Below are 72,089 nucleotides of genomic sequence, written 5' to 3' on the forward strand. Positions count from 1 at the left end.
AATTTTGGCAGGTTCCACAAAATCCAGATCCTACCCAACACAGAGTGATCATAGTTATGTATCATAGCCCATCTAGAAGCAACAAAATTTTTTATTTCTCCCATATTGTAAGGAGAAACTTTAGTTTCCAGGATTGCTAACAAATCCAATATATAGGTAGAAATGATATTCTTCAACTCGAGTTGCTTGGAAAGGCTATTTAAGCCTTTAATATTCCAAGTAGTAATGTTAATCACTGAGAGGCATTTTAGAAATACCTCTCAGATGCCCTAGCCCTTTGAATGTAGCAGAACTTGTTTGGTTGTGTGATAAGGATGAAGAAGTAGGCTGAGACTGCTCTGGCTCTGCATTAGATGATGAACTTGCATTATCAATCAGTGGCATGAATTGGATTGTGGTGGGTATAGCAAATGGAACACATTCCTTCCCAGCCCTCTGAGAACAGCTTCTGGCAATTTGCTTAGTTTGTAACAATGAAATATTCCATGATGGTGGAGAAAACCCATGGTGGTTGAATTTTCTAGTTGGTGATTTCTCCTACAACTGAGAGATGATAGGATCTACATGCATCAGTATTAGATTGTTTCATAGGTGATGATGCTTGAGGAATTTCCTCATTAACAATAGGCATAGATGGAGCTTTCCTATTTGGAACCTTTTCCCATTTAGATGTAGGCCAAATTTTGATATGAAGATACACTATCCTTAACAGTGGGGCAGATGGAAGAGGTATGACCTACTTTTTTGCATGTAGTACAATATTTAGAGACTCCTTGATATTCCACATGAATATGGACAATTTTCCCATCTGTTTTTCTTAAGGGAAAGGATTTGATGAGAGGAGAGTTAAGATCTAACTCAATACATATCCGAGAAAATTTTAATTTCTCTCTACATTCAGTAGTTTGATCAGCATGGAGTGGCCTACCAAGGGCACTAGTAATGTGGCTTAGGCTCTTAGCAGTCCAAAATTGGATTGGAACATTAAAGAGTTTGACCCAAGCATGCACTAAATGACTCTGTTGATTGTCATGTGACAGTTTAGGCTTCCATCTTTGAAACTGGATTAGTTTCCCAGCAAAAAGGTTAGGACCTGGCGCAAGGATATGCTCAACTGGTATATCATTTGTGAATCTGAAGTAGAAAAAACCACTTCCATCTGCATAAACATAGAGCAACCCTTTCTCTTTCCATAGCTTTATTGCAGTTTGGTGAACTATGCTAGAAGGAGGCTTCTTGGTTGAGAAATGCCCTTCTAGCAATCCATTCCAAAAAGAACTCCCTTCCTGCTCAACCTCCTTTGGTGGGATTACTACAATACCATTATCATTCTTTGATGGCTCAAAGAATCCAAGAACCATTTTTTGGGATGATGGAAGTGGAGGGGGGCTGTTGAGCAATCTCATCCCAAGATCTAGTTTTGGTTTGATAAGTGAGAAATAAGTGGTAGTTGCTATAGAGGTGTGCATTGTCCATCGGGTAGGGGAGGTATGCATTGTCCATCCGGTAAGCGAATTACTTATTAATTGCAAAGTATGGGCTGTAGAGAATACCTAGCTAAAAATATAATAAACTAAAAAATATATATATATACAGAATCTTAAGCAATGGTTAAGATCTTGATAAATTAATGGAGAAAATGAGAAGCATTATGTTGATGTGAATATCTAGCTAAAAATAGTACTACTTTCGTTCCATTTTAAATGTCGCCTTCAGGAATTATGACTCACAATAGTTTCACATCATAATTCCTGAAGCCGACATTTAAATGGGATAGAGGGAATAATAAACTTAGAAAGTTATAGCTTGGTGCATGACATATAAAAGATGGAACTAATCTAATCATTAATGTGAATTTAAGTCTAGGGATAGCATTATGTACAAATAAGATTTGTATTAGAGAGAAATCAGAGCCCTATAAACCCATAGCCAAAAAGGAAAATGGAAATTGATATATTCATAATTTCAAGGACATATGCACACATTTATAACCAATATGATCTTCAAAACGATTTCAGAACAGAAAAATAATTGAGTTCTGAAGGGAAAGGAATAATTGGTCTCTCGTCTCTATGAAGAAAAATGAAAAATAATATCTATGCAATCAAGGTTTCAAGCACAATAAGAAATTGGTGGAAACAACTAGCTAAGACATTCTGGTTTTTTCAAGCATATCAAAATTTTCATTTTTATTGTTGATTATCAGAGATAGAAACGATAGAGATGCAATATAGATAGATATAGAATTAATATATGAATTGATGTTGTATTCAATTGATGTTATGATAATGATACAAAGCCAGTATAAATAGGCTAGCATCAAATGGCTAGTAAATCACTATTACAATGGCTATAATATAATATAATTATGGTAGCATATAATATAATCTAATTATGTTAACATCCCCCCTCAAACTCAAGTTGGTAGAGCAGAAATCAACTTGAGTTTGGAGAGAAAAACCTGAAGCGGAAGGTGGTACTGGAGTTGTGAAGATCCGATACTTTATGGTGCTTAGAAGCACATGATAGACCACTTACGGCAAGTGTGGTAGCCTTGAGAAAGCTTTTGAAAGCTAATATTTAAGTGGAATCATAGAGTGGAATTTTCCACTTGAGAGACACACGGATGCATTGATTACCAGGGGCGCTTGGAAGCGTCGATTATCTGGGGTGCTCTGAAGCGTCGATTTACTAGGGGCGCTTATGGAAGCATCGATTACCAGGGGCGCTTGTGGAAGCGTTGATTACCAGGGGCGCTCGGAAGCGTCGATTTACCAAGGGCGCTCAGAAGCGTCGATTACCAGGGGCGCTCGTGGAAACGTCGATTACCAGGGGTGCTCGGAAGGGTCGATTTACCAGGGGCGCTCGAAAGCGTCGATTACCAAGGGCGCACGGATGCGTCGATTACAGAGGGCGCTTGGAAGTGCATCAGAGAGAGCCAAATCAATGCCAATAAATTAGGCGAGCTATACTCCGGAAACTGAAACTGGTCAGAATACACCCCCTTAAGTTCTAAAGGGATATCAGGAGCACTTAGAACTTGAATCTGAAATTGGGCCAAAGCTGAACTAAAACTGGTTAGAATATTGATCTGGGCCAAAACTGAACTAGAACAAGGCCGAATATTGATCTGGGCCGGAGCTGAACTGAATTGGGCCAAAACTTGAACTGAACTGGGTCAAAAAAATTTTTTTGATATGGGCCAAATATTGAACCGGGCCGGATACTGAAAAAAAATGGGTTTGGAACCGTCCAAACAAGTAAACAAATAGCCTGCACTTTCCATAAATCAGCACGCTTTATATCTCTCCCCCAACAAAAAGAATAAACTACCGACAAAAAATCAAAACATTCTACAAACCCAATATAGAGAAATACAGAGAGCACCGCAGGTGAGGACTGAACTGTCTTCAAAAGTCAATGTCGACTTGAGACCGATGTCGACAACGAAGGACGGCGGGCTAGGAGGATGGAGATGGCCGGCAAGACAGATCCGGCCGCGGGACAGATGCGGCTATTAAAGATGGCGAGCTATAATGAGCTCTGCGAAGAGGGAGATGGCTGGGTCCAGTAAGCTTGCGATGGAGAGGACAGCGGAGAGCCAGCGAGAAAGATCTGGCGGTGGCGAGACTGAGTTCGAGGCTGTGATTCTGTTGGACTTGCTCGGCTGTGATGAGCTCTTGCTCGTGCTGGCTGGTTCGGCGAGACAGATGGATTGGTGAGATAGATGGATGGTTAGGCAAGAAGGTTGACAGATGGATGGCTGAGTCCGGCTGTGAGTAAGAAGGCATCGGTTGGTTCGGGATGGTAGCGAATCAGAGACTAAAGAAGTCATGATTTCGGTGAGGCTGTGACAAACGGTGACTTGGACTGAACCGGCGACGAGCGATGGGCTGATTTGGCCTTGATCTGGCGATGTGGACCGGTGAGTCGGAGTCTTAGAGCTTGACCCGGTATGGTGCTATTTCTGATGTTTGGCGACGAGCAGCAGAGAGCTAGAAGGTATGTTTTGATTTTTTGTAGTTCCAGAGAGAGAGAGGGCAAGATCAAAGCGAGAGATGGTGTCTCATATTGGTGGTTTAATTGAGGACCTTGGACCGCCGCATGAGATGAGGCCTATGCCGCCATCTCCGGCGGTGGTTCTGATACCATGTTGAATATGAGAGATAGAACGATAGAGATGCAATATAGATAGATATAGAATTAATATATGAATTGATGTTGTATTCTATATGAATTGATGTTGTATTCAATTGATGTTATAATAATGATACAAAGTCGGTATAAATGGGTTAACATTAAATGGCTCGTAAATCACTATTAAAATGACTATAATATAATATAATTAATCACTATTAAAATAGTTATAATATAATATAATTATGATAGCATATAATATAATCTAATTATGTTAATATTTAGGGATTATTACATATAAATGGGGTTAGGGATCCATATTTACTAAGAGGCTAAGTCAAAGTCCCATAGTTTCTCTAAAATGAGTTTAACCCAAAAGCTGAGGTGGCACATGAAAAAATATTGTTTCGTATTTCTGTTGCCTAAAATACCCTTCTTCCTATTTTATATGTTGCCTAAAATACCCTTTCCTACAATGACCTAATTGCAAGCCCTAATATCATAACCATTCGTTCAGTGCAGCAGCCCCCTCTCTCCACCTCTCTGTAAAATAGCGCCCTAGCCATATGACGACTTTTATGCGACGAAGAAGACGATGAACAACGAGTAGTGATCAGCGAGCAACGACCAGAGGGGAGTGACGAAGGCCAACGACCAGTCACTGTTGTTCAGTTCTACCAGCGAATGAGCAAGGACGAATGTACCTTATTATAATCGCCTATTTCTATGATTTTAATCGTTATGATTTCTATTTCTGTCCAGTGAATTCCCCTCTTCTCTTCACCTACAGTATAGTCGGAGTGATGAATCCTTTAGGACTTCCATGACGAAAGTCAGTTTCCTCAAGAAAATGGGTATAATTGGGCTGGAGCAGTGAATGTCTTGGAGATGGGTTTAGTGTTGCACCGAACAATACGTGCTATTTTCATATATTGCAGTTTCTATGTAGTAGTTGTCATCTGTGGCCTCTCTCTGGTGTAGCTTTGGTTGTGCAATGTGCGAGGCAATTACCCGAAAAGCTTAAGCATGTTGGGTCAACTTGTTTAACAAAGATGATCAGCGCCTGCTCCTTGGGTCTCTGAAATCCAGTTAGCAAAATCTACCTTGCATTTCGTTTTTCTTTATTTGTTTCATATTATTTTTTTATTTGTTCTTTGCCAAATTTGATTAACATGGTATTTTCATTTTGCTTGCAGTTGAATTTCCCTTTTTATTCTTTTATCTGCATATATCATTGATAAAAAAACACTATTTGTTTGCATGAGGAAATAGATAGCATGTTGATGTTGTGACGAAATTGGTTTTCTGATTTAGTGCTTCCCTGCTTGTTTAAATCTATTTATGCTTTAGTTGTTAATTGAGTTCAATATTTATCATCTTACCTTTTCATAGTTACTCATGTATTCAAATGTGTAGGTTATTGTGAATCTCTAATTATACTGTTTTTTTCCCCCCACAATACGAAAAATTTGCGAATCATTCATGAACTAAGAAGCTATAATTTGTGCTTAGCCAAAGCAAAGGTGGTGTGGTTATTCATGGTATAAGGTTGAGGGCCTGAGTTGTTATAAACTGGTGTTTCCATTGGTTGGTTCGGGGTGTGAAATTATAGTGGCAGTTAAGTGTGGAGCGGTGGAGGTATTGAATACTTGAAGACTATATCGATAATGTGTTTAAACAGAATATAAAAGAATTATACTGCATTGTCGTATTGTTGTTTTCTATCAAAGAACTTGAGGCTTAATTATCTGATTTCAAACTTCGGCACATGAACTGTAGTTACCATGCTAATACTACCCTTCTGTGTTCATCAATAAACCTGTTTTTTCAGACATCTAGATTAACGAACCCTCCCTTGACTAGTAACATTCCACTAGTTTGAATTTGACCCATGAATTAGACTGTTCTGTTCACTCATTGTTTTATTTATTTTCTTAAATATGTTATATTCCTGGCGCAACGATATGACTTTTCACTGATCCTTTTTTTTAACCAGAAATTCACTAAAAAATTTGCCAAAAAGACTGAATGATATTGTTTTTAGGAAGTGATGCAAGAAAATACAGGTGCTTGATTGTTTCCATTTTTTTTTTTTTTTTTTTTTCGACTCTGAAATTGAGAGTATATAATTGTTTTTCTAAACTATCAAATCCGGTTTTTTAATTTAAAATCTTTGATTTGAGACAGCATTTGGCAGGACATGATCTGGGCGAGGCTTCAAGCGGTGTAGACCAGATCTAAACAATCCACAGTACACAAGAACGATTAGCTTAGCAGTAAAGTGGAAAATGCAAAAGGTATAAGTTGACTTGCCTTTTGATCCTTGTCTTTACTGGCTTTTAGCATTGCGAATTGGACAATTTTGTTTCATAGCTAGCGTTATGGTTGTCTTTTAACGTTTCTCTTCAGTCATCACCTTGTTGCACTTAGTCTTGCTTTGTGGTTCCTTTCTTCAATAAGTGCTTATTTACAAAAGTAATAGGAGTTAAGGTGGTTAATATCATAAATTTTCACTATGTCCTCAAAATCAGTTGTCAATCTAATACTAGAAAAATTACTAACATCAAATGTTGTTTTTCCACTCGGGAAGCCTCATACTCGCAATAATTGCTGAAGACTTCCCCTTTTAGTAGTATTCCCTCATGGTCTCTTTAACTAACTTCCATTTAATTTGTTTATAATGATCTGCTGTTAAGGTTCACATGTTTATTCTTGTTCCTGACTCACTATTCTAGTCATAAAGAGTTGATGTCACGAGTAATTACTATTAATTAGGCCCAGGGGAGGAGAGACAAGCCTTCCATGTAGTGGTTGGTTAGACACTCAGGTCCTATAATCCATTTTATTTACCGAAAATTATATACAATTCATTATAAATTTCTATGATCAGTATGACACATGGTATAGTTTTTGCTCAAAGAGTTGTTTATTGTTTTGCTTGCTAATGACACTACAGATGAGCTGGTCTTTTGGCATCTTAATATCCCATTTCCTTTATAGTTTTTTTTGGTAGCTAGGTCATTTCTTTAATAGTTTTAAACAGCCAATTGTTCACCATTCTCTTCAATTCAATTTATTAACTTGATTATCAAGATAATGATGAAACCAAGTTTTGGCTTCATTGACAAAATTAACGATGTCCTATTGAAATTAGCTAGGTCATTTCTTTAATAGTTAAACTTTTTTTGTGCTTGATAAATAGAGTGAGCAGAGAACACCTAAGAGGAGTTAGAATCTTTTTGGATGTTGCATTTGACAATGTAGGCATAGTCAAGATGATATTGTGCCCATGTGTTATGTTTTGCAATTGCTTGTGGAAGTGCCATCAAGATGCATTAGATGATATTATTGTTGACGGGTTTCTTAAAATTTACACACATTAGGTGTGTCATGGGGAGAGAATCTTATGGTGTTACTAATCAAACGGTAGAGAATGAGGACATAGACGAACAGGATGGCGTGCATAAGATGTTGCATGACGCATTTGGAGTAAGAAGCCCTGAAGATGATATAGATGATTCGATGCATGAAACTAGAGATAGGCCTAATATTGATGCATGAGATGTTGCATAACGCGTTTAATGTTTCCTTAAATTATATGGTGGGCATGAACTAAAACAATATACTTTTTATGTTTCCTTAAACAAAAATATTTCCTCTATTTCTAATTAATATAGGATTAGTATTAAGCTAATGGCTTAATTATGGTGATTATTTGGATCTATAAAATTATTATAATTACTAAGTTTTACCTGGGATGGGTTTTTGACATAGTAGAGTGAATGAAACAGTTGGGGGGGGGGGGTGAAGAGCATTCTGGGCAGAGTGACCTTTCATTTCCTTGTAACTTGTTATCCTTGTAACTTAAAATGAATTTTCTTGTTCGGACATTAAAACATTTTACTGACTTTAAAACTAAATATCATCACTCACTTGTTATCCTTGTAACTTAAAATGAATTTTCTTGTTCGAACATTAAAACATTTTACTGACTTTAAAAGTACTTTGAATAAGGTTATTTTTAACTCAAAAGTCTTAATTTCATGATCTAGTGAAATTAAAGATTTTGTGTAATTTAAATCCGAAAAATAATATCCTAAATTGAAGACACAATGTCCATGCAAAATCGGTATTACATTCGTGAACACATTTACTTTAAGGATGCAACACTCATTCAACATATCGTATTTAGTTTAGAAATTTTTTGTCGTTTCATATTAGATTTCATATTGTTACATCCTTGATTTAATTGTATAGTAAAGTACACAGAGGCTTTCTTTGCCCTTCACCTAAACTACGCAAGAAAGCCTGTACTAGCGAGGATCCAAATTTGTGTGTTACCTACAAATATAAATATGTGTGTGTGTGTGTGTGTGTGTGTATGTGTGTGTGTGTGTATCAAAATGGACACAAAAAGTGGGACACTTAAACTAAATACAATAAGAGATTGCAAACTTGAAAAATAATAATCTCTCACACACATACACACGAGGCTGGTTTATATTTGAGCCTATTTCATCACTAGCAACATAAAAGGCAATGTAACCTTGTTCTATTTACTTGAATTCTGTCCATATATGTGCTCTATTCTTCCTTTTTGTATCTAATGTGCCTGTGTTGGTAATTTATTTGTAGATGTTCAATACCCGGTGTTCTCCAAATAAATTCAAGGAAACGGTTTGCAATTTAAGTGAAGTCAAAAAGGTGTCGTACAAGAGATTAGGTTTTGGTCCCTTTTAGACATCGAGTGTACCATTTTGAAGCGCAACCTGTGCTTATGGTTGGTAAAACACTTTGATCCTAGAACATCCCATCTTACCCTTGAATCTGGCGCTCAGATCCGTGTTACGCCAAGTGATGTGGGATATAGGACATTTGTAATGTTGAACAGTGTTATTTTTTTGGCATGTATTTTGCAATCTGTTGGTGTTAGCTATTTTTTAAGTTTTAAAGAAAATTAGCTTTGCAACTTTTGATTGTGGATTAGGTTGTATGTTTTCGCAACTATTGTATGGCTTATTATACTGGCATCTACCTTAGATGGAATCAAATGAAGTTGTTCTTTTGGTTTTTCATGAATTAGTATTGTATGGCTTATTATATTAGGGTCTCACTGAATTTTCTTTCACTATTATATTAATGTACTAATTTCAAATTTGATGGAGTTTAAAATTGAAGCAGTTTAATAAATGAAAATTTGGCCTGTTGTTTCCTTGGTTCCATGGTGTCGATAAATGGATAATTTAATCTCAATAGTTGTCAAAGAAATAGCACACTATCTCAATAAACATATATGTGTAATGTGATTAAGTTGCATATTACATCCATAAACAGCTCCATTAGTACCATGATGAACACAAAATATTCTCCAAGCTAGCTAAGTGAGTGTTTAGAAAATGTGGTACCTTGACGCAAAAAAGTGGTACCTTCAGTTCAACCACGTGGTACCTTTGGGAAAAATGTGGTACCCTCGCAAAAGGGACTTATTTTTGCAATTGAAAATGGTATTACAACCCACATCGCTAATTAATTTGCACATTACATCCATAAACACCTCCATTAGCACCATGACTAACACAAAATATTCTTCAAGCTAGCTAAGCGAGTGTTTAGAAAATATAGTACCTTGACGCCAAAAAGTGGTACCTTCAGTTCAAAAACGTGGTACCCTTGGGAAAAAAGTAGTACCCTCGCAAAAGGGACTTATTTTTGCAATTAAAAATGGTATTACACCCCACCGGTAATTAAGTTGCATATTACATCTATAAATAGCTCCATTAGCACCATGAATAAGTGTTTAGAGAAAACGCGGTACCTTAACGCCAAAAAGTGGTACATTCAGTTCAAAAACGTGGTACCCTTGGGAAAAAGTAGTACTCTCGCAAAAGGGACTTATTTTTGTAATTAAAAATGGTATTACACCCCACACCGGTAATTAAGTTGCACATTACATCCATAAACAGCTCCATTAGCGCCATGAGTAAGTGTTTAGAGAAAACGTGGTACCTTGACGCCAAAAAGTGGTACATTCAGTTCAAAAACATGGTACGTTTGAGAAAAAAGTGGTACCCTCGCAAAAGGGACTTATTTTCGCAATTGAAAATGGTATTACACCCCACACCGGTAATTAAGTTGCACATTACATCCATAAACAGCTCCATTAGTGCCATGAATAAGTGTTTAGAGAAAACGTAGTACCTTGATGCCAAAAAGTAGTACCTTCAGTTCAAAAACATGGTACCTTCGGGAAAAAAGTGGTACCCTCGCAAAAGGGACTTATTTTTGCAATTGAAAATGGTATTACACCCCACACCGGTAATTAAGTTGCACATTACATCCATAAACAACTCCATTAGCGCCATGAATAAGTGTTTAGAGAAAACGTGGTACCTTGACGCCAAAAGGTGGTATCTTCAGTTCAAAAACATGGTACCCTTGGGAAAAAAATGGTACCCTCGCAAAAGGGACTTATTTTTGCAATTGAAAATGGTATTACACCCCACACCAGTAATTAAGTTGCACATTACATCCATAAACAACTCCATTAGCGCCATAAATAAGTGTTTAGAGAAAACGTGGTACCTTGACGCCAAAAAGTGGAACCTTCAGTTCAAAAACATGGTATCCTTGGGAAAAAGTGGTACCCTCGCAAAAGGGACTTATTTTTGCAATTTAAAATGGTATTACACCCCACACCGGTAATTAAGTTGCACATTACATCCATAAACAACTCCATTAGCGTCATAAATAAGTGTTTAGAAAACGTGGTACCTTGACGCCAAAAAGTTGTACCTTCAGTTCAAAAACATGGTACCTTTGGGAAAAAAGTGGTACCCTCACAAAAGGGACTTATTTTTGCAATTGAAAATGGTATTACACCCCACACCGGTAATTAAGTTTCACATTACATCCATAAACAACTCCATTAGCACCATGAATAAGTGTTAAGAGAAAACGTGGTACCTTGACGCCAAAAAGTGGTACCTTCAGTTCAAAAACGTGGTACCTTTGGGAAAAAAGTGGTACCCTCGTAAAAGGGACTTATTTTTGCAATTGAAAATAGTATTACACCCCACACCGCTAATTAGGCTGCACATTACATCCATAAATAAATCCATTGATGCCATAAAGAGTACAAACTTTATTATAATCTAGCTAAGTTGAGGGAATGAATAGTACAAAATATACTCCAACATCACTTGGAACATTGTTTCTTTGCTATTTTTTTTTTTTTTTAATTCTACAAGATATCCTAAAAACAACTATTCTCTACCTGCTAGGTAAAGAAGCTGCTTTTAAGCCAGTTCCATAATGGAATAGTACTTTGCAAAAAGTTCTCCTTACCTGATAAGTGTCCTTAGTTCTTCAAAGTTTTTCTCCCGGAATGGAGCTCTCAACGACTGCAAATTCCACCAGCGTTCCTTAAGCAATTTGATGGAGTTTTACCTTCCAAGTCTATAATTAGGAGTTATGCAAGCAAATCGTGGCTGGTTGAAGTGAGAGAGGTTAACAACACAAAATATTTTTACAAGGGTTGGCATGAATTTATGGAAGATAATTCACTAGAGTTCCAAAATTTCTAACTATCTTATTATATATAGTGAGGAGATTTCCTAGTATTTTATTATATATGAAGGAAGAACATTTGCTAGTTGAAGACAATGGCAAGCAGCAAAATCCTATATGTCGAAGGGGTCTCATGGCCTCACGAAGTTCGTGAGGAATTAAAAATAGAATAGCTTCAAATATGAGGAGTTAAAAATGGAATAGCTTATAATGCTATAATGAATAGATGCCAAAGAATTTCCCTCCATACATTAACAAGAGAGAACCAATGAATGACTACTACTTCAACAACTCCATTGGTTTGTGTATTGGCCATATAATTTTGTCGATAGAGATAATGAGAAAGTGGGTTGGTTTTGTGTATCTACTAGAGCTGATTGTTTTTATAGAGAGTTCTATTCTGTGACTAGTCATGTGATTTAACAAAATGCCAAATTATGTAAATCAGCCTTATAACATGGCAGATAAAGAGGTATGGTCACATCATCAAGAAAAAGCCTTAGTGTTTGAAAAAGTTATAAATAGTGGCATTGTTGTCATGAGGCAGAGTATTGGCATCCCTATTTGTAAGTGTAATTTACTCATCTAATGTTTTTATTTTAACAAAACTATTATAATGTGAATTTCTTTTTTAAATACATTTCTAAGTGCACTATGATTATGTAGTATCTTTATTTTTTCTCATATTTGATCAAAGCTATTAAAAAATCTATTTTCCAAATACATTTCTAAGTGCACTTTGATTATCCAATGTCTTTATTTTGATTCTATTTAATTAAAGTTATTATAATTTTTTTTAAAAATAGATTTCTCGCTGTATTTTGATTATGTAACGTAATTATTTATAAGTGCACTTAGAAATCTATGTGACACAAATAACAATTATGTAATATCTATATTTTGATAATGTTAATTTTTTGTAGATAGCTGATGGGAGGACGAAAATACTATATGTTGTTTTCATTAGCCGAAATATTGGAATATACACAAACTGGGATGAGTGTAAGGCACAGACACGCGATTTTCCGAATGGCACGTATTATGTCTACAATAGCAAAATAAATACAGGGTACATTTGTAGAAACACAATCACTTATTTTATTGAAGGAAAAATAAATACACACTTGAACATATTGAAAAATAAATACACACCAAATCCCGATAGAGGGGACGATGATTATATTGTAGGTTAGTGTTACATAAAAAATGAACCATCGATATGAGGAGTTAAAAATGGAATAGTTTTGAGAACGATTGAGAATGTAAAACAACTACTTTCAATCCACACATCTCTTAACGAGTACTTTCGCTCTATATACTTTCGGTCCATACATCAACAAATAAGATTTACTAGTGCTAATGTTATGGTTTTGTGCATATGCCATATGTCTATTTATAGAGCCTAATTTACAGACATGTGAATGAATTTTACCTATATCATGATTGGACAAAAGGGACTAGCCATGTGATTGAACAAAAAGCCAAATAATGTAAAATAGCCTTGGACCATGGCAGATAAAGAGGTATGGTCACATCATCAAGAAAAAGCCTTAGTGTTTGAAAAAGTTATAAATAATGGCATTGTTGTCCTAAGGCAGAGTATTGGCATCCCTATTTGTAAGTGCAATTTACTCATCTAATGTTTTTATTTTAACAAAACTATTATAATGTTAATTTCTTTTTCAAATAGATTTCCTCCTATAAATTATTTATATCATTTGGATAATCTTTAAATTATTTCATCCATCACTTTTTTAAGTTGTGCATGAATTGTGTCTGCCTATCACTAGAACAAAAAATTCATTCTACAATTAAAAAATTCATCGTTTACTAATGTTCCAAAACAATTCAGCATTCATCAATGTTCCAAAATAGAAACTAAATCTATTTGTCAAGAATATCATCAATTTCCTAGCACTCCTGTTTAGCAAATTTATAAACCATTTCCCTTATTGAGTTTCAGTCTGCACTTGTCAAAAAACCACCTCATTATCTATGGTACAAAATCCAAGCAAGTAGCTGCATCACACAAGTCTCAAATTCAGTATGCTAATCATAAAAGGGAAAGAACATGATTGTCATTTATGAATCAAAGAGATATCATCAGTTATTCAAACAAAAATGTAGCGAAGAAACTACTACCAAAAAGTACGAACAAAATAACATACAGAAATAAACAAAACCAAGACAGGAGAAACTATTGCAAGGATCAACTGATTTAAATATATTATTACATTGGCAAGCACAACACAACCATTTATAGTTCCATAAGGGAATTCTCATGTTCTCAACTTCATACAAGGTAAAGTTTTAGAAACACAATCACTTATTTTATTGAAGGAAAAATAAATACACACTTGAACACATTAAAAAATAAATACACCTAGCACCACTATTTTTAGCTATGTGATGATTTGACAACACCTCACATATCTCTCTATGGCATCATATGTTCTCTTATATGGAGCCCAATTCACAGAAATCACATGAATTTTAGCCATGTGATGATTTGGCAACATCTAGACAAAAGAGCCAAAAAAATAAATAAATAAATAATGTAGGAAAACAGTGACAGCCAGGGGGATATAGAAATCAGAAAAGACAAATTGAGGACTTAATAAGGAAAATAAATTAACCTTCATAGTCTGAGATTGGGTACTTCTTCTAAATGATCATATCTATTTCAGTGTATGCCATATACTCATGCTATATAAGTTTTAAACAAGCTACATATTCATAGTCAAACATATTCTTTTATGAACAGCATAAACTACAATTTTTTCACCATTCTAATTACATATTATGGCCTTTTCAGTTTTTTGTTGTTTGCAATCTATATTGTTCACAAGCATGGGTGAGGGACTTGAGGACTTGGGACTGGTTTGGACCTTGTCACTACAAGAAAAATGACATTTTACCACGGTGGAAAAGGCTTTATACCACGATTTTGAACCGTGGTAGAAATAGCCGTGGTAGAAAGTCTATTTTCTACCACGGTGTATAACCGTGGTAGAAAGTTGTTCTAGTGAACATATGAAACAACACAGTCTGATATTACTCTTACATGCTTGCATGTGGATCATATTTTAGGTGCAAATGATTGAAAATAAAAAAAGATAACTAAATTAGAAAGGCATAATTGTTATACACATGCTTGTTAAGTATATCCAACATTACTCAAGCTCTAGATAATATGAGTTGGAGAAGGAAGAAGTAGGTGTCGCACAAAACCTTGCATCTACAAGTATATAACCATATGTTGTACAAGAAAAGAGGAATAGAACATTTAAAATCCAAATATCAAGGGCTGAACAATCTCCCTACTTCAATTAAACGACTAGTCAAGTCTTCTCTTTTTCCATTTAAGGAATATAAGTACATTGCAAGAAAGGGCTGTATCATGAATTCCCATTAGGCACAACTTTTTGTTTCCTTCCTATACACCATGTTGGTGTATGTTAACTGATTGAGGAATGTCAAACTTTAAAATTTTATTGTTGTCCTGCCTACGTAGGGTGCTCGGAGAGGAAGACTGGACACATTATTTTGCAATGACTGGCTGCTCTCAAGACTTGAACTGGCATTTCACACTTGTCAATCTGAGCTTTTACCATTGCACCATAGTAAAAAAAAAAAAAAAAAAAAATTAAAATACAGAAACAACATTCACAGTTAAGTGACCATAAAACTGCTTGCAATTTAATCCACATTAATGATAATGATAAGAGAGTTTTGACCACAACATTATCTAATAAATTAAAGTTGCAACAGATTCCATATGGACACTTGGCTCAGTCTATGCCCATGCTCCTCATTTTACATTAACCACCTCCATTTTTTCACTTATTTCTAGTTACCTTTAAAATTTAGATGGAAATGCCAACTAATCTAACAGGAGTGATGGAAGAGTTGGCAAAGTTAACATTTCTACAACTATTGTTCTACTCCTTTCCCTTTTAACAAAGAAAAAGTGGCATGATGATTTTAGTAAGTCATATTGCACATCCATAAGGAGGGTTGGTTTCATAGCATGATCTAGAATAGAAAATCAAAATATGAAGCCAAAACTACCTTGAGGATGATTCTGAAGTAATGACAAAACTCATAGGCCAACAATTGGCCACAAAACGACGTAAGATAATAACATCAACAATAGATTGTCTTAAAATGCCACAAAATTAATTGAAAATATTACCTTCTTTATGTGGATTAATAAGTTAAAATGTGCATCGTCAAATTTTGAAGGTTTCTTAGTACACAAAAGCATAAAATGCTTGATTCAATTGTAATTTTGGGAATTGATGTAAAATTGAGGATTTCATGTGGTCATCCATGTATCTAAATTACCCTATGTATATCTAAAGACTTCTTGCTGATGTTCCTTGTGGGTTTGAATGATGGAATTGATGATGGGGAATCAGAAGTTGTTTTGTTGCACAGGAAATTCAGTTTTCTTTCAATTTTGCTGAAACTGAAAAATTTCTCCAAGGAGCTATATTGATTTAAATGCTTTCAAAATTTTACCACAACTTCCTTTATACATCTAGTATTTCTCCATAAAATTTCGTAATTTTTGGATCAGCATATATTTTTCTAAAAATTCGAGACTACCAGCTATCCGAAGTTTACATCTGCTAGAAATCAGATTTTACTTGAATTATTTGACCAACTTTTTGAGACCGGATCTTTATAAAAATTTCCAGTTTTATACTTCCCTAAGTCTAATTTCTAAAAATGAATTTATCAGAATTTTCTTAACGCCGGATATTTTTCTAATGAATGAAGTTTTCCGAAACACTTTATTTTCAGCTCATTCTTAGTCAGCCATTTTCTTTCCAAAAACTGATTTTATTGGCAAAGCTTAAGTTGCTGGGAATTGCAGTGTCACATTACCCTTTGAGTCTACTTTTCAAATCATTTTTGTTTGCTCCATTTTAATTTAAAATGAATTTTCTACGAATTTTTAAACTAGTGGCAGCGCAGATTTTGTTTTAAGGTTGTTTGTGACATGTTTAAGTTGTTAATTATCCGCTGTAGCGCATTGGAAGTGTATTGAGGTTGTTTAAGTATAATTGGGACAATGAATGGACTATGAATTTTTTATTGGATGATTTTTGGAGAATTTATTCGGACGGTTTCCGAATCATGTTTTGTTTGTGCCCCTAATTTCGGATCGTTACAGATTAAGTACATGGAGAAGAAGATGAGGGATCTCTTGTGGGGATCTAATTCTGAGAATAGAAAATTACATGCTTTAGGTTAGAATAGAGTGACAAGTCCAAAGTCCGAAGGTTGTTTTGGGGTGAGGAAGATTGTAGACATCAATGGAGCAAGTCCAAAGTCCAAATATTTATTCTAACTTTTCAGTTCTTTATGCAAGCCCATAACATCTCAATGTCATTAGTTGATAGTTTTCTCATCCTACTAATGTAACTGGAACTGTAAAACCATCTCCCTCACTAGAACTCCTACATAAGAAGTAAATTTAGATCCATTCTCTCCAATTGGTTGTCCCATCTCGCTAATGTAAGTGAAAGGGTCATTTATTGGTATAAATAAATAAATAAATAAATTTAAATTTGCCTTGCCCCTCCCTTTTTGCTTCCAAGGATTCGTTGTGTTTTCATCAGGTGAAGGGCTACCTCTATTTACAGCGAAACACTACCAATTCCCTCAATAGGGATAGGCAGTGTCAAAATTAAACTTTTCATAAACACACACTACAAACCTTTTTCAAATCAAAATCCAACCACAAAATCAATGCCATTGATTACTAGATAAATGTATCACTATGTGTACAACAAACATATTTACAAGATGAGGGAGATTATGAGATGAATTGAGAGTTAAATAGGACAATATAAATTGAAAATAAAAAATTGAGAGTTAAATAGAGAGAGAGCACAATGTTGAATATTTTTCACACACATAATTTATATGTGTAAGTCTTGAAAATGGAGGAGACAAGTACAAGGGAATGTTGGAATAATAAATTAATACTAAATACATTTTTTTGATAAATTAATACTAAATACATATATTAAAAAAGCCTCATTTATAGAGTTTGCTAGCTTTTGCATCAACCCTATCATGTGCGTAGATGCCTAAAGATACATTACACAGAGGTATACTCTACATGCCATTTGAGAAAGAGGCAATAATCTTGAATAATTCTTGATCCAAATTGACTTATAATAATTAATTATACGTAAAAACTAATTGGACTACCTATGTGTTGGTGGCTTTGAATTTTAGCTCCTAAATTCCTAGTTAAAGATTTAAGACTATGGAATGAAGAAATAGAATGCGTATGTGTATATATATATGTATGTAATGTGTATAAAATTCCTAGTTAAAGATTTACACACATAACACTAGATCAAACTTAGAAGAAGTAATTTAAATATATAGAGAATGCTATCGTTAACAAAGGTTGGAATTTGAATAACTAACCAACAAATGATTTTCACATATCACCCATTATGACAAAGAAATATTAATTAATGTAAAACACCCATCTATTACGTTGGATTATGATTTATAAACGTATTTAAATGAACACTTACTGCTCATTGTTATCTTTGGAGTCTAGGAGATAACCAACGTATTTAAGATTATCCTTTCCAACTTTTCTTTTTCTTATACACTTTGTTTTCTTCTGCTTAACGAAGTATGCCTCCAAGATCACATGTTTTTGAGTCATTTTGACAAATCCATTAAGAGAATAACAATCCACAACAATGGAGCACTATTTATTTAATCTGCTTTAAAACTGAGGTCCACATTCCACCATGATGAGTAGTAAATTAAGATAAATGGGATGATGAAACCTATATGCTACACACTCAGTCCAACAGGAAATGATTGAACTATTGCCTACTTTGGTGTCCAGGGCAGGTTAAGAGGTCTCTATCTAATTTAATTTTTTTTAAATTGCTAAAATTTGAAGAAATTTTCGTATAGTATTGGTTATCTAATTTTAAATGATTTAGCGACCTTAAATAAATAAAATCTAAAGGTCCTAATCCACCAAAATCCAAACTTGATCTCAAATTTTTTATAAGCATTTGATATCAAATTTTTTGGATTTTCATGTTGAGACTAATCCTAAAAGGCTCGTAAACTGATCCAACAAGTCCACCATCAAATACTTATATATGTTTTTTCTTTTTTTCAAAAGCAGAGGAACATAGATTAATGACGAAAAGAAATAAAATCCATTGCAATATGTTCAATATATACACACAGATACATATACATATGTGTGTGTTAGCGAGTGTGTGTGAAAAAGGAATCAATAGGAAGGAATTGAATAGAAAAAGTTACGATTTGCTTACTGATCAAACAAAGGAATCTGAGCCGTGTGTTATCATTTAGGACTTAAGACTTGCTTCGATTGATGGCGAACTGGAGGAGGTTTGATCGAAAGTGTATCAGTCTTTAATGAACAATACCACAAATATAAATATGCATATATTTCAGATTCATTAACACAAATAGTACCTATTTCAAGAGTTAGAACGTGACCGGAGGCTGAGATGACGGTAAAAAACCCCAATTGTTTCCACCCATCCAGTTATTGCCGCTACACCATAAATTAGGAAGAGATAGGTTAGGGTTTCATCAAAGAGGGAAAGAGGAATCGTTGAGCCTGAGTATTTGATTTCCCTTCAGCAAATCAAAAATTGTTCGTGCCATGGCAGATTGTATCTGTATCACAGGAAACAAGTGAGGGAGAAAGAGTCGTGAGAGAGGGCTACACCAAATGGAATATGAAAGGCATTAGGGCTTGAAATTAGGTAAGTGTAGAAAAGGGCATTTTAGGCAACACATAAAATAGGAAGAAGGGTATTTTAGGCAACAGAAATATCAAACAGTATTTTTTCATGTGCCACCTCAGCTATTGGGTCAAACCCATTTTAAAGAAATTATGGGACTTTGACTCAGTCTCTTAGTAAATATGGTACCCTAAATCCATTTATATGTAATAATCCCATATATTTATAATGTTTCGCTATCATAATTATTAGTTTTCCATCTTATATATTCCAATATTATATGTTGGCAATGTAGCAAAGACACGAATGAAGGGTTAAAATATAATACAGTATTGGATACATTTAATTTTACATCACTCTTCAAGGGTTTATTCCACATTTTATCCTCTGTTTTTTTTTTTTTTTTTTTTGGGACATGATTATCTATACAATTAATTCTGGTACTTGAAAGAGAGCTAAGCTGGCATTTTGGAACATCGAAACAACAGCATCAACAAATTTTGTAAGTGTAATTTTATAAACTCTAGTTATCTGAAATTGTCAAAACCCTAATGGAGATCAATGTGGTATTTACCAAAAAAAACAAAAAACAAACACACAAAAAACAAAAAATGGAAGACACATCATATGATGTATTGGGGAGTCTCTCAGAAGTTTCAGCCCAAATTCCCAGAACTTGTGTCTTGAGTTTCAGGAAATATTTCTTGGGGAATCACTTTAAAAAATCATTTCCATCTTACATTGCATGAATAAAAGTGGTATTTTGTCTAGAGTTTCACGAGATAATTCTTGTTATAAGCTCTCTTTTATATTAATATATTGAATACCAAAACTTGTGCATAAGTACATCTATCACCTTGTCTATATTAATATCCTCCATTCAAAATTTAAGAGTTTCATGGGATAGTACTTCTTGTTATAAGCCCTCTGTTAAAGTAGTATATTTATGGTACAAAAAATTATACATAAATTGCATATCACATTGTTTATATAAAAAATATATATATTTTTTGAAATAAGCTGGAAAATTATATCGCGCTAAATCAATTGAGTTATGATAAAAGTGATTTCCTTTATAAAAATGGGAACAACATTTTCTAAAAGCATGGTACCATTCAACTGAGTAACATACATAAAAATCCGAGCAATCTGATGATGAAATTGTGTTTGATATATAGTATCATTGTTTTTATAACCACAAATAATATGATAAGAGTTCATCAGTAACAAAATTTGGCTACTTGCACAATTTAAGACAGATTGTTTTTGTGCCAATAGAGGTGTGAAAGATTTTGAATTATTGTAGTAAAACCAAATAATAATATTTAATTTTCATTATTATTATTTTTACAAGGAAAGAAGGATTAGAAGTTAGATTAATAGTAGGTGCAAAGAGTCGAAGCCTGTCACTTCCAAAATCTACCGGAGGCACTAACTTCTGGGTCATCAAGGCATCTATCATTATTAGTTCCTCCAATATTTAAACACTACAATCAGAATTGATTAGATTTTTATACCCTTATAAATTATCTAGCCTTTCTTCTCAATTCCCTCATCTTTTACTCGATCCATATGTGGATGCGTGGGTATATGGATAATAATAATAATAATAACAACAACAACAACTAGTGTTATGTGAATGGATTTGATAAAAGAAAAAATTATATAGATAGGATAATCCATTCATAAGAGAGGATGGATTATGAAGAAAAACAAAAAAAAATAAAATTCCCAAAAGAATAAAAAGAAAGGTAAAAAACAAAGCGAGAAAAGAATCCGCGTATAAAATGGATCATGAGATCGATTATATATTTCTTCTTACAACTATCCTTAAGTGAATCAATTCTTTTATTTTTTTGCTTTTTCCTATATATATATATATATATATATATATTCTTTTACAACTATCCTTTATAAATGGATTTAAAAAAAATAATAATAATAATAAAGAAAAGAAAAGGAAAAAGAAAAGGAAATAATTCTTTAACCAAGGATAGTTATAAAAAGAAATATATACGTGTATATATATAAAACTAATTTTGTATTTATTTTTTTCTCTTTTGTTTTTTCGATTTTTTTTCTAGCTCTTTTTTCCCCTCAGAATCCATTCGACAGTGGCTTTCGCGACTGCAATTAGCACTTCTCACATTTCATATGAATTATGAAGGAAGGACAATACTATACCGGTGGACCAATAATAAATGAATGATATATCCTCTTTAATTATCAAATTAGAAAATGTAGGATATATCGTCATTTATCAAATCAAGATACATACATCATCTCTCGTTTGGTATGGAAAGAAATATATCTATTTTTTTAGTCCATATCAATTATACTCGTCTACCAAAACAGTTTGGAGAATCAAAATCGCTTAATCATCTATATCTATATATATTTTGGAGATTAATTGGGATATGTCAATGAACAAAATGGGATGGTGTATATTCTTGAAAGATAGTAATGACTTGGGAAATTTGACATATAGTAAGACATGACATAAGCTGTATTAAGACTGGAGTAAGAGAAGCAAAAATAACTTTGAAACCTTGTGGCCTAAATTTAAAGTTGTAATAAATTTACTTAATGTTCAGATTTTCATGTGTATATCATCTGTGAGCATGTCGAGTGCTTAAATTTTTTGGTTAGTTTCCTCCGATATTTCAACGATATAATGTGCACTACTAAATTCATTAAATATAAAATTTTGTACATAATAGTGTTTTTTAACCTAATCTCAAAACGAAACAATCTCAAAACCAAAACATTCATTTTATTAACATCATTCTTACCAAATTTGTTGTGAACAATAATGTTAATAAAATACTTGTTTGCCATGAATGAGGTGTGAATGCCGCTAGCATGCAGGGCTTGCTCATTCAGGGCTTGCTCATTCATAGTCATTCTTTTTACATTTTGACTAAGTAAAAAGAAACAAATATGATAAATAGCAAGTGACACTATGATTTTGTCTAAGAAAAATATGAGATTTTAGCATGGTTAAGAAAATAAAGAAAGAACTACAAGTACTTTCTGTAGGTTTTTAACATGCAAAAATGAAATATAAAATGAACAAATATTTCTCTAATTCCTTCTACAAAAATCCAATTGTATTACATACTTATGTAAAATAATTTTGCAATTTTCCAACTGATCTAGAATTACAAAAATCATTCATTCTTTTCAACCACACCCAAGTTTCTTCAATTCAGTCATCACATCTTCAATTACCTTTTCCTATATATATTTTTTGAAACAGTAATTAAAAAATCGTTGTCTTTCCTTCAGTGAGACACTCTTAATTGATATCCCTTCCATCCCACATAAAAAAAAGTCTCGGGAATGTAACATTTTAAAATGATGACTTTTAATATTTTTTACTATATTGGTAACAAATAAATTACCAATTTACTATAGTGGTTCTACGATGAATGGTTTACTTTTTATCAATACAAATTTATAATTTTACAAAAAAATATATATTAACTTTTTAAATAAGACATTTATTTTAATACGACAAAAAATAGGAAGGTTGACATTTTTGTGGGAATAGAAAATATTTTTGAATTGGCCCACGTGCTAGCCACACATATACTATTGGATGTGGCATAAACTCCATTTGAATGTAATGCCCACAAATCATGAGCGTTGATTAAAATTGATTGTCACCTCTGTTGAGTTTCAAATTACCAAGAATAATACATGTCCAAAAGATCTACAAGCCGAACTACCCATGCGGCCGGTTGAGTGATATTTCTTCATTTGTTTTCAACATTTTTTATTTCGTGTGCGTTTCAAATAATATGTTATATAGGTATTGTATTAGTACAACGGAATCAGGATTTAAAGACTAAGAGCAACTCCAATGGGCAGCTATTTGAGTTGCTATTTTCAAAATATAGTATATGAATTTAAAAAAAGCTCTCCGATGACATGTCAAATGGGCTGCCAAAATATAATTTTGCCAAATGTTGTGCCAAATATAACACAACATATAACTATTGTCAAATTTACTATTGCTCTCTTTCTTCTCTCTTCTCTCTCGCATGGGTTACCAATTTGGTATTGTGCTTATATATATATATATATGTATATGTCAATGTTGTGTGTATATATATATGTATATGTCTGTTGTGTGTATTATGTGTATATATATATGTCTATTATTTTTAATATGGCAAATAAGTTAAATAAAATACTAACACTCACAAAAACAAAATAAAAAATTTGGTTGTTGAACATTGCAGTTGGGAATGATAGTTGAAAAATAATGGTTGTGTCAAAAATTAGTATTTTGGATGAAATGCACCATTGAAACAAAATTGCTAAAATATAACATTTTGATATTATAACTCCTCTCAAAATATAAATTTAATATGCAAAAGAGACATTTTGTATTGAAGAAGGTCTAATAAGTTAATTATGCTAAAGAAGTTATAAAACCAAGAGCTATTTCGCACTTTCCTTTGTTATTGACTGCTATACATATTTATTTTGCACTTATGTGTTCGAACTTTCGAATTCTGGGTAAAAATACATGACCATAAATTTTAAAGCCAAGGCAAGGGTTTTAGATTTTGCTTCCTAATTTTTATGCGCAGCAAAACAAAGTTTAACAATTATTTGTGGCCTCCTTCACCCTTACCCTTACTAATTTAGTTTGATTCAATAAAAAAGCTAATAATAAATTAATAAATTTAGTAATTGAAATCCATGTAAATTAAGTTTCCCATTTAAATCCACATTGTGTAACATAATTGATTATCGCAGTTGTGAATTTTTTTTCTCATCTTGCACAAAAGGTCCAAAATATATCAAAACTCAACTTTTTACAATATAAATATCCAATATATTTTTTAGTGATTTTTATTAAAATTTTAAAATATATAACTTAATTAAGGACCTATTTATATTTTTAAAATAGTCGTTCTAATTATATTTTTAAAATCCTCGTTCTAATTATATTTTTTAATAAATATAATTAAGTTGTATACATGCTTGTCTTTTAGAGTGAATCAGTGGAATATGTACGATACTGCAGAAACCTTGTTCCAACACGTCCGAAAGATAAATTAGAGTGAATTAGTGGAATATGTTATTGCCTAACCTTCCCATACGTCAGAAAGATGTAAAATACTGTAAGAGTTTTGAAAATACGGCGATCATAAAGTATTGTAGCGAAAAGCAAGAGTTTTGAAAATCCACATTTGTACGGAGATTATATAGCATTGTAGAGAAAAGTTGAAGATTCGTAAAAGATTGGAAGATTGGAAGTACTTATCATCGAAAAAATAACTAAGAAAACTCTTGCTTTTGGCTACAATCTTACTTGTGTCTTGTATTTGTGTTGAATAATTTAAGTGTTTGACAGTTTTATTTTTACTCTATGTAAGTTGTCCTAGTACTTAAGAATTTGTTAATAGTGGAGTTATGTCCAGCAAGTTAGTTTATATGTACTGAGTTTATAGGAGTTTATTTTTGTACGTTGTGTAGTGATGTGTAATGCCTATTGTCATGCTTTAATCAGTTGATTTAGTTGTCTATATAAAGGCCATTTGTTTAATGAATTTTATGTAGACTAGAATTGTTCTTTGCTTTATCTTCTTTTTATTGTTGAGTGCTTATCCTCTTTTATTTGTAACAGTAGTATCAGAGAAGTAAAAGGGAGACGGTGAGTTTTGTGAGTTCCAAAATTTGTCAGTCCCACAATCGGTGAGGTAGAGAGTCCAAAAAAAAAAAAAAAAGCAGCAGCTTTCTTTTTTTCTATTTCACTTTTTTTTTATTTCACCACTTGTTTGAGGTGTACGATGGCATCTGAAAATTTTGTTCAACCTGTCATTTCTCGCTTTGATGGTCATTATGATCATTGGAGCATGCTAATAGAGAACTTCTAACAGTCCAAAGAGTACTGGCAGGTGGTTGATTCTGGAGTAGCAAAACCAGCAGAAGGTGTTGTGTTGATAGAGACGCGGCGGACAGAGTTAGAAGGATTGAAGCTAAAGAATATAAAGGCAAAGAACTACCTTTTCCAAGCAATTAATCGCTCTATCTTGGAAACAATTCTTAGCAAAGAAACTTCCAAGCAAATTTGGGATTCTATAAAGAAGAAATTTCATGGATCAGCGAGAGCAAAGAGGCAGCAGCTTCAAGCATTTCGTACAGAGTTCGAAACGTTTCAGATGAAATTGGGCGAGTCAATCACAGACTATTTTTCTCGGACAATGGCAATCGTTAACAAGATGCGGATCCACGGTGACAAGATGGAGGACGTCACCATCATTAAGAAGATTCTTCGTTCAGTGACAGCAATATACAACTATGTTGTTTGTTCGATTGAGAAATCTAAAGATACTGATGAATTATCCATTGATGAATTGTAGAGTTCCTTGTTAGTTCATGAGCAGAAAATTAATCGGCAAGATAAGAAGGAGCAAGCTTTACAAGCCTCATCTAATAATTCTTTCTTGACATAAAGATGAGGTGGTCGAGGAAGAGGAAGGGGCAGAAACGATAATGATGGCAGATACTCACATCAGAGATCTGAAGATAATCAGTTTTCTAACTCTTAAAGAAGAGGAAGAGGTCATAACAACAATCATTCAACTTCTTTCAAGCCAAAATCGATAGACAAATCAAATGTTAAATGCTTCAAGTGTCATATGGCCATTACAAGTCTGAATATCGAACTAATTTAAATAGAAATGGTGGTGGAAAATCTAATTTTGTAGAAAAGGAAGAAGAAGTGTCTTTATTAATGGCTTGTCATGAGAAGGAGGAAAGCCACAAGAATTTATGGTACTTAGACACAGGTTGCAGCAACCATATGTGTGGAGACAAGTCTGCCTTCTTTGATTTGGATGAATCTTTTCGTGATTTTGTGAAGTTTGGTGATGATTCTAAAGTATCTGTCATGGGCAAAGGAAATGTAAAAATCTACGCCAAAGAAAACTCCAATCAGATTATTTCTAATGTTTTCTTTGTTCCAAATCTGAAAACCAACTTGCTAAGTGTTGGTCAACTCCAAGAGAAGGGATATGAGATTTCTATCAAAGACGGAGTTTGTCTCATTCAAGATGAATAATTGGGCTTAATTTCTCAAGTTAACATGACGACAAACCAGATGTTTCCGTTGTATCTCGATAACACCACTTAATCATGTTTTTCTATGAGATTGAAGAATGAGCCATGGCTATGGCATTTTCGCTATGGACATCTGAATTTTGGTGGTTTAAAGACGCTACATCAGAAGAACATGGTGACAGGTCTTCCTCAACTTCAGCACCCTTCTCAAATTTGTGAAGAATGTGTTGTTAGTGAACAACATCATGATCATTTTCCGAAAGGAAAATCATGGAGAGCGAAGAAGGTGTTGGAGCTGGTACATTCTGATATATACGGACCCATTAATCCGACATCGAATGGTGGTAAACGTTATTTTATAAAGTTCATTGATGATTATAGTCGAAAAACATGGACTTATTTTTTACAGGATAAGTCTAAAACATTTTCAGCTTTCAAAAATTTCAAGGCGCTAGTCGAAAAATAAGCTGTCTTGCCTATAAAGATTCTTTGTAGCGATCGTGGTAGAGAATACAACTCACAAGAATTTGTAAATTTTTGTGAGGCTCACGGAATTCAAAAACAACTGGCAGCAACTTATACACCATAGCAAAATGGCATTTCAGAGAGGAAGAATTGTATAATTTTGAACATGGTGCGGACTATTTTGGCAAGAAGCAAGATCCCGAGAAGATTTTAGCCCGAAGCTGTAAATTAAAGCATTCATGTACTGAATAGGAGCCCCACACTTGCTATTCAAAAGTAACTCCTAAACAAACATGGAATGGATGAAGACTAAGTGTTGAGCACTTAAGAATTTTTGGGTGTATAGCATATGCTTATGTTCCAGATGAAAAGAGAAGAAAGTTAGATGACAAAGGCGAAAAGTGCATTTTTCTTGGTGTTAGTGATCATTCAAAAGCTTACAAATTGTATAATCCTACCACCAAGAAAATTGTCATTAGTCGTGATGTCATTTTTGATGAAGAAAAGACATGGACATGGAGCAGCAACACAAGTGGACAGCAAATTCCATCAGATTTTGAAGGTGGAAATGAAGAGGACACGCAGTAGCAGCAGCAACAAAATGTTCCATCAAATTCAGCTCCTCAGAATATTCAAAATGACATCCCTTCAGCCTCTGAAACTTCACCAACAGCAGTAAAATCTGTTGAATAGCTTGATGCTATAATAGGATCACGTCCTCAGCGTGTTAGAAAAAGACCAGCGTGGATGTCCGACTATGAGGTATCCGACACATTTGATATCGATGATCTACTTACGCATTTTTCCCTGTTTTCAGACTATGATCCTGTAGTTTTTAAAGAAGCTGTCAAAGACGCAAAGTGGTAGAAGGCAATAGATGATGAAATTGCCTCCATCGAAAAAAATGACACTTGGGAGTTAACAGATCTTCCAAAGGGGCAGAAAACAATTGGTGTCAAGTGGGATTATAAGACAAAGTTGAAGAAGAATGGTGAAGTTAACAAGTACAAGGAATGCTTGATGGCTAAGGATTACAAACAAGAGTTTGGTGTGGATTACAAAGAGGTTTTTGCTCCTGTTGCAAGGCATGACACAATCAGATTGGTGATCGCGTTGGCAGCACAGAATTCATGGCCTATCTTCCAATTGGATGTCAAATCGGCATTCTTGTATGGAAACTTAGAGGAACAGGTATTTGTTAATCAATCTCCTGGTTATATTGGAAATGAGCATGAAGTGTATAGATTAAAAAATGCTCTTTATGGATTAAAACAAGCCCCACGAGCTTGGTATAATCGCATTGAAGCTTATTTTTTAAAAGAAGGTTTTCAAAAATGTCCTTATAAGCACACATTTTTTGTTAAAATTGGTGATGGAGGGAAAATGCTCATTGTTTGCTTATATGTAGATGATTTTTTATTTACTGGCAATGATGGTGTCATGTTTGAAAAGTTTAAGAAGTCTATGATGGTTGAATTTGAAATGTCTGATCTTGGTATGATGTATTATTTTCTTGGCATCGAAGTGGTTCAGTCTGCTACAGGAATCTTTATTTCTCAAAAGAAGTATTTGAGAGAGATTTTGGATAGGTTTCATATGAAGGATTGTAATTCTGTAAGTACTCCAACTGAGTTTGGCTTAGAGCTAACCAAAGATCACGAAGGAAAGAAGGTGGATAGCACACTCTATAAACAAATGGTGGGAAGTTTGATGTATTTAACAACAACAAAACCTAACATAATGTACTCTGTGAGTCTAATCAACAGATATATGAAAAATCCAACAAAGCTGCATATTTTAGCTACTAAGAAAATCTTTTGTTACTCGCAAGGAACTAAAGATTTTGGGCTGCTCTACAAGAAGGATAAAAGGTCAGATTTGATTACGTTTACTGATAGCGATTATGCAGGAGACCAAGATGATAGGAAAAGCACTTCACGTTATGTTTTTATGTTGGGCACAGGGGCTATTTCGTGGTCATCTAAGAAGCAACCAATTGCCACTTTGTCAACCACAGAAGCTAAATTGTTGCTGCAACAGCTTGTGCTTTTCAAGCTATCTGGCTGAGGAAAATTCTTAAAGAGCTGCATTTCAAGCAAGTGGGAGCTGCTACAATTTTTTGTGACAACAGCTCAACTATCAAACTCTCCAAAAATCCTGTGCTATATGGAAGAAGTAAGCATATTGATGTGAAAAATATTATTTTTTAAGAGATCTCAGCAATGATGGAGTGATTGGTCTAAAGTATTGCAAAAGTGAAGATCGTTGATATATTTACAAAATCTCTAAGATCTCTTTCCTTTCACAATATGAGAAGGTTGCTGGGTATTGCACTTTGGGGAATTCTACTTGAAGAAAGTATCTCATAATTAAACTGAAGTCCAAAAGCTTTCAGTTTAAAGGAGGGTTTGCTGAATAATTTAAGTGTTTGCACGTTTAATTTTTACTCTATCTAAATTGTCATAGTCCTTAGGAATTTGTTAATAGTGGAGTTCTGTTCAGCAAGTTGGTTTATATATGTACCGAGTTTATAGGAGTTTGTTTTTGCACGTTGTATAGTGGTGTGTAGTGCCTATTTTTATGCTTTTATCAGTTGATGTAATTGCCTATATAAAGGCCATTTGTTTAATGAATTTTATGTAGACCAAAATTGTTCTTTGCTTTGTCTTCTTTTATTGTTGAGTTCTTATCCTCTTTTATTTGAAACAGTAGTATTAGAGTAGTAAAAGAGAGACAGTGAGTTTTGTGAGTTCCAGAATGTGTCAGTCCCACAATCAGTGAGGTAGAGAGTCCAAAAAAAAAAAGCAGCAGCTTTCTTTCTTTCTATTTCATTGAAAGAAAACGGTTCTAATCAACATAGCCCTTTATTTGAGGGAGATAATTACAATTTTTGGAAATAAAAAATGAAAGCTTATTTGCAAAATTCTGGTGGTAAAACTTAGGCAATAGTTAAATTTGGCTATACACCTCCTACAATAGATACAATTGTGGATTGTGAAATAGTCAAAGAGTTAAAAAATACTTTTGCTTTTATTGCTATTGAAACTGAGCATAATGATACTAATGGCAAAGCTTTATATTCAATTATTAATTCTATTGTTCCATCTGAAAATGGTAGAATTTTTTTTATTGTAAAACTACTAAAGAAGCTTGGGATATTTTGCAGGTTACTCATGAAGGAACTTCAAAAGTGAAGTTGTCCAAAATTCAGTTGTTCTCTCATAAATTTGGAAATATCATAATGAAAAAAGATAAATCATTTTTTAATTTTTATTCTAGTTTTCTTGAAATAATTTCTGAACTGCGTCACTTAGGTAAAAAAGTTAGTGATAAGAAAATTTATGAGAAAATCTTAAGGTCTTTACCTAAAAGATTCCAAATTAGAGTTGAAACCATCTCTAAACATTGGGATTTAACTACCTATCAAGTAGATGAGATGGTAGGTTCATTAAAAACTTTTGAGATACAAAATTTTGATCTAAGTCAGAAGGAGAAAATCTTGCTTTAAAATCTACACAGGTTGAGCATTCTGTGAATGATGACTCTGGGATGATATTGCATTCTTGTCAAGGCAATTCAGTCAAATTTTGCAAAGGCAACATTGGAGAAGGAATAATAACATGACTAATCCTCAAAATTTTGATAAAACGTTAAAGTTTAGGTTTAATGAAAAGAAAGTAGAAGAATCAAAAGAAACTGAATTTACTTGCTGGAATTGTGGTGGCAAAGGTCATGCATCAATTGTTTGTCCTTGATGAGAGCTGAAAAGTACACATTTAAACCCCTTAAGCTGGAGTATTCTAGGACCTTTATCTATCTTATTTACCCGTTTTAGTACTTATTTGTGTTTTTGTCTATTTCAGGTCAATAATGTTAAAATGGGCTAAAAATGAGTTCTTAAGGCCTTTTTGGAGTCAAACTAAGTCTTAGCGATGATCCGGAGCAAAAAGAGGCTGATTTGGAACAAAAAAAAGCTGATACTGAAAAGCTGAAAAGTTGGATGGATCGCAGAAAAAATTGGATCGATCGAACTTTTAGTTGGATCGATCAGAAAAGTTGGATCGATCGAAAAATAAGTTCGATCGATCGAAAAAAGTTGGATCGATCGAAAATAAGTTCGATCGATCGAACTTTGCTGGCAGCGAACTGTCACTTTTCTGTGCGCGCGCGAGTTGTCACCCACCATATAGTACGGGATTAGATATTTTTGGGCATATATTCCAGACTTAGTGGCTAAAAAAAGGACCTTCTATATAAAGGGAAGTGACCCATTTGTAAAGGGGGATTCTTTAGGCTTTTTATCATTTTATTTTCTACATTGTAATTTTTATTTCTCTCTCTAGAAAAGTTAGAGATTAGGGTTAGAAGAAAAAAGTGAAGTGGAGGCACATCTCAAGAACACATCTCTAAATCCATTATCTTTCCATCTCTAGAGCTTCAAAGAAGAAGAAGAAGAAGAGGAAGAAGAAGATGGAGCCATGTTTGGAGCTTGATTCCATGACTACATCCACCTCCTCCATGATTGACTAGATCTACACTTAGGGCTTGGATGAGCCCTAAGTCTTGTGTAATCTAAACCCTTGTATTTCTATTTTTGGGGATTTATATATATATTGTTGTGATTAGTGTTCTAGCCTTGTGAATTTCATGAATCTTGGTATATTTCTATGATTTTCATGGTCTAATTTTTCCTATTAATTCTCTAGTTTATTTACATGTCTATGTGTGATTAAATTAGGAATTATGTCTCACATGATTCATATGGGTTAATTCTTCCATTGATTCTCTATTTTAATTACATGTTGTCTTATGTGTGATTATTTGGGGAATTGATCTCTACACTAGTTTTTCTATATTAATTGCATGTCTATGTGTGGTTAATTGAGAATCTAGTGATGGCTAGACATTAGTGCTTAATGGAATGCTCTTGTTATGTCTCTTAATGGTTCACACTTATCCCTTGATGGATTGTGCCTCTCCTTTAGTTTATTTTCATGCTAGTAGTGTAGTTGTAGTGTAGTGTTAGTTGGAGGAGACAATTCATGCTTGTTCTTTGATGTTCCATGCTTTTGAATGCAAGAAGCATATGCTCTAATATTGTGGTGTAATGGAATTTTGAGCTTAATGAAGGATTAATGACTAGTTATGATATGTTGTATCTTTCACATGTGTTTAGACAATTTATTCCTCTCCCAATAGATATATTGTGGCCTCTCACATGATGTTTAGACAATACATGTTTAACTAAGTCATCCTTGTGAATTATTTGGACTATGAGCTTAATGAAATGTTTAATGACTTGATTTGATTTTTTGTTCTCTTCACATGTTGTCTAGACAATATATTCCTCTTCTAATAGATATATTGTAGCCTTTCACATGTTGTTTAGACATTATACACTTGTTGAGTCACCTTTGCTAGTCGAACCAATTTTGTTCACAACAATGTATTCCCCATTAATGGAAAGCAAGTGGTTAATTACATGAGCTTAGTGGTGATTCCAACACCCTAAGTCCTCTATTCTCATCTCTTAAATCCATATCTCTACTTAGTTTTATTTTTATTGCATTTTAATTAATTCTTTTCTAGAAGTAATCAACCAACCCAACTCTCTTTTGCAATCATTTGGAACGCTAGAGTCGAAGTTGAAATTCCAACACGTATAATCCCTTGGGACGATCCCTACTCACTCTTGCTACGTTAGTAGTGGTGTTGGTAGTGGTTTTTATAAATTTAAATTTGACATAAAAGGCTTTTCTTGAACTACACATTCACTACATTTAGTTTGGCGTATTGGAACGGCCGTCGTCAGATTTTGGCGCCGTTGCCGGGGATTAACGGTTTTGTTGGAATTAAACTAGACAATAGTGTTCATTAGATTGCTTCTATTTTTATTTTATTTTCCATTGTATATTCTTTTCTCTTGATTCTCATTACTATTTGTTCAATTAGGTACTTGACTACAAGGAAGGCAAACTTTGGAACTTGAAGCACTAATTGGAGGTTAAAGCTAATATTAAAATTTGGAGTTGAAGTGCTAAAGGACCATTGTGAGCAATTCTTGGAACTCTTGTATTTTAATTGTTTCACTTCTTTGCATGCTTGTGATAGCCCTTGTTGAGGCTTATTTCATTGCTAAATTTTAAGTCCAAGCATAGGCCTTTGTTGAGGCATTATTTGTTGCATTTGGATTTTAAATGTGAATGGAGGAATTGTTTGATCCAAGTTTGGGAGGGAATTACATCCCTTCACCTTATGCTCCTCCATCATGTTTTAATCCTTATGAGATTGAGTCCAATTCATTTCATGCATCATCTTATTATGGACTTGATCACTCATTTAATCCTTCTTATGACTATTGCCCTCCACCACTATTTTATGATGAATCAATTCTACCACCTTCTAAGTACTCACCCGGATTTGAAGAAAAAGTGTTAGCTTTACTTAATGTGCATATTTCACAAACTTCACTTATTAATTCTCATTCTCAAACTTTAGCCAACTTAGAAGCTCAAGTTGAGCAAATTGCAAGTACTCTTTCTCATCAAGAGGAGGAGGAAGAGGCAAATGAAAAAATGGCAAGAACTTCAATGTATATAGATGAGGATCATGAGAGTGAGGAGAATGAAACAAGTGAGCTAATGCCTAGCACTCTATCTTGTATAGAGGAGGAAGTGGCAAGTGAGTTAGTGGCTAATCCAATAGAACATAACATGATTAATGAGGACTTTCCTTGTTTTGATTATGATTTTATCTCGGAGATGGCTACTCTAGAGAGTGAGGAGATGTTGACCACACTTGAGGTAAGAGAGAAGGAGGAGGAACTTGTTGAAGAGGGCCTTCCTTCTATTATCTCTAATGACCCTCTTGAGGAGTGTCTTTTGGAAATGTATAAAAATTGTGGTTTTGACTTTAAAAGCTCTAAAAATGAAATAAACTCTCTAATGGACTCCTTAGCTTATTTAGAAGGTGAGGAAATGGTAATTTATGAGGAGGAGAAGAGGGATGAAGAGAAGGTGTTTCTTATTAATCCAAATGAGTCTTTGAAAGACAATACCTCACCAATTATCAATATGGATGATCATTTGAATGTGTTTCAAGAACACAACAAAGAGGTAAGCCTAACCATGATTGATTTTGTTTTCAAGACCGTGGATGAAAGGAACAATATCATCTCTTTTATTTCTTTTCAAGTCGTTCTTTTGGAGGATGATTTCATTGTCATAAGTGGGACATTAAATGAGAAAAGTGAAAAGAGGGTCAATAAGGATGTTTCATATCCAGTTTTTGATTCATTTGATTAGTGAGTTGACCTAACGTCTTGCTAGAGACGTTAAACACTAGTATTCGTAGAGTTTCATAACTCTATTCCTCCCTCATTTCTTTTTATTTTCCATTCTTGTGTACATTCTTCCATCTATTTTTCAAATTTCCATTCTTATTACCATCATTGGGGCTTAGTATAGGATTTTCTGCACTTTCAGTTCAAAATTAGGCATTTGGTGCCAGTTCGATCGATCACAAGATCACCTTCGATCGATCGAATTGTTCTTCGATCGATCCAACAATCAATTCGATCGATCGAACTCCACTTGAGTCCCAACACTTAGAAAAAATTTTGAGCTTTCATCAATTCTGAAAGTGCTTGCTCTCGGGATCTCTAGGATTTTCACTGTTCGATCGATCCAACTACAATTTCGATCGATCGAAGAGTACTTCGATCGATCCAATTTCTCAGTTCGATTGATCCAGAGTCCCAACATTTAGAAAAATTTTGGACATGTTTCAATTCTAAAAATGCATGCTCTCGGGATCTCCAAAATTTTACATGTTCGATCGATCGAATTTCATCTCGGATCGATCATAGCTATGTTCGATCGATCGAACTTCATCTTCGATCGATCACAACTTTGCCCCTTTGACCCTTTCACTTTTTGACTTTTTCTTATTTCTATTTTTTTTTTATTTTATTTTTTTATTTTATTTTATTTCATTTAGTCACCTTTCTCTCTTGACTAAAAAAAAAAAAAAAAAAAAAAAAAAAAAAGAAGTTTTTGGAAATTTGTTAAAACCACAAAAATATTTTTGTTAATTTTATTTTATTTTCAAAAATTCCAAAAAGATTTTTATTTTATTTTCATTTTTACTTTTATTTCCAAGCTTTATTTTTATTTTTATTTCAAATATTTAAAATTAAAAAAAAAAAATCAAATCCCAAAAACATTTTTCTTTTATTTTATTTTATTTCCTTTTATCTTATTTCCAAAAATTCAAAAATATTTTGTTTAACTTTAATTTTTAATTCTTCTAACTTATCAAAAAAAAAAAAAAAAAAAAAAAATCTTTGCATTACTTATTTTCTTACATTTTTATTTACTTGCCTTTTTATTTTTATTTGTGTACATATTTGTTTTGTCTAAAAAAATAAAAAATAAAAAAATGAGACGATTTTTCAAAGAAGCATTCCGACTTGTTAGAGACGTTAAACTTAGCACCCATTTTGCATATTTCTTACATTTTTCATTTTTCTTTGCATGTTTTCACATATATATTAAAAAAAATAATAATAAATGAAAAATAAAAAGTAAGAAAATTTTGTATATACTTGCATTGTACATATTCTTTCTATTTTGTATATACTTGCATTGTACATATTCTTTCTATTTTTTTTGCATTGTACATGTTCCTTTTCATTTCTTACATTGCACATATCGTTTTTCATTTCTTACATTGAACATATTCTTTCATTACATTTTGCCTTATTTAATTTTCTTTTTATATTTTGTTCATGCATTTTATTCTTTGTTTTTCTTGCATTTTGTATATACTTGCTTTCATTAAATGAAAAATATAAAAAGATTCATCATTGTGCCCTTATGTGTAATCATGCATACTTTATGCTTTAGTTAGGGCTTGATCTTATATCTCTCTTGCATCATGTGTTACATTGCCTTAGAATGCTTGATTTGATTATTCTTATCCCATTTGATATTTGATGTGAGTTTGCTAGCGTGGTTATTCAAGTAGGTTGTTGATTCCAAGTTTGAGGGAGACGTCTTTCAAATTGGATCATGACCGGGCTTCATGTCTACACCACCACGGTATACTCTTTCCACTTTTTTTTTTTTTTTCCATTGCTCTCATTGCACATTGAGGACAATGTGCGGTTTAAGTTTGGGGGTAAGGTGTCTTGTTGCATTTTACTTAAGATTTGAGCTTTAAATGCATGATTGAGATTTGAGATTGATGTTAGCTATGATTTTGATCTTTTGAGGACTCTATTGCTTAAAATTTAAAAATTGCTTAACTTGAGAGTCCAATACTCCTTGTATGCTTTGAGGATGCCATTTAGGAGTAAATTTTTCAAAAGATTGATATCTTGCTTGCATTTGTGGTCCACATCATCCTGAATTTGTGATTGTTTTGAGATTCATTCTAGGATTCTACACTAGCACCGGTGCACACTAGCATTCATTTGTGGGGTACATGCTTTGTTGATTATTGAATTGGTTATATCCCAATTGGGTTAGTAGTGCATTGAAAACTTTCATTCTTGATAAAGGTGGATAACAACCCCTTTTCATTGAGTAGCCGGGATTCTTGCCTCATTAAGCAGTGAACTTCTCGCGCCAAAAGGTGGAGGGCCCAAACTCTAGATTAATAATTGATTAAAAAAAAAAAAAAAAAAAAAAAAGAGAAAAAGTTGCAGAAGTAATAAAAGTGAGGATTTCTCCCAAAAGGTAAGTAGGAAATGATTAGATGGTTGTTGTCTTGATTTGTAGTCTAATTGATTTGAGTTTGTAAGTCCGTAGGGGTGTCTTAACACCTAATGCCCTAAAGCCATCTGGTTTGGGAGTCATTGACCTAACGCTCGCTACATGAATCTTCTAGAAAGCTTAAGAGATCAACACATTGCACAATATTTCCATCTTTGATCCTCAATAAAAATAAATAAATAAATAAATAAATAAATAAAGTGAAAAGAATAAGCGCACCTAGAAGAATAAAGCTTTAATAAAAGATCCACTCTCTTATCTTGATGATCGATACTAAATTTGTGTGCTAGTTTGAGGGTAAGGATGTGATTACTTCTCTAGTTGGCTAAGATAGCAACACACTTGATGCCGGACCTCTCACATGGATTCTAGACTTGTTTCGATTTTCATGATCATTTTCTTGATGTCTGGAGGACCATGCTTGCTTGTTTGATATTGAGATTTTGGGAGATTGCTTGGAAATGGTTGAAAAATTGCATACTTGAGGTAGTTTTCTCCCAATACTTGTTTGTAATATTGGTACCTCTTTTGAAAGAATGAGCTTAATGTTTGTGGGTATCATTTCTGGAAACCCTCATGAGACTTCACTCGTCCACTAGGGGTAACCTAGGGGTTTAAAAGACTTGTTGCATATGTTAAATGCAATCGTATTCCCTACGAAAGTGGCGCTATCATTTTATTGCTTTATAGTTCATAGTTGTTTAGTTGTTCATTTCATTCCTTACTTCGTAGTTCATTGCTAGGGACTAGCAATATTTAAGTACTTATTTGTGTTTTTGTCTATTTCAGGTCAATAATGTTAAAATGGGCTAAAAATGAGTTCTTAAGGCCTTTTTGGAGTCAAACTAAGTCTTAGCGATGATCCGGAGCAAAAAGAGGCTGATTTGGAGCAAAAAGAAGCTGATACTGAAAAGCTGAAAAGTTGGATGGATCGCAGAAAAAGTTGGATCGATTGAACTTTTAGTTGGATCGATCAGAAAAGTTGGATCAATCGAAAAATAAGTTCAATCGATCGAAAAAAGTTGGATCGATCGAAAATAAGTTCGATCGATCGAACTTTGCTGGCAGCGAGCTGTCACTTTTCCGTGCGCGCGCGAGTTGTAACCCACCATATAGTACGGGATTAGATATTTTTGGGCATATATTCCAGACTTAGTGGCTAAAAAAAGGACCTTCTATATAAAGGGAAGTGACCCATTTGTAAAGGGAGATTCTTTAGGCTTTTTATCATTTTATTTTCTACATTGTAATTTTTATTTCTCTCTCTAGAAAAGTTAGAGATTAGGGTTAGAAGAAAAGAGAGAAGTGGAGGCACATCTCAAGAACACATCTCTAAATCCATTATCTCTCCATCTCTAGAGCTTCAAAGAAGAAGAAGAAGAAGAAGAGGAAGAAGAAGATGGAGCCATGTTTGGAGCTTGATTCCATGACTACATCCACCTCCTCCATGATTGACTAGATCTACACTTAGGGCTTGGATGAGCCCTAAGTCTTGTGTAATCTAAACCCTTGTATTTCTATTTTTGGGGATTTATATATATATTGTTGTGATTAGTATTCTAGCCTTGTGAATTTCATGAATCTTGGTATATTTCTATGATTTCCATGGTCTAATTCTTCCTATTAATTCTCTAGTTTATTTACATGTCTATGTGTGATTAAATTAGGAATTATGTCTCACATGATTCATATGGGTTAATTCTTCCATTGATTCTCTATTTTAATTACATGTTGTCTTATGTGTGATTATTTGGGGAATTGATCTCTACACTAGTTTTTCTATATTAATTGCATGTCTATGTGTGGTTAATTGAGAATCTAGTGATGGCTAGACATTAGTGCTTAATGGAATGCTCTTGTTATGTCTCTTAATGGTTCACACTTATCCCTTGATGGATTGTGCCTCTCCTTTAGTTTATTTTCATGCTAGTAGTGTAGTTGTAGTGTAGTGTTAGTTGGAGGAGATAATTCATGCTTGTTCTTTGATATTCCATGCTTTTGAATGCAAGAAGCATATGCTCTAATATTGTGGTGTAATGGAATTTTGAGCTTAATAAAGGATTAATGACTAGTTATGATATGTTGTATCTTTCACATGTGTTTAGACAATTTATTCCTCTCCCAATAGATATATTGTGGCCTCTCACATGATGTTTAGATAATACATGTTTAATTAAGTCATCCTTGTGAATTATTTGGACTATGAGCTTAATGAAATGTTTAATGACTTGATTTGATATTTTGTTCTCTTCACATGTTGTCTAGACAATATATTCCTCTTCTAATAGATATATTGTAGCCTTTCACATGTTATTTAGACATTATACACTTGTTGAGTCACCTTTGCTAGTCGAACCAATTTTGTTCACAACAATGTATTCCCCATTAATGGAAAGCAAGTGGTTAATTACATGAGCTTAGTGGTGATTCCAACACCCTAAGTCCTCTCTTCTCATCTCTTAAATCCCTATTTCTACTTAGTTTTATTTTTATTGCATTTTAATTAATTCTTTTCTAGAAGTAATCAACCAACCCAACTCTCTTTTGCAATCATTTAGTACGCTAGAGTCGAAGTTGAAATTCCAACACGTATAATCCCTTGGGACGATCCCTACTCACTCTTGCTACGTTAGTAGTGGTGTTGGTAGTGGTTTTTATAAATTTAAATTTGACATAAAAGGCTTTTCTTGAACCACACATTCACTACATTTAGTTTGGCGTTTACAAGCGACCTCGTCAGTCCTACTCCTAGGAAAGAACAGAAAGAAAAACAATGAAAGTTTCTATGTCTGAAAATTCTACTTTAAGTGATAGTGATTTTCCTCAGGATGATACTAATGTTTTTTCTTATGTCGCTTTTCTTGATAGGGGTCCTCATGTCGTTCATTTGTCTGACTCTGACAGTTTAGATAACGAAGACAATGAAGTTCATGATGAATAGGTTGAAAAGGCTGAAAAGGATGATGAAAGACTGAAGAATATGGTCAAAGAAACCATAGAGACCAAACAGGCAATCAATAAGCTAGCAAAGGAGCTTATCCAAGCAAAATGAGAGAATGAAGATCTAAAGAAACAGATTGATGAAGGCAAAAGGAAAGCTGTTGAAAGTAATTCTGTCATCACTGAGCTTGAGAAGCATATTATCATTCTTGAGGATAAGGTAAGTGTTGCTAACTCATTGAAGGAATGTCTTGCTTTGAAAAATGATTATCTTGAAATTGAATTGAAATCTGAACAAGATAAACTGAAAGGATTCAATTTGAGTCACAACAGTTTGAATAAGATAATCAACATGGGTAAGGATGTGGATAATAAAACAGGGTTGGGATTTGTTAAAGGTTCTTATAGTAATCAAGGTAAAACAACCTCTGTTAAACCTACTATTATGCCTAAACCATGTTTGCCTGATGCATCACATTCTGATATGTCTTATGTGCCTAAATTGTTACATTGCACTTTCTGTGGAAAGAATAGACATAAATATAACTCATACCTTCATAGGAAAAAGAAGATTTTTCTAAATTTAATTCTCAACACTCTCATGCTAAGAAAAAGGTGTGTTCTAGGAGGAAAAAGAAATTGTCACCTAAGGTTTCTAGAACTGAAATTTTGCCTAAAGGAGAAGTAAAAAATGATAAAGAATTTCAGGAATTGAGAGTGAGAACTGTGTGGATCAAAAAGTCTGATTTGATCAAGTATGTGCCTGTTGAGTCCTTGGAACAAGTTTCCAAAAGTACTTCACCTTCAAACTGAGCCCTATGAATTTTAGTGATCATGGCTTCTGTTTAAAAGAAAATTTTGTTGCCACTGGATCACTTGTTAGGCTTTGGTTTAAGTTTGAGTTTCTGATCATAGTCTTCATGATATATCTGAGAAAATTCTTCCATTGAAATTTATGATCTATCTTTGAATGCAAATTTGGATACATGATTTTTGATTGAAAATAGATTCTTGGTTTGTAATCTATTCAATGAAAATTGATTTGCATTGTTCAATGGATTTTTAGATTTGAATCTCTTAAATTCATAACCTTTTGTGCACTAGTACAAATATGAAAATTTTGATTGAAAATCTTTAAATTGTTGACTAGGGTATATTGATCACAAAAGTTATAAATGTTATTATCTAAGAAAAAAATAGGAGCTTAAAAAAATGAATAAATTCAACTTGAAAAGAAAAAGAAAAAGAAAAAGAAAAAATTGCCAAATTCTTTGTTTAGGAAAAGACTACCTATTGAGATGTGTTCGAAAACTCCCATGAGACTTTGAAGTGGAGCTAATTGAGTAAAAATAAATGTGGAAACAAGTTGAATTAGGGAATTACTGTTTGCTCTTTAGAGTAAAGGCCACTTTACTTAGAAAAAATTGTTCATAGACAATTTTATCTTGATATTTTTTGATCAATATAGTTTGGACAATGATTTATTGATAATTGATTGAAAATGGATGACATAGATTTCACACACAGACTTGAACTTGCTAGATTGATTTCTAACTATTTTATTAAAATTTGCAAGTTAAAATTCGTGTTGTGATTATTTCTTGAGAATTGAAATTGATTGAATATTCTATGGAGTTAAAATTTGTGTTCATAGATATTTCTGACAATTTTCTGGAAATTTGGATCAGGTGTGGACTTGAAAGATAGTGGATGATAGCTTAATGATTAATTCTTAATTTTGTTTTAAAATTAAAAAAAAATAGATAAAAAAAACTATAAAATTCAAAAAGATTTGTTGTTTTTAGTTTTTAGATTGTTTTATGTGTTTTTATCATTGAGTTAATTACAAATGAGTTGAAACTTTTTTTGGAAAAATTTCAAAGCTAAAAGGCATACTGTCTATGTCCTACCGGTTCCACACTTCCCCTACCGGTTCAAAATGCAAAGGTGCAAGGCCAAAGTCTCTGGAGCTTAGCTAGTGGTACCACAAGTCTGGTACTAGTTTAACAGTGGTTCATATTCCACATTTACTCACTGCCCAGTGGGAACCGGTTCCCACTTTGGCTACTGGTTCCTGGCAGCGAGATTTTGGTTTAAGTAACCTATTTTAACATTTTGTTGGGCATTGCTTCATATCAATTTTCTCTCTCTCTATATGCACTTTCTCTTTTATATTGCTCACATATATACATCATATATATTGGCTTGATCTTGCATCATTCTCATCATATATTGCAAGATAACATAGAATCATTCAATTGAACTTGAGATTTGAAGATTGAAGGTTGAAGTTGAAGAAATTTTGTGGAGTTTGGGGTTTGTGACAAGAACGTAGTGGATTGGTTAAGTTTCTTGCTTTGTTGAAGATTGAGAGTTATTTGGGTGTAGAGTGAATTATCTTCTACATTGTTGTTGATATTTTTAGGGGTTTTGAAGAATCTCTTTAAGCTTGTCCAAGAACAAGTGTTGAAGCACATGCCAAGTGTTGGTGAAAATTACCGAGTGAACTCCGAAGCTTTAAACCAAAAAATTTTGAACATAAGATGCCTCCAAGACTATCCAAGAAGGCCAAAGGCAAGGGTATTGCAATTCCTCCACCTCCCGAGAGAGCAAGAACCACAATTTCTATTTGGGAACCACAAGAGGGTTCAACCACTCCAAGGGATGCTCCGACTTCTCCTATGAGTTCTAGCTCTCCTTTTACTGAAATACCATCTAGGTATCCTTCAGTATCTAACGTTAGGAAAGTTCTGTTTGCTAAAGAACACTTCTATAATGACCATGCTTGGCAGGTGTACACCAAAGTGTATAAAGATGGTCCGATTAAGTCGGAATGAAATGTGAACTTGAAGAAGCTTAGAGACAGTCCGAGGAAAAAATTGGTTGACTACATTGAGAAGCACAAGTGGTTATTCTTTACCACAATAGCGAGTTCCTACAGTCCAGACTTAGTTTATTACTTTTACTTAAATATCCGTAAAGTTTATGACTCTGGATATTTTGAGGTATCATTGTTCGGTAAGAAATATGTGGTTGATACTGATGTGATCAGCAAAGTTCTTGGCATTCCCAAGAATATTTCAAGCACTGGCTACCGTCTTCTACTGGAACATTCCGGGCTAAAGTGGGAAGATATTTGGAATGAGCTATGCGTTCCAGATTCGCCAAGATCTCCAGATCATATACCATCTCATTATCTCACAGATGAGGCGGCGTTTCTGAATTTGTTTACTATATCTAATATTGGCTACTTCGGGAAGAACGACGTCATCTCTTCAGATCGTGCAGAGGTATTATATCTCTTGTCCATTGATGCTATGATTCATCTTGACTCTTCTATATATGGACTGATGGTAGCGCACTATAAGAACAATACCAAGAATAAGTCATTTCCATTCCCTATGGTTATCATGGGTTTGTACCGACATTTTGAGATTCCTCTTCCACCCCGTGCTCATCATATTGAGATCATGTCTGAGATAGATGTCAGGGCTTATAACAAGTCCAAATTCGCAAGAGCTTCATCCAAGAAAGCTAGCAGGGGTGCAGCTGCGTCTTTGTCATCTCTTCTTGAGATTACTCAGCTTTTTCTGACTAAGCAGAATGTTACTACACTGGATGCCAATCTGCTCTACTCCTTGATTCTTCAAAATTAGAAGGCCATGATGGATGTTGTACTTGATCGTAAGGCTGAGGTTAAATTTCTTAGAGAGCAGAGGACAGGTAGTACATCTGAGGATGTCTACAGACCAGCCCCTCCAGATCCATCACTTATTGTTGAGGAGAAGAGAGATGAGGATGATAAGATAGATGATGATGCAGATGATGATGAGGATGGTAGTGGGAGTGACATTGATGGTGGGGATGAGGACATCTGACTTCCATAGTTCCATTTGTTGGAGATGATATTGATACTTGATTCTATGTTCATATCATTCATGCATCACTTTTTATTTAGTTTTACATTCATGCATCACTTTTTGGATATTATGTTTTGATTTCTGACATGTAGTAAACTATTTCCTGTTTACTCTATTTTAGTATTATTTCTCTTTGGATATTTTGATCTTTTTTTGTCAATTTTGTTCCAAAAAGGGGGAGAATAAGGTTACATTAAGGGGGAGAAAATCTAAATTTTTGGATAATTCATTTAGGGGGAGTTTTTAAACTTGTTTTATTACATATTCACTGGTAGTGTTGCTTGATCCATGTGTAGGACATCATGTGACATTTTGTCCAAAGGCAGAAGAGAACAGAGATAAAAAAAAAAAAAAATACCGCGTTTCCTTAAGACAGTTGTAATTTACTTTTCTGCTTTGGGTATATTATTAAATTATTTTTAGGTTTTTGTCACGAAATTGCCAAAGGGGGAGATTGTGAGATATATTTTTGTAATTGACATATTTCTGTAACAAAACATGTACTAGTCGAGTTGTAATTTCAGTTACTATATCAGACTTGACAACGACTGCAGAATTCAAAGGTTGATCAGAAGAGGAAAGTACTATTAATCATCGAAAAGAAAAGAACAACACATTAGGACATCGTTTCCCACTTAGGACACAATGATATACATGGTATATTTACAGAGTTCCAAAAATATAGAAATTCCAAGTTCAAGTTGAATTCTGTCAAGTGGGAACCGATACCTGCATTTAGGAACCGGTTTCAGAAGCTAAACTTCGAGAACAACTCTCTGTCCTTTGGGAACCGGTACCAAGATTGGGAACCGGTTCTAAGTGTCCTGATTGCAAAAGGATTCCAGTTTCCTTACTCTGTTTAATTTATTTTTGATCTAGTCTTCCTTCCAAGTCCTATGCATGAAATTTCTTTTATTTTCAAAAGGAATAAGACTTTGCAAACTTCTATGTAAACCATGTCATATACATTGGTTTAGGGACGACTTTTATTCATTATTCATATATCATACAAAGCCTTAGGAAATTTATCCCTCTCAGAAAATGAAAGTTGATTTTTCTGTTGTCTTCCTAGAATATACAAATATTCACTTAGTTAGGTTAAAGTTGTGGAGTTCGAATCTTGATCGTGATCATACAGTTGTATCTACCTCGATCAGTCAAAGCAGATCTTCTTCTACATCATTCAGACGATTGAAGAACAGAAGTAAAAGCAATCACACTTTGAAAGGGTTGGAGCATTCATGGAGTGTTGTCTAATCTACCTGCTACTCTTCTACAAATATATATCAAGCATAAGCCTGAGGTCAGGTTGCTGTTGGACGGGAAGTCGCAAAGCCAGATGATTGTTAGCAGTTGGTGTTTGGTAGAACGATAGGGTGTGAGCCAGAGTCAAAGTTCGGTATACTTTGTTTCAAGCATAGTGGATTGGTTTACTTTGGATTACACAGTCCATGAGGTTTTTCCCATAACAGTTGACGTATTTTATCAACTGGGGTTAATTTACTCGCTAAAATCCTAGTGTCATCTCTAACTTTATACTTTGCTTTATTTTATCTGCGTGTGATTAACTATTTAATTGTTAAAGTAAGTAAATTAAGTTGGTAACGACACAAATCTATTTTACAAAATCTAAAACTTTCCTAAGTACATTCCGCTGCATACGACTCACATCTTTTAATAAGAGAAATTTTGCTCGACCAAAGTTAAAAAAAAATTTGCAGGTCAATTGGTGTTTTTAGTCTTGGTTGGTGAATGGAAAGCAACGTTAGTTTAATTCATGGATAATGACTTTAGAGATGAAGAGTTTGAACAAAATCGAAAGTCGAAGGCCCTCGTCCATACATTTTATGGAGAGTTGTGTGACCGAGTTAAGTGTATCAATTAAATAATCTTTGGCTTGTCATTTCGTTCAAACTCTTCTTAATAAGATTTGCTGTTTAGACATTGAATGTAGTAGTAATTGGTCCGTCTTTTATTTTGTTCCAATGGTAGACTATAGGTTATTAGTATGAATTATAATATAGTAATATATATATATATATATATGGAGCTTCTGTTTTATGTGTGAACTGTGAAGTGAGTAAAAGAACCATTTTCTTATGAAAATGCAGGGTTTCAAGCATGTGTACAATATGGATGGGGGTTTTGCAGCTATATTAGCTAATAAAAGAATATTTTTGGCTAGATAAAAAATCTGAAATGACATTTTTAAACTAGGTGAGCGGGGGTAGAAGACGCACTTCCCTGAAAGTGCTTTTAAATCTAACTTTTTCAGTGAAGTTCACTGTGATTTTTTGTTGTTCGATTAATGGAGATTATTATTATATAGGATATAAATTATGCAATATCATTTTTTTATTTTTTTTATTTTTATTTATTTATTTATTTATTTTTTTGCAGTTTTAATGTTTCGTCCTGATCCTTTTTTGTGTGTGACATGAGTTCTGCACTCAAATTCAACATACCAGTAAAACCATAAATTCATACACAAAGTTTCATACCTTTTCTGGAAATAAAAAAAAAAAGTTCATACCGTTTTACAAACTTTCCGAAAGCTATTGCAACCCAACAAAAAGCAAAAAGAGCTTTTGAGAATTGTATCCTAACAAGAAGAAATCGTGACTGAAAGTATCAATAACAACATAATCAATCAATTCGTCACCTTCAACAAACACTCTGATGTGATTGGCATGTAGAGACATGAACTCAATAACCCAACTCTCAAAATAATTGAATTGCCTCTAAAAGGAATTTCCCTTTTTCCCTTATTTTCAGGTTAAAGTTTTAAACACAAAAGAAACCTTATTATCCAAGTCTGTCTTCTTCTTTTCTTTTCTTTTTTTTTTTTTTGTACCTATCCCACCACATTCTACATATAAGGACATCCCCGCTTCACTAAGATCACATCAACTTCGTATCTTTGATAATTTTCATACCCCATTTCTATATCTTTTCCAAATTAAATTCTGAATTTGTCGTCTTCTTAAGAAACACATTTATGGAGGTGGGTAAGTGTTTGTTGGTGGCTCTGTCACTGGCTCTGGTTTTGGGGCTGGTCCAGGGCATCGAATTCACTGAAAAAGACTTGGCTTCCGAAGAGAGCCTTTGGGACTTGAATTGGGTGTGGTTGAGACCAAAGTATTTAGAAATGATGTACACTTTGATTGCAGTGTCATGTGTTGTTTTTCTTATGATATGGGCATGGAAGATCTTGAATTGGGTGTGGTTGAGACCAAAGTATTTATAGAAGTTGCTGAGAGAGCAAGGTTTCAATGGAAACTCCTATCGTATGTTCTTTGGAGATGATAGAGAGCTCTATGTTGATCAAACAAGCTCTGTCCAAGCCCATCAATATCTCTGATGACATCGAGCAACGTGCCGCACCCCACATCCTCAATACCGTGTCCAACTATGGTATGTGTTTTTATTCACAAGCTAGCAATGTCCAACTATGGTATGTTTCAAAAAGTTTGTCAGACTTGTTACACCCTATATTTCACATTAGACCCCTTAATGAATGAATTGTACTTTCATCCGAATTTAATTCGAGCATTCCGATATGAATTAAAAAAAGAAAAATCTAACAGGACGGTAATGATTCGAATCTAATAATCTATGATCTTAACAAATCAAATATGAATGTAATCCAATTCGATTAAAATTATACATATATATTTATTACATTACAATATTTTATATATTAATGTTATATATATTAACTATATCTTATTAAAATCATATATATTAATTATTTACTGTTATATTCATTTGATTGCACAGTTATATTATGTATTAACTATTCTCCAATCCATCTAAACTATATCTTATTAAAATCGTATATATTAATTATTTACTGTTATATTCATTTGATTGCACAGTTATATTATGTATTAACTATTCTCCAATCCATCTAAACTTATATTTAGGTATGTCGATAAGTGGAAAAGATTTTAATCCGATTTCAAATCTGATCTGAACCGAATCCTAGTTAATTAAGATATGAATTTAAACATTCAATTTGATTACTCGATCTATTTCACTCCCATTGTTTATCTTGGTTGTTCAACTAGAGGATGCGGTAAATTCCAAAAAAAAAAAATAAAAAAAATAATGGTATGGAAGGGATATGATAATAAAAAAATAGTAAATTGTATTTTTACATATATAAAAAAATAATTTTTATTTTAAATAAAATTATGAATCAATATGCAATCATATATTAATATGTTATATATATATATATATATATATATATATATATAGACACTCATGATTCTGGTCAGCTGGTATCTATATCTTTCATTGTAATTTCCATTCCAGTATTGTAATTTGAAATAAACTATTATTTCTTTCAGTTATAAATTACTTTCACACACACACACACACACACACATATATGTATATATATATAATTGAATATTTTTGTTACCCGAGTGGGTGTAACTTGCATGTGGGTTGGAAGGATACCAAGATTGCACATCACAGAACCTGAACTAGTAAGTGAAGTGTTGACTAAGTACTATAAATTTCAGAAGAATTATAGGGCACTTGATCCCATAACCAAAGCACTTCTAACTGGAATGGGAAGCTTAGAGGGTGACAAATGGGCTATGCACAAAAGAATTATTAACCCTGCTTTTCGTATGGAGAAGTTGAAGGTACGTGTGTGTGTGTGTGTGTATATATATTTCATATATACATGCGTTTTCAACTTGTGTTTGTGTGGAAATGAATTTAACAAGCCTTGAAATTGATTAATTTGAAGCATTTAATACAGATGATTCTTGGGTTACTCTTTTATATAGATATATATATATAGCTGATGTTACCGGCATTTCATTCGAGTTGTATTGAGATAACGAATAAATGGGAGAAGATGGTCTCCGCTGGAGAAGGATCACGTGAGGTAGAAGTGTGGCCTGATCTTGAAACTTTAAGCGGTGACGTGATTTCAAGGACATTGTTTGGAAGTAACTATGAAGAAGGAAAATATACACTCCACCTTATGAAAGAATTAACGGAACTTACAATTCAGGTTATACGGTCTGTTTGCATCCCAGGCCGGAGGTAGTAAAAACTCGTAAAGTTCAAAATGTTTCTACTTAAACTCTATTTTAATTATTCCACTTCGATCTGTTACATACATAGATGATGAATGAAGCTGTCCGTCTGTCTTGTACGTGTAGGTTTTTTCCAACTAAGACAAACAGGAGGATGAAAGAAATTGACAAAATAGTGTGCAGATGGATAAGTAATATCATCAACAGAAGACTCAAGGCAATGAAGACAGGAGAAGCTGGTAGTGATGACTTATTGGGTATATTACTGGAATCCAGTATGGAAGAGATCCAACATGGTGCTCACATGATTTTGCACAAACTATAGGGCGTCTTCAAATTCATCATATGATCGACCACAAGTTTCGATATATGGTTCGATGGTTGTTTTGCACGTTCTGGATTTTGTTGGCCGGAGTGCCTGCTGGTCTCTCCATCGTGTCATTCGGTCGTTTTCGGCTATCATCTGTATTTTGTTTTCCTTGGTTGTAGTTCTCTGTGACATGTTCCGTTGAGGTTAATAAAATTCCTTTTGATTGCGAGCTTGTTATGAAAATAGATTATTCAGGTAAAAAAATGAAATAACGACGATGTATAACAGGTGTTACAGGTGCCTTGTCAGTACCATGCGATGCTGGCTTTGAGATGGGGTTAGCCGTACAACTGTTAATATAGTCACCCAATTATTTTTAAAAAGATAGCTCAATAATGAGATTATATGTGGAGTATATTTTTAGAAAACTTATCAATTTTGTTCTTTAAATTTATTTAGATAAATCTTTCCCTAAGCTTTTTGAGTTTATCTTTTGACAAAGACTAAACATTTGTCCAACTGTTGCTGAGGGTTAAGTATATGTTCATTTCATTTCATAATCAATAAAATATATATATATATATATATATATATATATATATATATATAAAGCCTTTATCAATAAGTTTAAGCATTTATGATACAAGTAAATTAAGTAATTGTTAAAAGTAACCATGTATTCAATTCAACAAATTAATTGTAACGACCCGGTCATTTTCCTTCCTTTCCTTTTTCTGAAATTTTATGGATAAATTTTTTCCGTTTAATTTTCCTTTCTGAGTTCTGTTTCTCGTCACTGAGTGTCGTCTCGAGTGCTCGAAAATGGTTTCTGAGACTCTTTCGTTCTGATTGACAACTTCCTTTGAGGACCGAGTCATTTCTACATTTTTATTTTTCGATACTATTCACTTTTCGTTCTTTTACCTATTTCGTCTTTTCCCTGTTTATCACTTTTTTTTACACAACCTCACTTTTCATACTCGGAGTTGGTTTATGACTTCACGTATCTCCATCCTAAGTGGTTTCCACGAAATACGTATCTTTACTTTTGCAGAAAAGTACTCTAGTTGCTCTCGATGTTCATAGGGGCATGGATGCACAGTTCTTCAGAATTTTTTCTTTGTTTGGGGTATTTTTTATAAATATCTTTTAAATATATTTTATTTCAGGGGTTTTTAAGAAAATATTTTTGGAAGATATTTTCATTCTAGGTCATTAGTGCAGTTAACCCTTTTTAGAGGGGCCATTGTGCAATTAACGAAAATTATTACAAAATACCTCATTTTGAGCCTGAATCCTCGTACGAGATTCATTTTCACATTTCGTCGAGTCGTGTACTCTTATAAATTCCTTCTGGTCATTTTTCTCCAATTTTAGGGTTTCCAAACCCGGTTACTACCGAACTTGTTCATGACATATCTTTCTTCACGGAACTCAGTTTTTTACGTCGTTTCTTCCGTTGTTCATATTTTCTCATTTCGGTTCTTTTTCATTCACGAGTTTCATCATTTGAGCGCGTCTGCTCAAATTTCACTTTTCTGGAACCGGCGGAGCCCTTTCGGAGCACTTTTAGGGTTTTACAATAAATAGAATGTCTTAAAGACAAAAATTAGATTTCATCATCTTCCTCTCCTCTCTTGGCCGGATTCCATGGCATCCATCGCTGCCACCTTCTCTCTCCTCCTTTGAATCACTTTTTCTTGGTGAAAAGTCTTCAGCCGTAACGTTTATAGTAGGCCTCGACGTGCTCTACCTTTTCCCTTTATTAGAACCCATTTCTGACTATTTTTCGAGTTTGTGTTTGAAGTCAAGTTGTGATTTTCATGGGGTTTCCTTGAGGTTAATGATCATCGTGTTGTCCCCGACAAAACCCCGAAGTATCGTCGGATTTGGAGCACTTTTCTTTCGGTGGGGATTTGAGATTTTCATCTCAAATTGAGGTAGAGGGTGTTATAATTTATATTCTTGTTATATTGCATGCTATTGATGCTTATACAACTCACTTACATGTCTTTGTATCAAATCTAGAAATTTTAATTAATTATTTCTTTGTGTAAGATTTAATTTTCCCGGTTACTTATAGCTTGGTTTAAACATGTGGCATGATAGAATATTACTCCTTGACATGTTCATTGACATATATTAAGTTGAAAGCATTTGAACAAGTATTGAAGATTTTATTTAATATTTTTCTTCAATAAAAGATTAATTCATATGGCCTTAACTAGCTTGAAATTAACATGTGTTGTCATATTATATTAGGCCCTAGCATGCTCTTCAACATAGGTAAATTTGAGAGTGATCGGAGATGTTTTGAAATCTAGTAATATTTAATTAATTTGATTAATTAATTTATTCCTTGTGTATTATTCATTCCATTGGATTTCCAACTTGATATTCTTGATGTACATGTTATATACTTTCACATATATTAAATCTAGAATATTTGATTAGGTTTTGAAACCTTTCATTTATTATTTTTCTTGTATTAAATTTTAGTACTCATGGCCGTGTCTTGCATGGAATTCACTTGTATCATGCTAGTAAATTAAGTCTTGACATGTTGTATGACATATATTAAATTGAGACCATTTGGATGAATTTTAAAATCTAGAGATTTTAATTAAATGAATTAATTAAAATTCATTCAATAGTTCTATGAGCTTAATTCATATTGTCGTGTCTTGTATGAAATGAACTTGTAACTTGATATTAAACTTGTCATTGACGTGACCCTTGACATGCCTTATTCATATAATATTTAGACTTGCCTTGTAATCTTGATTATTTAATCCCTTTAGTAGATAAGTTCCCTTTTATGCTTCCATCGAATTAACAATGCTTTGATATTGAACTCTTGTCAACTTATGAATCGGACTTGTATTTCATGGACTTTTATTTTTTTATCAAGCATCGTGACCCATTGTACCTAGGTTTCATTAATGTACTTAATGAACATGCACATTTCGTCTTGGAATGGTTTAATTACACGTGTTGTTTTGTAAGTAACTGAATCATGTATCTTATACTTGTGGTATATTTACTTCAATGGATTTCTTGTGCTATATATCTTAGTTCTAGTCTATATAGATGCACACTGTGATTTCTTGACATTTCACATGCCATCATAGTTGAGAACTTCGGGCATAACTTATGTGTTCTAAAATTTTGGTTGTGCATGAAATGTGGTTAATGCATTTCTTGTATTTTGATACAATCTTGACTTGCACAACTTGTTGATTTTGGGACTTGGAATATCAATCAAGAGTTGGCATGGCTAGGACTTAGTTCTAGTATGGGAGATAGAGAGCTCCCTACACTATAGTGTGCACTAGGGGAAGGTACCCATGGGTTAATAGCCCTAAAGTGATCCCAAGAGTATGGTTTTAATTTGGGCAATATTCGAGTTTCCACATTGGTTGATTTCACTCTTTAAATTTCAAGTTGTTATTCCTTGAAGATTTAAAACTTGTCGTGTTATGTGAAATGCACCAATCTTGTTTATTGCATAGATATTATGCCTTGTCCTTGATTTTATGTATTACTCCTATCGTGTTAATTGGAATGCTCCAATCATGTTAATTGCATTGATAATGTAATTCTTGTTAACTTATATCCGAGGATACTTCTTGTCGTGTTAATTGGTGGTATGTTTCAATCATGTAAATTGCGTTGATAATGTGATCCTTGTAATCTAGTATTCTCTTATCGTTTGTATGGATTATTCCAAACCTTGTTTAATTATAGGGTAAAGTACACTAACACCCCCTAAGGTTTGCCATAAGGACACACAGATGAAACTTAGCCAGTTTTGGGACAATGACACCCCTTCAAGTTTCATACAGGTTCCAAAGACACCCCAATGGTAATGAATTGACATTTTTGCCCTCTAAATTTTATATTGACCCATTTAAATGTTAAAATTACCTTTCTGACCTTAAATAATTTCTTTCCTTCTCCTCTCCCTATACTATCTTTCCTTCATCCTTCCATTTTTTTTATTTTTTACACAGACACACACACACACACACACACATATATACGATACATACAAATATATCCACACACACGCGGCGGCGGCGACGGGCAGCGGAGGTGGGCTGTCGTTCTCTGGTTTGAGGTCACGGCAGACGATACCCATGGTATGGATGTGTTTGAAAGCGCAGACGATGCTCGGAAAACGGATCTGGCGGCGACGAGTTTGCTGTTTTTGACTCGGAGAGAAGATTCGATTGGGGAGAGGTTTTCTGCTTGGAATACGAAATGGAGAGCGAGCGGTTTTGGCTAGAGAGGCGAGTCCGTCGCCGGCGTTTCCTACGGAGGATACTCGAAAAATGGATTTGGCGGCGGCGAGTTTGCCCTTTTTGAGGGTGAGTCTCTCGCCACCGATGTAGTTGATCCTACTGCAAGTCGCCATCAACAAATCTATTAGCGAGTAAAATTAAAATTGGATCCTAGGTCTCTCTTTCATGGTCCATTTTTGGCAATTCTGTCTTCCATTTTCAGTGTTGTGGTTCATTTGATGATGTTGATGAACTGGCGGTGGTATATGCAGTGGGGCTGATTTGTGGTGGTGATATATGTGTGTGTGAGGTTTTTGCACGAGAGAAAGATGGGGTATTAGCTAAATGAATGGGGAAAATAGGGATTGATTGCGCTGGATATTTGTGGCGGCGCGGAAGATTGGGCTTGGTCCGTTGTAGACCTAGAAGTTCACCATATATTTCCACCGATGATAGACCAAAACCTTGATCCTTCCCTTCCGTTGGAGAGCTCGAAGGCGAAGGGGAAGGCGGTGGTTTGGGGGTGGGGGTGGGGGTAGGGGCGATGGTGTGTTGGTGGTTGTGGAGTTTTGTGTGTCGCTAAAGCGGTTGTAGGGTTAATTGGATGTTGAGGATAATTTAGTCATTTAATTATTTTAATATTTTATAATTAAAATTAATAAAATAGTGAAGGGTAATGTTGCCTTTTCACATGTTTTAAGGCTCTATTTGGCTTACAAATATTATCAGGGGGTGTCATTGTCCCAAAATTGACTAAGTTTCATCTTAGTGTCTTTTAAGCAAACCTCAGGGGGTGTTAATGTACTTTACCCTTAATTATATTGATAATACAATTCATGTTGATCTATGTTCAAGTATCCTCCTTATCATGTTCTTTGGATTTTCCCAACCTTGATTCATTTCATATATGTATATATATCATGATTCTCATTGATATTACTCTACGGTAGCTTAGGATGATCCCTGAGTCTCACTTTGACATAGATGCTAGGTGGCATGATCCATTTTGAACTATTTCATGTTAATCTAAAAATCTGAAAGAAATCGAGTTTATGCATGCTCATTCTCTACGAGTAAACTTGTTTACTCACTCCAATGTTACTGGGGGTATTGTTCAGGTACAGGATTCAAGATTCAGATATTTGCACTTGCCTTGGGTGATTTGGAGATTTGAAGTTTCTTTTAAAGTGTTCTTGTTCACATGCAAGTGTTAGCATGTTTAAGCTTTACTTTTGATATTGTAACACTTAGTTAGGTTCAATATGCTCTTCTTGCCTTATTATATGTAAAGTGTACTTAGATACACTATTTGAGACCCATTTGATATGTATGACATGAGGCCAAGGGCCACAAACTTTAAAGTCCAAGTGTATGTATATAAATTTCAAGTTTTGCCTTTGAAATGCATTTTTTCCAACTTTGGAGGCTTGGGATGCCAAATCTTGTAAATGGAATGTAATGAGGCCATATGCCATTGTAGCATGTTTAAAATGTTATATTACACTTGCGTGTATACTCACATCATCACACATTAGCATATAATGTAAATTGATCATACCATGGGGGATTCAAAAGAAACTTAGGAAGTCTTTTCAGCCTTTATGCATAATAGGCTTCATTTTCACTTTTTTAACCTATTTTGGTCAATCAGTGGCTTGTTTCGGTCGACCGGTTCCTTGTTTAACTTCATTGCATAGTAAATCACACATTCCAGTAGCCATTTTTGCCATTTTGGCTCAGTTTGGTCGACCGATGGCTTATTTCGGTCTACCGAAACAACCTCCATTTAAAAACATGTTTTCAGCAAGATTTTTGCCCAGTTTGGTTGTCCGAAACTCTGTTTCGGTTGACCGATATAGCCCCTATACACCAGCCTTCTAGATTTTGTATTAACACTGTTGTTCTGACTTCAAACGGTCATATCTCCTTCATTTATAATCCAAATAAGGTGTATCTTGAGCCTAAATTCATGGATTTTGAGTCAGCTTTCCAATGGTACCAATTCCATTCTTAGATTAAAATCACAGTGGGAGTTATTCAAGTTTTAGTGAAGTAGTGTCAGTTTTTGCTTAAATCGGAAAGAGGCATTTTGTGAGATTCTTATCCAAAGTTCTTAGAACCTCTTGGAATATTGTGAAATGATTATTTTAGGTTGTGTGGGCCTCATTTGACTTGCTTAAAGTCAAATTTCCCTTCTTGTTTGTAAATTGGCCATTTTGCCTTTGATTAACGGGTTTTGCTCGTTTTTCTTCATCTTGTCATTTCTTAATCATTCGGACTCTGAATCATGCGATTCTTGAGTCCATCTTGATTAGTTTTTTGTTCCCTTTCCAGCGGTGTGCTCGGTGGCACCCGAATCCATATTTTCAAAAATGACTATCTTGACCCTAGGGGCTTAATTGTTATTTTTTTTTTAATCTCTTGCCTACACACTTTATTCTTTTGGGTTCCGTGACCTCATGGAAGGTCATCTTAGGGTCTTAGAGGTGTGATACGCCTTGGGAGACCATTGTCTTATTTCTTGCTTCCGCATTTGGATCCGTTAATGGGTCAGTCTTTGGTTCATCACTGACCCACCGGGTTGAATAAAAACTCAGGTCGTTATAAGTGGTATCAAAGCGTCCGGGTTCAAATACCTTGGACGACGGGTTTTGGGTGCATATCATGCTTGTGTTGCCATGCTCTATGTGTTTAAATGCTTCTTGAAAACATGTCTTGTTTGATAACATGTCTTGTATGATAACATGTTTATATGCTCAGGTGTTTTGAGACATCTATTATTTGTTAAGCATGCTTTATGTGTATATATGTTTCCTGATAACATGGTCTGGGTTACTATCTTGTCCTAGTGTGATATCATGTATGCGTGCTTCCGTTAGTATGACCGTATGCAACGTATATCAACATACCTTACGTTTTTCATTCATGTGTATTGTCATACCATGTACTTACGTGCTTCTTGATGACATATTTTGATTTGATGACATGTCTGTTTGCTTATGTGGCAACTTATTTAGAAGCTTACCTTGATTGTCTTTGCATATAGTATATGCCCGTCTACCTGAGTACGTTGGTTGCATTTATTCATCATGACATGATTATATGCAGCATATCGTCATACCTTACGTTCTTCTCCTGTATACACTGACATGTTTTATGTGATCTTACTGCTTGTATGAGTAGATGGTCCGTTGTTATGTTGCATACTAGTTGTTTACTTTTATGTCTGGTTTTAGTATTGTCTCTTAGGATCTGTTGTATCCCTTGGATGCATTCTTGTTTTACAAGTTTCTTCCTTAGATAGGAGAAATTCATTCTGTAAGGACCCATGTCGGGAACCTTCTTGTCTATTTTGTTGGTTGGGTGTTTCAATACCTTAGTCTGATGGTTGATGCGAGTAAGGCTCATGTGAGCGTAGAATCGCAATCCTTGTCTGGTGGAGTGAGACGCGGGCCAGGGAGGCACCGTTTCATTTCCTTTTCCTTCGTGGCTTCAAGGGTGTTTTGCAATGCAGGAGCTGCTGGCTCTACTTGCACTGAGGATTTAAGGCCTTAAGCATAATGGCACTAATGACATTGTTGTTAGAGTTTTGGGATTAGCTACCCCAATTCTCGCAGATGTCTGGTTCCTGTAGTACTTTTGGTAATGATCATTTCTGACATTGATGTCATCCATATCAATAGGATTTTCAGAGTTGACCTAGTTCGAGGCAGGTTATGATCCAGCGCCTTATACTGTCATGTTACCTTGCTGACGAGTAAGTGTGGGCGGGTTCTGGTCACTGTTCGTACTGCCTTGTCACTCTATTATTTTATTGTGTATCAATATTTCATTGTCTTGGGATTCTCTCGGTGGTTGACGTTAAGTTAACGTGCCGATTAATATGAGGCATTGTCTCGGTTCGTGGTTTCGCATTCCTTCAGTTGATCTTGAGACTTCTGGAGTTGTCCTTCGGTGCCTTATGAGTTGACCTTTGGTTTGACCCTATGTTCGATCCCTGTTTTGTTCCCCCTGGTGTGTTCCTAATTTCGGAGACGAAATTCCTTTAAGAAGGGCAGGTTGTAATGACCCGGTTAGTTTGCTTTCTTTCCTTTTTCTGAAATTTTACGGATAAATTTTTTCCGTTTAATTTTCCTTTCTGAGTTCTATTTCTTGTCACTGAGTGTCATCTCGAGTGCTCTAAAATGGTTTCTAAGACTATTTCGTTCTGATTGACAACTTCCTTTGAGGACCGAGTCATTTCCATATTTTCATTTTTTTTATATTATTCACTTTTCGTCCTTTTCCCTTTTTTGTCTTTTCCCTGTTTGCCAGTTTTTTTACACAACCTCACTTTTCATGCTTGAAGTTGGTTTTTGACTTCACGTATCTCCATCCTAAGTGGTTTTCACGAAATACGTATCTTTACTTTTGCAGAAAAGTACTCTGGTTGCTCCCGGTGTCCATAAGGGCATGGATGCACAGTTCTTCAGAATCTTTTTCTTTTCTTGGGGAATTTGTCATAAATATCTTTTGAAGATATTTTATTTTAGGGGTTTTTTAGAAAATATTTTTGGAAGATATTTTCATTCTGGGTCATCAGTGCAGTTAATCCTTTTTGGAGGGGCCATTGTGCAATTAACGAAAGTTATTGCAAAATACCTTGTTTTGAGTCTGGATCCTCATACGAGATTCATTTTCACATTTCATGAAGTCGTGTACTCTTAGAAATTCCTTCTGGTTATTTTTCTCCAGTTTAAGGGTTTTTGGACCTAGTTGCTGACGAACTTGTTCGGGGCATATCTCTCTGCACGGGACTCAGTTTTTTATGTCGTTTCTTCTGTTGTTCATATTTTCTCATTTTGGTTCCTTTTCGTTCATGGAGTTTTGTCGTTTGAGTACGTCTACTAAAATTCCACTTTTTTGAACCCGGCGGGGCCCTTTCGGGGCACTTTTAGGGTTTTACTATAAATAGAATGTCTTAAAGACAAAAATTAGATTTCATCATCTTCCTCCCCTCTCTTGGCCGGATTCCATGGCAGCCATGGCTACCACCTTCTCTCTTCTCCTTTGAACCACTTTTCCTTAGTGAAAAGTCTTCGGCCTTAACGTTTATCGTAGGCCTTGACGTGCTTTACCTTTCCCCCTTGTTAGAACCCATTTCTGACCATTTTTTGAGTTTGGGTTTGAAGTCAAGTTGTGATTTTCATGGGATTTCCTTGGGGTTAATGATCATCGTGTTGTCCTTGACAAAACCTCGAAGTATCGTCGGATTCAGAGCATTTTTCTTTCGGTAGGGATTTGAGATTTTCATCTCAAATTGAGGTAGAGGGTGTTATAGTTTATATTATTGTTATATTGCATGCGATTGATGCTTATACAACTCACTTACATGTCTTTGTATCAAATCTAGAAACTTTAATTAATTATTTCTTTGTGTAAGATTTAATTTTCCCTGTTGCTCATAGCTTGGTTTAAATATGTGACATGATAGAATATTACTCCTTGACATATTCATTGACATATATTAAATTGAGAGTATTTAAACAAGTATTGAAGATTTTATTTAATATTTTTCTTGAATAAAAGATTAATTCATGTGGCCTTAACTAGCTTGAAATTAACATGTGTTGTCATATTATATTAGGCCCTAGCATACTCTTCAACATAGGTAAATTTGAGAGTAATCGGAGATGTTTTGAAATCTAGTAATATTCAATTAATTTGATTAATTAATTTATTCCTTGTGTATTATTCATTCCATTGGATTTCCAACTTGATATTCTTGATGTACATGTCATATACTTTCACATATATTAAATTTAGAATATTTGATTAGGTTTTGAAATCTTTCATTTATTATTTTTCTTGTATTAAAGTTTAATACTCATGGCCATGTCTTGCATGGATTTCATTTGTATCATGCTAGTAAATTAAGTCTTGACATGTTATATGACATATATTAAATTGAGACTATTTGGATGAATTTCAAAATCTAGAGATTTTAATTAAATTAATTAATTAAAATCCATTCAATAGTTCTATGAGCTTAATTCACATTGTCATGTCTTGTATGAAATGAACTTGTAACTTGATATTAAACTTGTCCTTGACGTGACCCTTGACATGCCTTGTTCATGGAATATTTTGACTTGCCTTGTAATCTTAATTATTTAATTCCTTTAGTAGATTAAATTCCCTTTTATGCTTCCATCGAGTTAAAAATGCTTTGATATTGAACTCTTGTCAACTTATGAATCGGACTTGTATTTCATAGACTTTTATCTTTTTATCAAGCATCGTGACCCCTTGTACCTAGGTTTCATTAATGTACTTAATGAACATGCACATTCGTCTTGGCATGGTTTAATTACACATGTATTGTTTTGTAAGTAATTGAATCATGTATCTTATACTTGTGGTATATTTACTTCAATGGATTTCTTGTGCTATATATCTTGGTTCTAGTCTATATAGATGCACACTGTGATTTCTTGACATTTCACATGCCATCATAGTTGGGAACTTAGGGCATGACTTGTGTGTTCCAAAATCTTGGTTGTGCATGAAATGTGGTTAATGCATTTCTTGTATTTTGATACAATCTTGACTTGCACAATTTGTTGATTTTGGGACTTAGGATACAAATCAAGAATTGGCATGGCTAGGACTTGGTTCTAGTACGGGAGATAAAGAGCTCCCTGCACTATAGTGCGTACTAGGGGAAGGTACCCATGGGTTAATAGCGCTAAAGTGATCCCAAGAGTACGGTTTTAATCTGGGCGATATCCGAGTTTCCACATTGGTTAATCTCACTCTTTAAATTTCAAGTAGCTATTCCTTGAACATTTAATACTTGTCGTGTTATGTGAAATGCACCAATCTTATTTATTGCATAGATATTATGCCTTATCCTTGATTTCATGTATTACTCCTATCGTGTTAATTAAAATGCTCTAATCAAGTTAATTGCATTGATAATGTAATTCTTGTTAACTTATATCCGAGTATACTTCTTGTCGTGTTAATTGGTATGTTCCAATCATGTAAATTGCATTGATAATGTGATCCTTGTAGTCCAGTATTCTCTTGTCGTTTGTATGGATTATTCCAAACCTTATTTAATTATATTGATAATGCAATTCATGTTGATCTATGTTCAAGTATCCTCCTTATCATGTTCTTTGGATTATCCTAACCTTGATTCGTTTCATATATGTATATATATGATGATTCTCGTTGATATTACTCTAAGGTAGCTTAGGATAATCCCTGAGTCTCACTTTGACATAGACGCTAGGTGACATGATCTATTTTGAACTGTTTCATGTTAATCTAAAAATCTGAAAGAAATTGAGTCTATGCATGCTCATTTTCTACGAGTAAACTTGTTTACTCACCCCGAAGTTACTGGTGGTATTGTTCAGGTACAGGATTCAAGATTCGGAGATTTGCACTTACCTTGGGTGATTTGGAGATTTGAAGTTTCTTTTAAAGTGTTCTTGTTCACATGCAAGTGTTAGCATGTTTAAGCTTTACTTTTGATGTTGTAACACTTAGTTAGGTTCAATATGCTCTTCTTACCTTATTGTATGCAAAGTGTACTTAGATACACTATTTATGACCTATTTGATATGTATGACATGAGGCCAAGGGCCACAAACTTTAAAGTCCAAGTGTATATATGTAAACTTCATGTTTTGCCTTTGAAATGCATTTTTTCCAACTTTAGAGGTTTGGCATGTCAAATCTTGTAAATGGAATGTAATGATAACGTAGGCCATTGTAGCATGTTTAAAATATTATATTACACTTGCGTGTATGCTTACATCATCACACATTAGCATATAATGTAAATTGATCATACCATGGGGGATTCAAAAGAAACTTAGGAACTTTTTTCATCCTTGGTGCATAATAGGTTCCATTTTCACTTTTTCGACCTATTTCGGTCGATCGGTGGCTTGTTTCGGTCCACCGGTTCATTGTTCAACTTCATTGCACAGTAAATCACACATTCCAGTAACCATTTTCGCTATTTTGGCTCAGTTTGGTAGACCGATGGCTTATTTCGGTCTACCTAAACTACCTCCCTTTAAAAACATGTTTTTAGTAAGATTTTTGCCCAGTTCGGTCATCCAAAACTCTATTTCGGTTGACCGAAATAGCCCCCATACACCAGCCTTCTAGATTTTGTATCAGCACTGTTGTTCCGACTTCAAACGGTCATATTTCCTTCATTTATAATCCAAATGAGGTGATTCTTGAGCCTAAATTCATGGATTTTGATTCGTCTTTCCAATGGTACCAATGAAATTCTCAAATTCAAATCACAGTGGGAGATATTCAAGTTTTAGTGAATTAGTGTCTGTTAACTGGAAAGGGGCATTTTGTGGGATTCTTGTCCAAAGTTTTTAGAACCTCTTGGAATGTTGTGAAATGATTATTTAAGGTTGTGTGGACCTCATTTGAATTGATTAGAGTCAAATTTCCCTTCTTGTTTGTAAATTGACCATTTTGCCCTTGATTAATGGGTTTTGCTCATTTTTCTTCATCTTATCATTTCTCCTTCGTTCGGACTCCGAATCATGCGATTCTTAAGTCCAACTTGATTAGTTTTTTGTTCCCTTTCTAGCGGTGTGTTTAGTGGCACCTAAATCTATATTTTCAGAAATGACTATCTTGACCCTAGGGGCTTAATTGTTATTTTTTTTTTATCTCTTGCCTACACACTTTATTCCATTGGGTTCCGTGACCTCATGGAAGGTCATCTTAGGGTCTTAGAGGTGTGATATGCCTTGGGAGACCATTGTCTTGTTCCTTGCTTCCGCATTTGGATCCGTTAATAGGTCAATGTAATACCCCTAATTTTAAAAAGGATAGTCTCGGCATTTTAATATTTATTTTATTGCATTTTTATTTTATATTTGACTTATTTGAATTATATTGAAATTTTAATTTGATATTTGATATTTGACTTATTTGAATTACATTGAAATAATTGTTATTATGTGAATTAGTTGTTATTATGTGAATTATTTAATTATTTGATTTAATGGAATTATTTGAGTTAATTGGTTTTATTGTATTCTTTGTTTTATTGTATTTAGGTGAATTAAATTGTTTAATTAATTAATTAATTAACTTCGTTCTATTTATTAGAAGCAGACATAAGATTATAACGTGGGTTTTGTTCTATTGGCCGACTAGGGTTTAATTTAATTAGGGTTTCCATCTTGTATTACCATTAGACTTAGGTTATATTTATGCAAATAAAGACATGGTTATAGTCTGTAGCAAGGGTTGGAAAAACCTTATTCACGTACCAAAGATACAAAGGGAAATAAAGAGTAGTGGTGAGAAGAATAGAGCAATTGCAGTGAGGATTTCGGCTATGGATTCAAGGTCGGACCTAGGAGAAGGGGAGGTTGAGTAATAGGAGGCTTGACGGTGTTCAGTATTGCCAGAAACTTAGAGACGACGCCGAGATTTCGTTACTGAAATCACAGGCAAGTTATTTTCTTCCTCTCTCCCGTTGGCTTGTGTTCTGTGCACCTAAATAGACTCTAGGAGATTAATTGGACATTCATTGATTTTTGCATGATTATTATATGTTAAATTTAATTATCTGTTGTCTGTGAAATTTATCTGAAATAATTCTCGCATGCATGGAGTTTATCGTTCGTTTTTAGCATAAAAAGTCGCCACTATTTTAATCTTTGTATTGAGTCTTACTATTATAAACCAAGGTTTGACTAATATTAGATGAGATTTAAGACCCTTAAGTTCAATTTAGAGGAAGAACAGTATGGTTGGAATGGCCGGAGATGGAGCGGATGGGCTGAAACGGAGCGGAACTAAACTGGAGGCTCTTAGAGGAGGAGAGAGCCGGCTCCATGGAAGTGGGAGCCGGCTCCCACACTCTTAGAGTTGACTCTAAGATGAATGGAGCCAGCTCCAAGCACAAAAGAGCTTGCTCCCAAGTTTATGGAGCAGGCTATCTCAATTTTGCCTTTTCTGAATTTTTTTGACGTACTATATTGAGACTGTTTGAGGGTTGAACTGTTTTGATTAATTATGGGACTTCATAGAGGGGTTAAGTAGTTAATTTATGATGTATTTAAGAACTCTAATTGATTAAGCTTTACCTCTAAGTTAATGACTATTTGTTTGTGCTGTTAACGGATGGAAGGAAATAAATTGCTTGGTTTAATTTTAGCAATTTAATGGGATATAGTATGATTACAAAACTTATTTTAAATGCATGATGGGGTCATTTATTTATTAGAATTGATTTATGCATGCTCTGGATGCTAATTGTTGGAATATTAAACCTTTTTCTGTAATTACATGGATTAACGCTTGAATTTTCAATTACTGAAATATTAAACACTATTTTGCAATTTTTTGGATAATGATTTTGGACTGTAAATTGCTAGACTATTGTTTTTGTGTTGTAATTTACATGGATATTGAGGATTGTATACATCGGTATAGGACAGTGGCATACTAGGGACGGTTTAGCTCAGAACGCTATGACCTGACCTATCGGATTATAGGAATGAATTGTAAAATATTGAATCCTATTTGTGTGTAAGTCTGATCAACTGACTAAGTTGAATAACCTCTTGGACTAGTTTGTTGTAGTTAAGTCATATCAACTGAATAAGTTGTGTGACTAACTGGATTGTATATTGTATGTCAGTTCAATGAATAATTGAATCATATACTCTGGTTTTGAACGGACTTTAGATATATGGTTGTGGTATCACGAGATGAGTCTCAGGCTCATTGGTTAAGGTGCGTATATACAGTGGATGCGTAGTTGGCTATAATAGGTTGAGGTGTACCCTGTTAGGTCTAGGTACTCATGACCACCTTTGGGTGCGTTTTCGCATGTTGCCTACTATTCAGGTTGAGACCCCTATTGTAGTCCAGTGAATGTCCCTTAGTGTGGATATATATATATATGGACCAGATAGATATTGTGAGGTATCTAGGGTGTATCTGCGTATCGGGTCACTATATGGATTGCAGTTAGATTAGAACTTCTTTGTGGGCCTGAACCAATCTTTTATTCTTTTCAGGTACAGGACGGTTCCAGCCTTAGAGCTTGATTGTGCTTGTCGGGGACAGTCTCTCATTCATCTGCTTACGTAGGATTTTTCTCTATGTTCTAGTTTGGTTTTTATTTTCAGTTATTCAGTTCAGTTGGGATTATTCCCTTGGGTTCGGGCTTGGGCCTGATCAACCCAGTCTCGGAGTCAAGGGGTATCACAATTGGTATCAGAGCATTCCAGGTTCAAGTATCTTTAGGATGTTTCGTATTAAGACTTCCGCGTAGCGTTTTCTCTTGATTAGAGCTTAAGTTTAGGATTCACTGTATTCCTTTACGGTTCATTTTAACCTCATACTGATGTTTGTCTTTCTATGTTAACAGCATGGTTAACGCTAAAAGAGGACAGATGAATAGTCGACTGAGGAGTGGTACGTAGGTAACAGGAATGCCTGCGGCATCAGTAAATGGAGGAAGGGCAGTGAATGCCTGGGTTTCAGTATGATGATGGTCAGTTTTATAAAGAGCAGAAGGAAGTTCAACAGACTCGGGATTAGGGAGGAGATCCAGAGTATCCTCCTCACATTAATGACCTCATTGCTCGGGTTATTGAAGTAAGGGTAACAGCTGCACTTCGGAATCAGCCTCAGGTATAGCCAGCACTGTTACTAGCACCGATTGTTCAGACTGATACTTGGGAGAAGGCTAGGAGTTCTTTCATAAAGGGGAACCTATCTGAGTTCACAGGCTCCACCGATGCGAGAGCAGCTCATCAGTGGAAAAAGGATATTGAGTGATATCTTCATCTAGTTCAGTGCACGGAGGTTCAGAAGAAGATGCTTACTACTTTCAAGCTAGTTGGAGATGCACTACAGTAGTGGGAGTCAGTTACCACCGCAGAGGAGAGGATGGCATTAACTTATGATCAGTTCAGTGCACGCTTTGCTGAGAAGTACTTTCCTTATACAGTCAGGGCAGCTATGAAGACAGAGTTTCTTAATCTTCAGTAAGGGAACATGTCAGTGGCAGAGTATGAGCAGCAGTTCACACGCTTATCTCTATTTGCTCAGGAGGAGGTAGATATAGAGGAAAAGAAATGTAATAGTTTTTCATTAAGGGACTCATGTGGTCTATTAAGTGATCTATTACCAATTGTCTAGCCTATACTACCTATGCTCAGGTGGTAAACGTTGCTTTATAGCAGTATCAGTTGACTGTGGACTTTGGACAGGCCAAGGGTGAGAAGCGGGGTGATAGAGACTCTGAAAATCAGTTAGCTGAGAAAGGGAATGGCAACGGACACCGACAGAATGACAAGGGCAAATTCCAGGGACAACAACCTTGGAAGAAGCACAAGGGTGTTTTGGAAGCTCACAGGGATGGGGCACCTATTCAGTGACAGCAGAATGGGGGACTACAAGCAGGACAGGATCGACCACAGGCTAATCGGTAGAGGAGGCCATTTGGCACTTTCAAGGGGAGTTGCTACACTTGTGAAGAGTATGGTCACACTTCCAGGCAGTGTCCTAAAACAGGACAGGGACAGCATGTGCAGCAGGGACAGAGGACACTGGTACCTTTACCCGCTCTACAGGTTCCATGAATTCAGGGACAGACATATCCGGCTTTACTAGTGCCGCCGTAGCCTCATAGACAGGCACCGCAGTAGTTGCATTACGGTAGGGTTTTTAACCCCATGCTGCAGGATATTCCGGCACCTCAGGCTGTTGAGGGTATGTTTCATATTCATGGTTTAAAAGTTTGTGTTATATTTGATACGGGTTCTACACACTCATTTGTAGCTAGATCTTTTGTTGCTGTATCTAGGATGATGACACGGGTTTGCAGTAGACTTCAGGGTATTTCTACACTGTTAGGCAATACAACCATTCTTCATAAGAGTGATGGGCCTGTGACACTAGATATTGGTAAACTCAGATTTCTAGCCAATCTTTTGGTCCTGGACATGCACACTTATGATGTGATACTTGGGATTGATTGGTTATCACATTACCATGCCCACGTTAATTGTTATGATAGGTCTATTCTTTTCACCATACCTGGTCAAGATATATACGTAGTTGCTATGCCACGTTCTAACGGGATCATTAACACTTATTTGCTTCATATGGAGGAGGGAACGGAGGAAGGAACTACTGTATCTTTGGATAGCATACCAATTGTATAGGATATTTCAGATGTATTTCAGGAGATTCCAGGGTTGCCACCTAGTCGAGAGATCAATTTTGTGATAGACTTAGCTTCAGGCACTACGCCTATTGCTAGGGTACCATATAGGATGGCACCAGTGGAGATGCGAGAGCTGAGGGATCAAATTCAGCAGCTACTCAGCCAGGGTTCTATTCGCAGAAGTATTTCACCTGGGGAGCACCGGTTTTGTTTGTGAAGAAGAAGGATGGTTCATTTCGCCTGTGTATAGATTACAGAAAGTTGAAAAAGGTTACTATTCGTAACAAGTAGCATTTGCCTTGGATTGATGATCTTTTTGATTAATTGAAGGGAGCTACATATTTCTCTAAGATTAATCTGCGGTCTCGATATCATCAACTTTGGGTTAGGGAGCAGGACGTTCCAAGGATAGCGTTTCTCACTAGATACGGATCTTATGAGTTTCGTGTGATGTCGTTCGGGTTAACTAATGTACCAGCGGTCTTTATGGATTTAATGAATAGAGTTTTCAGGGCTTATTTAGATCAGTTTCTCATTGTCTTCATAGATGACATTTTGATTTATTCAAGGTCAGAGGATGATCATGCTAGACATCTTCAGATAGTCTTGCAGACGCTTCGTGAACATCAGTTATATGCCAAATTTGAGAAATGTGAATTTTGGCAGCGGGAGGTGAAATTTCTAGGTCATGTGGTGTCAGAAAAGGGAATAGCGGTGGATCCAGCCAAGGTTTCAGCAGTGGTTGAGCGGGGACAACCTAGTTCACCTACTAAGATTCGGAGTTTTCTCGGATTGGCAGGATATTATCGTAGGTTCATCCATGGGTTCTCTAAGATAACAGGACCACTCACTCATTTGACTAAAAAGGGTGTACGGTTTGTGTGGGATGAACATTGTCAGGAAGCTTTTGATGAGCTGAAGACTAAGTTGACTTCTGCACCTGTCTACCCCATAGAGTGGGATAGAGTATCTTATCTACACAGATGCTTCTTTGCAGGGTCTTGGATGTGTTTTGATGCAGGAGGAACGACCAATTTTGTATAGATCTCGTAAGCTTAAGCCTTACGAGATTAATTATCCAACACATGATTTGGAGTTGGCAGCTGTGGTCTTTGCCTTACGTATTTGGATGCATTATCTATTGGGCGAGTCCTTCAGATTATTTAGCGATCATAAGAGTCTGCAGTATTTGTTCACTTAGCGGGAGCTGACTATGAGACAGCGTAGATGGTTAGAGTTTGTGAAGGACTATCACTTCTCTATACAGTACCATCTAGGGAAAGCGAATGTGGTGGCAGATGCACTCAGTCGTAGACCCGTTGCTAGTCTTTCGGCTCTATTCATTACTGAGTGGAATACTTTGAAGACAGTGGATGAGTTATTGGATGCTTTCATGGCTTGCATGGTAGTTACACCTTTTATCATTCACAAGGTTTTGAAGGCACAACTCACGGATCAATAGTGTATTGACAAAGTTGCAAAGATAGCTTCTAGGGAGGTCCCATTTTACTACGTTGGGGCTGATGGAGGTTTGAGGTACAAGGGACAGTTGGTGGTACCTTCTGCTGACGATTTGAGAAAGGATGTGATAACTGAGACTCACCATTTTGAGTTTTCTATTCATCCAGGAGAAGACAAGATGTATCAGGATATTAAGCGGCAGTTTTGGTGGGCAGGTATGAAAAAGGATATTGCTATATTTTTCCGTCGATGTAGTACTTGTTAGATGGTCAAGATTGATCATCAATGGCCTCCAGGAGCTCTACAGCCACTACCTATACCGGAGTGGAAATGGGAAAGCATTTCTAGGGATTTCATGGAGGGATTGCCTAACTTCTTCAAGGATCACAATTCTATTTGGGTAATCATGGATAGATTAACTAAGTCAGCTCATTTCTTGCCTATTCGCACTGACTTTACTTCGGCGCAGTTGGCGAGACTTTAAATTACAGAGATTGTGAAGTTATATGGCATTCCATTGTCTATTATATCGGACAGGGATTCAAGCTTTGTGTCAGGAATCTGGAAAAGTTTTCAACCGGCTTTGGGTACAGAATTACATCTTAGCACTACTTATCATCCTCAGACTAATGGAAAAACTGAGAAGGTTAATCAAATCATGGAAAATATACTTCGGTCGTGTGTTCTTGGTTTCAACGGCCACTGGGAGGATTATTTGCCACTGGTGGAGTTTGCATATAACAATAATTTTCAGAAGACTGTTGGTATGGCACCATTTGAGGTACTATACGGCCGACCATATCGATCTCCTGTTTGTTGGATAGAGGTTGGCGAGAGCAGATTTTTGGGTCCTGAGTTCATTAAGGATACCTCTGAAAAGATTGCTCTTATTAGGGATCGCATGCGCACTGCCCAAAGTAGGCAGAAGAGCTATGTAGATCGTCGTACTCATGCATTGGAGTTTTAGGTTGGGGATTAGGTTCTACTCAAAGTGTCTCCTATGAAGGGTGTAATACGCTTTGGGAAGAAAGGGAAGTTATCTCCGTGATTTGTCGGTCCATTTATGATTACGGATCGGGTTGGAGCTGTCGCTTATCGGTTGGCACGTCCGGATAATTTAGATCGAGTACACAATGTGTTCTATGTTTCCATGTTGCGAAAATTTCTACGCGATGAGGATTGGTATCAGCATATCGATGTGGGGGAGATTGCGTTGCAGCCGGATGCAACATATTTGGAGCCACCGTGTCGTATTGTCGACCTTCAGGATCAAATCATTCGTAATAAGGTTATCCCTTTGGTGCGTGTTAGTGGAGTCATCACAATGAGGCTGAGTCTACTTGGGAACGGGAGGATGTCATTGGCTCGCAGTTTCTTGAAATATTGGAAGAAGGTAAGAGCGAATTCCGATGACAGAATTCCTTTTGTTAGGGGGAAAGAATGTAATACCCCTAATTTTAAAAAGGATAGTCTCGGCATTTTAATATTTATTTTATTGCATTTTTATTTTATACTTGACTTATTTGAATTACATTTAAATTTTTATTTGATATTTGACATTTGACTTATTTGAATTACATTAAAATAATTGTTATTATGTGAATTATTTAATTTTTTGATTTAATGGAATTATTTGAGTTAATTGGTTTTATTGTATTCTTTGTTTTATTGTATTTAGGTGAATTAAATGGTTAAATTAATTAATTAATTAACTTTGTTCTATTCATTGGAAGCATACATAAGATTATAACAAGGGTTTTGTTCTATAAAGCAGACTAGGGTTTAATTGAATTAGGGTTTCCATCTTGTACTACCATTAGACTTAGGTTATACGTATGCCTATAAATACACGGTTATAGTCTATAGTAAGGGTTGGAAAAACCCTATTCACATACCAAAGATGCAGAGGGAAACAGAGAGCAGTGGTGAGAAGAACAGAGCAATTGCAGTGAGGGTTTCGGCTGTGGATTCAAGGTTGGACCTAGGAGAAGGGGAGGTTGAGTAATATGAGGCTTGTCGGTGTTCAGTATTGCCGAAAACTTAGAGACGACGCCGAGATTTCATTACTGAAATCACAGGCAAGTTCTTTTCTTCCTCTCTCCCATTGGCTTGTGTTCTGTTCACCTACATAGACTCTAAGAGATTAATTGGACATTCATTGATTCTTGCATGATTATTATATGTTAAATTTGATTATCAGTTGTCTGTGAAATTTATCTGAAATAATTCTCGCATGTATGGAGTTTATCGTTCGTTTTTAGCATAAAAAGTCGCCACTATTTTAATCTTTGTATTGAGTCTTACTGTTATAAACCAAGGTCTGGACTAATACTAGATGAGATTTAAGACCCTTAAGTTCAATTTAGAGGAAGAACAGTAAGGTTGGAATGGCCGGAGATGGAGCAGATGGGCTGAAACGAAGCGGAACTAGACTGGAGGCTCTCAGAGAAGGAGAGAGCCGGCTCCATGGAAGTGGGAGTTGGCTCCCATACTCTTAGAGTCGGCTCTAAGATGCATGGAGCCAGCTCTAAGCACAAAAGAGCCTGCTCCCAAGTTTGGAGCAGGCTCTCTCAATTTTGCCTTTTCTGAATTTTTTTGACGCACTATATTGAGACTGTTTGAGGGTTAAACTATTTTGATTAAATCTGGGACTTCACAGAGGGGTTAAGTAGTTAATTTAGGGTGTTATTAAGAACTCTAATTGATTAAGCTTTACCTCTAAGTTAATGGAATGAATAGTATAAAATTAAACTATTTATTTATGCTGTTAATGGATGCAAAGATTTAAATTACTTGGTTTAATTTTAACAATTTAATGGGATATAGTATGATTATAAAACTTATTTTAAATGCATGATGGGGTCATTTATTTATTAGAATTAATCTATGCATGCTCTGGATGCTAATTGTTGGAATATTAAACATTTTTCTGTAATTACATTGATTAACGTTTGGATTTTTAATTGCTGAAATATTGAACACTCTTCTGTAATTATTTGGATAATGATTTTGGACTGTAAATTGCTAGACTATTGTTTATGTGTTGTAATTTACATGGATATTGAGGATTGTATGCATCGGTATGGGACGGTGGCATACTAGGGAGGGTTTAGCTTAAAACGCTAAGACCTGACCTATCGGATTATAGGAATGGATTGTAAAATATTGAATCCTATTTGTGCTTAAGTCAGATCAACTGACTAAGTTAAATGACCTCCTGGATTAGTTGGTTGTACTTAAGTCATATCAACTGAATAAGTTGAGTGACTAACTGGATTGTATGTTGTATGTCAGCTCAATGAATAATTGAAAGACATACTCTGGTTTTAGACGAACTTTAGATATATGGTTATGGTACCAAAAGATGAGCTTGAGTCTCAGGCTCATTAGTTAGGGTGCGTATATGCAGTGAATGCGTAGCTGGCTATGATAGGTTGAGGTGTACCCTGTTAGGTCTAGGTACTCATACCCACCTTTGGGTGCATTTTCGTATGTTACCTTCTATTCAGGTTGAGACCCCTATTGTAGTCCAGTGAATGTCCCTTGGTGTGGATATATATATGTATGGACTAGATAGATATTGTGAGGTATCTAGGGTGTATTTGCGTATCGGGTCATTTAATGGATTGTAGTTAGATTAGAACTTATTCGTGGGCCTAACCCACTCTTTTATTCTTTTCAGGTACAGGACAGTTCCAGCCTTACAGCTTAATCGTGCTTGTCGGGGACAATCTCTCATTCATCTGCTTACGTAGGACTTTTCTCTATGTTCTAGTTTGGTTTTTAATTTTAGTTATTCAGTTCAGTTGGGATTTTTGTTTAGGGGTCCACTAGATGGATTCCCAAGTTGTACTCTTAAAGGTTTCAGAGAAGTGGATTATTATTATTCATTATCGTTTGGAGGATTTTATATTTATTATTTCTTTCGATTTCATTATTTAAATTCTTAAATCTTTTTATATTATGTGTTCATTTTAAAATATTAATTGTTTGATATTCCCTCGGGTTCGGGCTTGGGCCTGATCAACCCAGTCTCGGAGTCGAGGGGTATCACAGTTAATCTTCGCTTCATCACTGACCCATCGGGT

At 34.8% G+C, this 72,089-nt stretch overlaps 1 long non-coding RNA gene and 1 pseudogene across 1 annotated transcript; both read left to right on the plus strand.

Moving 5' to 3' along the window:
* Nucleotides 1-3,322: 3,322 nt before the first annotated feature.
* On the plus strand, nt 3,323-9,195 carry LOC132279627 (uncharacterized). The gene is made up of 3 exons (XR_009471363.1): nt 3,323-4,002; nt 6,325-6,434; nt 8,773-9,195. It is a non-coding gene; the product is annotated as an uncharacterized LOC132279627 (long non-coding RNA).
* A 37,465-nt stretch (nt 9,196-46,660) lies between these two features.
* Nucleotides 46,661-49,147, plus strand: LOC132277455 (7-deoxyloganic acid hydroxylase-like; annotated as a pseudogene).
* The last annotated feature ends 22,942 nt before the right edge of the window (nt 49,148-72,089 follow it).

Source organism: Cornus florida, unplaced genomic scaffold, assembly GCF_030987335.1.
Source record: "Cornus florida cultivar Cherokee Brave unplaced genomic scaffold, ASM3098733v1 CherokeeBrave_3.0.0_Hap2_Chr10, whole genome shotgun sequence".
NCBI classification, from domain to species: domain Eukaryota; kingdom Viridiplantae; phylum Streptophyta; class Magnoliopsida; order Cornales; family Cornaceae; genus Cornus; species Cornus florida.